The sequence below is a fragment of the Triticum aestivum genome, chromosome 4A, assembly GCF_018294505.1.
Source record: "Triticum aestivum cultivar Chinese Spring chromosome 4A, IWGSC CS RefSeq v2.1, whole genome shotgun sequence".
NCBI classification, from domain to species: domain Eukaryota; kingdom Viridiplantae; phylum Streptophyta; class Magnoliopsida; order Poales; family Poaceae; genus Triticum; species Triticum aestivum.
In genome coordinates, this window is record NC_057803.1 from 205,192,245 (window position 1) to 205,264,333 (window position 72,089).

Below are 72,089 nucleotides of genomic sequence, written 5' to 3' on the forward strand. Positions count from 1 at the left end.
CAAGTTTTGGAAACAAGATGATGCAATTCACATGATGACATGACAAGATGCAACACGCAAGGGAATGACAAGGCAACAATGGCGAACAACTGGGAGACACCTGGCGCATCGGTCTCGGGGCGTTACACGCATGCGTCAAGTACCTTTACGGAAGACCTGAACGCCTACGGACATGTACGACTATCATTGACCTAAGAACCGTGGTTCACAAGCGTTGTGAATGACTACCATTGAAAGTGGATTCGTCAAGTTCCTCGATCACCATGTACCACTACCGCTTCGCGAACAAAAACGACTACTTCCTCACTAAGATGTGTACCACTACTTCCACTACCGTCACGAGAACGTCTACTTCCACTACTTCCTCTACACCGACTTGATCCGTTCCAAAAATGCACGCTTCAAAGGTATAACCACCGAGACGACGCCTGTGAACGAATGTTGTGTGTTGTATGAAATGCTCGTGTTCGCACCGTGCTCGACGTGTTTCTTGCATGTTCCCTGTTGCCATACCGTCGTCTCTTGGGACACCCGGTTACCGGGATCACCCCACCATCTTTTGACACGCTTCCGTCACTTTTCCTTTTGCATCGGTATCTCCATGAGCTACTGGAACCAATATGTTGCTGCGGCATCATTTTTGGATTCGTCGCCGTGGAACCCTTTCTTTCCACCACGGTGACAAATGCTTCATAATGCTCTGATCAACATTTTCATTAAAATTGCATAATCTTGCAAATGTTATCCGCATCATGATAACAACTTCAAGAATGTTTAAATTGTTGCTTGCTTCAATTGCTAAATGCATATGAGGATTTACCGGAATTGTTGTTTGATGTTTCCAGCCTCATTTAAAATGCCTAGCCGTGTGTTTTACTCATGTTTCACCTCTTGCCATGTTAACCAACATTTAATTTTGTTGAGTACCTAATCGGGACTGAAACTAAATAATGGAATGTGGTGTATTGTCAATATGCATCCCGCTGCATATTGAGCTCCACGTAACTTGTAGTGTTGTTTGTGCAGTTTTCGATGCCATGCCTCATTAAACCGGACATGCATCATACTTGTTTGCGCATCGTGCCATGCTTATGTGATGATTGTTTACTATGTTACTTGCTTCTTTTCGGGTTGCTCTCTCATTAGCTTCGGTTCCGTTCCGGAGTTGTGAGGATCCGTTCGGCTACGTCCGTTTGTCTTCATGGACACGTTCTCCTTCCTTGCGGGATTTCAGGCGAGATGACCTGTAATGCCCTCGATGCGGCTATATCTCCCACGTGTCGAAGCACGGCTTAGAGGCATAACCGCATTGAAAGCAATGTCGCAAGTGAGGTAATCTTCACACAACCCATGTAATACATAAGGGAAAGACATACATAGTTGGCTTACAATCGCCACTTCACACAATACATGAATAAAGCATTACATCATCCAGATACAAACAAGGTCCGACTACAGAACCAAAATAAAAGAAGACTACCCCAAAAGCTACACAGATCCCCAATCGACCCCAACTGGGCTCCTCTACTGATCAACTAGAACGAAAAAACACAAAGGACAAGATCTTCATCAAGCTCCTCCTGAGCTTGGTTGCGTCACCTGCTCGGTAACATCGGCACCTGCAAACTGGTTTTGGAAGTATCTCTGAGTCACGGGGACTCAACAATCTCACACCCTCACGATCAAGACTATTTAAGCTTATAGGTAAGGTAAAAGGTATGAGGTGGAGCTGCAGCAAGCGACTAGCATATATGGTGGCTAACATACGCAAATGAGAGCAAGAAGAGAAGGCAAAAGCACGGTCGAACAACTATGATCAAGAAGTGATCCTAGAACAACCTACGTCAAGCATTACTCCAACACCGTGTTCACTTCCCGGACCCCGCCGAGAAGAGACCATCACTGTAACACACGCGGTTGATGTATTTTAATTAATGTCAACTTCAGGTTTTCTACAACTGGACATTAACAAATTCCCATCTGCCCATAACCGCGTGCACGGCTTTCGAAAGTTCAAATCCCTGCAGGGGTGTCCCAACTTAGCCCATCACAAGCTCTCATGGTCAACGAAGGATATTCCTTCTCCCAAGACAATCCGATCAGACTCGGCATCCCGGTTACAAGACATCCTCGACAATGGTAAAACAAGTCCAGCAACACCGCCCGAATGTGCCGACAAATCCCGATAGGAGCTGCACATATCTCGTTCTCAGGGCACACTTACATGAGACATCCTACGAGTAAAACCAACCGTCAAGTTGCCCCAAGGTGGCCCCGTAGTCTACTCGGTCGGACCAACACTCAGAGGAGCACTGGCCCAGGGAGGGTTAAAATAAAGATCACCCTTGGGCAGGCCTACCCAAGGGAAATAAAAGGCTAGGTGGCGAATCGTAAAACCAATGTTGGGCATTGCTGGAGGAGTTTTATTCAACGTGAACTATCAAGGGGTTCCCATTATAACCCAACCGCGTAAGGAACACAAAATCCGGGAACATAACACCGATATGACGGAAACTAGGGCGGCAAGAGTGGAACAAAACACCAGGCATAAGGCCGAGCCTTCCACCCTTTACCAAGTATATAGATGCATTAATTAAATAAGAGATATTGTGATATCCCAACAAAATATCCATGAAGAAGTCAAACAGACGTAGTCGAACGGATCCTCACAACACGACATTACCGGATTACCGAGAAGAAGTACACCGGAAAGAAAGCAAACAACATAGTAAACAACCACCACATAAGCATGGCACGATGCGCAAACAAGTATGATGCATGTCCGGTTTAATGAGGCATGGCATGGCAAAGTGCAGAAAAATCCTACAAATTAAGTGGAGCTCAATATGCAACAGAGTTGCATATCGAAGAAAACACCACATGACTTATTTAGTTCTCTCTCGTTTAGGTACTCAACAATATTAAATGTTGGTTAGCATCGCAAGGGGTGAAGCAAAGTTAAACTAACTATCTAGTCAAGTTTAAATGAGGCCGGAAACAACGAACAACAATTCCAGTAAATCCCCATATGCATATATTAGGTTTGGTATTGTTCTGTCCTAAACACAATTTTAGAGTTATTAAACATGCAAAGTAAAGCCACCAGGTTAAACTAGGCATTTTCCACCCCATTTACATATAAAGTGTATTAAATTTGGAGCTACGGTTATTAAGTTATGAATTAAAACATTTTACATGGCAATATGGCAAAGTATAAGCAAACATCATTTTAAACATTTTAAACATAGATAAAAGTGACATATTATGAAACTAGATGAAAAACTAAGCATATTTCATATATAAATTGTTTTAATCCGATGCACGGTTAATTAGTTATGAGATGCATGAAGTCTAGGGGGTTTTCTGCAAAAGCTGTTGTCTCTGGAAAAATACTAAAAATGCAGAGGCACGAAAAAAAGGATATGGGCCGAATCTGAGATCTGACCCAACTGCGGGAAAGAAAGAACAGGAAAAAAAGGAGGGCGCACGGGGGTGGCCTCACCATGGGCCAAGGCCCATTCGGTGGAAGAGAAGCTGGGCCGCAGCGCTGCTGCATCAGGTAGCGGCTGGGCTTCCTGGACGGGGTCAACGGGCGCTGATGGAGCTGGGCTTTGCGCGAGATAGGTAGTCGACGCAGCAGTTCCTGACGTTCAACACAGGGAAAGCAGGGGACCTGGAGGCGGGCGGCGACCTGGAGGCGGGGATGAGGCTAGGACCACGGGGCCTTGACGCGGGATGCGGTCAAAGGGCACACAGAGGAGCGGTTGTGGGGCTTGGCGAACTGCTGCCGTTGCTGCAGTGACGAGGCAGCGAGTCGGGGAACTTGGCGGTCCGGCGAGGGAACGGCAACGCAGCAGGGACACGGCTGGAACGACGTGGGAATGGATGCAGGGCACGGATCCGAGGCGCGGGGCAGAGGAGGTGCGGTCGAGGTCCCCATCGAGGTCCGCCGGCACGGGACGGGTCATGAACTGGTGGTCCTGCAGGGGAAGACGGGGAAGAGAGGGAGATTAAGGCAGAGAGAAGAAGAATGGGAGGAAGGAGAGGGCAACGAGCAGTTCCTACTGGGGTTCCGGCGAGGCTGTGCTCGAGGTCGTTGGAGCTGCACGAAGATGGGGCAGCTCAGGTTCCTCCCGATCTGGACCTCAAGCGAGGCTGCGGGCGCTAAGGCCTGAAGAGGCTAGCGCGAGCAAAACAGGGGGGAATAGGGGCCCGGTGGCATGCTTCGGTGGGTGATGGCGCGAGACTTTGGGGTGGATTCGCCGAGGACTGGCCGGAATGGAGCAGGTCAGAGGGGGTAGTCACGGATCTGGCGAGGAGCGGCAGCGCTTTGAGCTCCTAATGGCTGGGAGGCAGTGCACGGGCGCCAGGAAGAGCTTGGTGGTGCGGGAAGATTTGGATCAGGGCAAGGTGGAAGCTGCCGATTGGGGTGGTGCTGAAAACAAGGGAGAGTGGCGGCGGCCGAATGCGAATGATGGGACAAGCCTCCTCGAATTTAGGGTTGGTCAATTATATATATCTCAGGAAGATTATGTTAGGGCTATCTCGTCCCTCCAATCAAAATCGGACGGTCGGGAATAATAAACTAGGGAGTGCAAATGAGAAAATGGTGACGTTTTGTAGATGTTTGGGGATGATCTGACACAACGGCGACGACTGCTCGGGTCGGAACCATTACAATTTCGGACGCGCGTGCGAGGAGGGCCGCGGGCGGACGAGAGAGGTTAGGTAGGGCCTGACGGTGAGAGGTAGTGGGCTGTGCAGAAGGCCTCAGGTTGAGAGAAGAGACAAGAGAGAGACCCGTCGACTATTTCCGGAGACCGTAAATGTCCGACGATTGCCCGGCCGTAATGCCGCTATAGTTTGACAGTTGGGCTATCAAACGAACTCTGATTGCGATGAAACTTGACAGGCGGTCTATCTACACTATAATAAGACCACACGCCAACTTTCATCCCATTATGAGAACATTTCCCGGCCACTTATAAAATAATATTTCGGGCATGTCGCGGGCGCGTGCAAGTGTGTCTAGGCTCTGAATGGGCAACAGAAAGAACGAGGAGACCGGGACGGATGCAAGGTTTGAAAACATGATGATGCAATACACATGATGACATGGCAAGACGCAACACGCAAACGAATGACAAGGCAACAACAATGAATAACAGGAAGACACCTGGCACATCGGTCTCGGGGCGTTACAACACTCCACCACTACAAGAGGATCTCGTCCCGAGATCTAGAATGGCACCGGAGGGACAACAGAAGTGAAAAAGGAGGGTAAAACTAAGTTGCTTCTTTGACAAACGAGTGAAACCAAAGAACCTTGAGAAGGTTAAGCCCCTGAAAAAAGAATACAACGAAGATGAATGAATTTGAAAACACTCCAATAGAAAAGAGGAACAAGGATCAATACTAGAACCTTGTAGGTTTAAAAGCATAAGAAAGGGGTTGCAATGGACAAGAAGTACATGCAAGCACTCCAGTAGAAATGAGATGTACAAGGAACGATAAGGATCGATTACGACAACACTCCGGTTAAAACAACATAGAGAAGGAATAAGAACGATGTAATTTGGGCAGCACTCCGACTATAAATGGAAGGAATTGGACATGATCTTGACAAACAAGATGATGGGTCTAAGAGAGCAGCATCGTAATGCCTCCGGAACAAATGAAAGAATGCAATGAAAAGAACGGAAAGGAAAACAACATGTTCTACCTCAAATGAATTTGAGAGAGCATCCTTAAAAAGAAGGATTTAACGGAGTTGTTGGGAAATCAACAACAAAAAGAACAGGCTTGTTGAGGGCTTATGGAAAACATCTCAAGAACTTGAGGTGAAAACCTGCCATAAATGGAAACAAAATTGGATTGATATGAACAAGGAGACAAGAAACTTATTTCGTCGAGAGGAAAGATGAAGAACTTGGGTCATTTATGAGCACCATGAATAGCAACAATCCTTAGGGAAGGCTTTAGATGAAATATAACCCCAGATGAGTCCAATGACGAGATTGATGGATTTAAAATATCTCATTCCTGACAACTTGCGAATCATGAAACACGAAAGAAATTGTCAAAATGACATAACACCACCTGAAAAGATAAGGTAGAAGGAATCACACTCCGGATTGCACGAAGAAGAATACTTGAGCTTCTCGGAAAAGAATCTTGATGAACGCTTCGAGAAGGAAATAAATCCTTGATGAACCATCAAGTAGAACCTTCATGAAGAACTCCGGTAAGCAAAAGAATAACGAAAATAAAGAGAAGTTGGAAAAACAAGGTGAAACCTTGTAATGATTTAGATGGATCTCCGTGATAATTAGAGCTTCGAAGTCCGGGAAAGAAAGACGACCACTTGAAACCAAGAATTTAATCATCGTGAACAAACTCTGAAAGAAAATATTAACATATGGATGAAACAAGAATAAGAATTACATTATGCTTAACCTTCACCAATTTAATTGATGACAAGCAACGGATTTGGTATACTACTTATTCTCATAGAAAGGATTAAGATAGATATAGTGCAAACTTGAGAAGGTCTTCAACGAACCACCGGAAGGATTGAAAACAATGAATAAATTGATATGATAACGAATGACGAGAACTCTTGAACGAACCACCATAAGAATTAAAAATGAACGAAGATAAGATAAAGAAACACCGGGAAGAATTAGCAAATGAAAGAAGATGCTTGAGAGAATTTATATATGAGAGAACGAAGAGATCATGCACTAATTAGAGGATATTTGATCGATGCACCGGTAAAATTAATAGGATGAGAGCTGAAAGCTAGAATGAATAATCCCGAAATGATGGCCTTCGGAGAATCAAACTGAAAATACTCTGAATTACTCCAGATGGGTGAAAAGAAATTCTCACAACCGAAACAATTATGGGAGGATGGCAGAGAATGGGGCAAGATTTAAAAGAAACTCTTCTTCGGTCTTCAAAATCTGAGAATGACGACGAGAAGCACCACCATGAATTGTTGAGACACTCCGGAAGAATCAAAAGCGAAGAGGTAGAGTCAACGATTAAAAGAATTTGAAAGATCTTGGAGAAATACATATGACTGATGATAATTCATTCTTACGTCAAACTTTAGAAGATTTGAGAATAACTCCGGGAGATTAAGAAGAGTCAGGTAAGATCCTGGAAAAGACCTGTGGGTTAGGGCCCACTCAACAGAAAACATCATTGAAATGATTTCTTGAAAAGAGAGATTCCACCGGTTGAATTAAACGGCTTGAATGAGATAACAACCTCGAGATATCTTGGATGAATTGATAAAGGAGACACAAATCTTCTGAGATTTTTTGAGCACTCCGGAACAATTGAATAGCAAGCGGGGAATATTAAGAGGTGCACTGGCATAAGTAAGCATATGAAACGAGGAAAATGATATGATCAACAAAGCTTGACTTGAAACCACCGGAGATGAAAAGAATGAAGAATGATAAACTTGAGGCTCCGATAGAATCTTCATGAGAATCACCGGATAAGAACATGAAGGAAAAGAATGGAGAGACTTCACATGACTAAAAGGATACTTGATTAAGAAATCCGAGTTCTTGAAGAAACAAGGGTGGGAGGGTGGGAAAATAAAAGAAACTTGGAACGGATGAAACAACATCGTTGAAAAGACTTGAGTTGATCTTGCGGATGTTGAAAAAAAATTGGATCCATTAGAAGCAAAGCACACTGGTTGAAAACGATTGGCAAGACAATCTCGATTATGATGAAGGATTGGTATTCACATGGGAGTATGAGAACACCATTTGGGGAAGGTATGGAATCAACATTTGACTTCGAAGCAACTCGAATACCACAACTCAAAAAAAACAAAGGATTGGCTTGCAGAATAAGCCAGAACAAACATATGATAGAGATTTCGTCCGAAGTTTTCGTGGTGGGGCCTACATGGGCTCGATCGTACAGCACCATCATGTACAAGGTAGTGCACATGACATACGAAGTGTCCCCGAGTCGGCATAGCCAAGGACTCTTTAAGACACAACGAGACCACTGTAAAACCAAGCGTGAATAGGCGGACCACTATACGTCGAACCCCAATTTCATATCATACATCTGTCGGAAAGATATCCTAAGATCTACTTGAATTCCCACTTATAAACTCCCGAAATTCTCCGGTTATGCAATCAGGTGTTGGGGATACAGGGGAAGCATAATATCTCACCCAAAACTAACAAATCCTACATCCAGCTATATCCATCCTTCAACACATAACCAAGAAACCTTCGGAAATCGTTTACCTCAACCTTCGAAATGCATCCGTTATACGAGTTATGGCAATACTCCCGAACTCCCGCCCCAGTACAGGGTGGCGTCGAGGTTATCTCACCAACAACTACATAAAAGAGATTTTCGATGTCGGCGAAACTAAACTCAGGTATTCCAGAACTGCAACGATAAAATTGTGACGACAACACCTCGGAGCTCAACTCCCCGGGAAAATGCCACAACCCTAAATGTCAGGAGGCACCAAGAACAATGTTCTCGTCACAAAACCATCAGAACGATTCCAAGATACCTGCGTGATCCTAAATTTTTTTAGTGAAATTTTAGAAGAGAAGAGTCAAAACTCTACGTCAGGATGCCTCACAAGAGCGACGAAGGGACTGAGGAGTAAAAAGAATTCCTAACTCTGCAATATATATAATCCTAAATGACTCAAAACATTTCTAGACTCAATAACGCCAGTGATTCGATCAAGCAGGGGGCTCCTAAGGTCGGGGAAGGCTCTGATTACCAACTTGTAACGCCCTCGATGCGGCTATATCTCCCACATGTCGAAGCACGACTTAGAGGCATAACTGCATTGAAAGCAATGTCGCAAGTGAGGTAATCTTCACACAACCCATGTAATAAATAAGGGAAAGAAATACATAGTTGGCTTACAATCGCCACTTCACACAATACATGAATAAAGCATTACATCATCCAGATACAACCAAGGTCCGACTACGGAACCAAAATAAAAGAAGACTACCCCAAAAGCTACACAGATCCCCGATCGACCCCAACTGGGCTCCACTACTGATCAACTAGAACGAAACAACACAAAGGACAAGATCTTCATCGAGCTCCTCCTGAGCATGGTTGCGTCACCTGCTCGGTAACATCGGCACCTGCAAACTAATTTTGGAAGTATCTATGAGTCACGGGGACTCAGCAATCTCACACCCTCGCGATCAAGACTATTTAAGCTTATAGGTAAGGTAAAAGGTATGAGGTGGAGCTGCAGCAAGGGACTAGCATATATGGTGGCTAACATACGCAAATGAGAGCGAGAAGAGAAGGCAAAAGCATGGTCGAACAACTATGATCAAGAAGTGATCCTAGAACAACCTACGTCAAGCATTACTCCAACACCGTGTTCACTTCCCAGACTCCGCCGAGAAGAGACCATCACGGTAACACACGCGGTTGATGTATTTTAATTAAGGTCAACTTCAGGTTTTCTACAACCGGACATTAACAAATTCCCATCTGCACATAACCGCGACCACGGCTTTCAAAAGTTCAAATCCCTGCAGGGCTGTCCCAACTTAGCCCTTCACAAGCTCTCACGGTCAACAAAGGATTCCTTCTCCCAAGACAATCCGATCAGACTCGGCATCCCGGTTACAAGACATCCTCGACAATGGTAAAACAAGTCCAGCAATACCGCTCGAATGTGCCGACAAATCCCAATAGGAGCTGCACATATCTCGTTCTAAGGGCACACTCAGATGAGACATCCTACGAGTAAAACCAACCCTCAAGTTGCCCCGAGGTGGCCCCGCAGTCTACTCGGTCGGACCAACACTCAGAGGAGCACTGGCCCAGGGGAGGGGTTAAAATAAAGATGACCCTTGGGCAGGCCTACCCAAGGGAAAGAAAAGGCTAGGTGGCGAATGGTAAAACAAATGTTGGGCATTGCTGGAGGAGTTTTATTCAAGGTGAACTGTCAAGGGATTCCCATTATAACCCAACCGCATAAGGAACGCAAAATCTGGGAACATAACACCGATATGACGGAAACTAGGGCGGCAAGAGTGGAACAAAACACCAGGCATATGGCCGAGCCTTCCACCCTTTACCAAGTATATAGATGCATTAATTAAATAAGAGATATTGTGATATCCCAACAAAATATCCATGTTCCAAGCATGGAACAAGCTCCAATCTTCACATGCAACTAACAACGCTATAAGAGTGGCTGAGCAAAGCGGTAACATAGCCAGACAACGGTTTGCTAGGACAAGGTGGGTTAGAGGCTTGGTTTAACAATATGGCAGGCATGATAAGCAAGTGGTAGGTATCGTAGCATAGGCATAGCAATAGAGCGAGCAACTAGCAAGCAAAGATAGAAGTGATTTCGAGGGTATGGTCATCTTGCCTGAATCCCGCAAGGAAGAAGAACGAGTCCATGAAGAAGTCAAGAAGACGTAGTCAAATGGATCCTCACAACACGACGTTACCGGATTACCGAGAAGAAGTACACAGGAAAGAAAGCAAACAACATAGTAAAAAACCACCACATAAGCATGGCACGTTGCGCAAACAAGTATGATGCATGTCCGGTTTAATGAGGCATGGCATGGCAAAGTGCACAAACAATCCTACAAATTAAGTGGAGCTCAATATGCAATGGAGTTGCGTATTAAAGAAAACACCACATGACTTATTTAGTTCTCTCTCGTTTATGTACTCAACAATATTAAATGTTGGTTAGCATGGCAAGGGGTGAAGCACATTTAAACTAACTATCTAGTCAAGTTTAAATGAGGCCGGAAACAACGGTTATTAAGTTTGGAGCTACGGTTAGCATGGCAAGGGGTGAAGCAAATTTTTCCACCCCATTTACATATAAAGTTTATTAAATTTGGAGCTACGGTTATTAAGTTATGAATTAAAACATTTTACATGGCAATATGCCAAAGTATAAGCAAACATCATTTTAAACATTTTAAACATAGATGAAAGTGACATATTATGAAACTAGATGAAACTAAGCATATTTCATATATAAATTGTTTTAATCCGATGCACGGTTAATTAGTTATTAGATGCATGAAGTCTAGGGGGTTTTCTACAAAAGCTGTTGTCTCTGGAAAAATACTAAAACCGCAGAGGCAGGAAAAAAAGGATATGGGCCGAATCTGAGATCTGACCCAACTATGGGAAAGAAAGAACAGGAAAAAAAGGAGGGCGCACGGGGGTGGCCTCAGCACGGGCCAAGGCCCATTCCATGGAAGAGAAGCTAGGCCGCAGCGCTGCTACATCTGGTAGCGGCTGGGCTTCATAGATGGGGTCAACGGGCGCTGATGGAGCTGGGCTTCGCACGAGACAGGCAGTCGACGCAGCAGTTCCTGACGTTCAACACAGGGAAAGCAGGGGAGCGGCCGCAGGAACCCGGTGAGGCGGGCGGCGACCTGGAGGCGGGGATGAGGCTGGGACCACGGGGCCTTGACGCGGGATGCGGTCAACGGGCATACAGAGGAGCGGTTGTGGGGCTTGGCGAACTGCTGTCGTTACTGCGTCGACGAGGCAGCGAGTCGAGGAACTTGGCGGTCCGGCGAGGGAATGGCAACGCAGCAGGGACACGGCGGGAACGACGCGGGAATGGAGGCAGGGCACGGATCCGAGGCGCGGGGCAGAGGAGGTGCGGGTGAGGTCCCCATCGAGGTCCGCCGGCACGGGACGGGTCATGGACTGGTGCTCCTGCAGGGGAACACGGGGAAGAGATGGAGATTAAGATAGATAGAAGAAGAATGGGAGGAAGGAGAGAGCGACGAGCAGTTCCTGCTGGGGCTCCGGCGAGGCTGTGCTCGAGGTCGTCGGCGCTGCACGAAGATGAGGGAGCTCAGGTTCCTCCCGATCTGGACCTCAAGCGAGGCTGCGGGCGCTAAGGCCTGACGAGGCAAGTGCGAGCGAAACAGGAGGGACCAGGGGCCCGACAGCATGCTCCGGTGGGTGATGGCGCGAGACTTTGGGGTGGATTCGCCGGGGACTGGCTGGAATGGAGCAGGTCACAGGGGGGTAGTCGCGGATCTGGCGAGGAGCGGCAGCGCTTTGAGGTCCTAATGGCTGGGAGGCAGTGCACGGGCGCGAGGAAGAGCTTGGTGGTGCGCGGAAGATTTGAATCAGGGCAAGGTGGAAGCTGCCGATTGGGGTGGTGCTGAAAACAAGGGAGAGTGGCGGTGGCCGAAAGGGAATAATGGGACAAGCCTCCTCGAATTTAGGGTTGGTCAATTATATATATCTCAGGAAGATTAGGTTAGGGGCTATCTTGTCCCTCCAATCAAAATCGGACGGTCGGGAAAAATAAACTAGAGAGTCCAAATGAGAAAACGGTGACGTTTTGTAGAATTTGGGGATGATCCGGACACAACAGTGACGACTGCTCGGGTCGGGTCCGGGACAATTTCGGACGTGCGCGCGAGGAGGGCCGCGGGCTGACGAGAGAGGTTAGGTAGGGCCTGATGGTGAGAGGTGGTGGGCTGTGCAGAAGGCTTCAGGTTGAGAGAAGAGAAAAGAGAGAGACCCGGCGACTGTTTCCAGAGACCGAAAACGTCCGACGATTGCCCGGGTGTAATGCCGCTATAGTTTGATGGTTGGGCTATCAAACGAACTTCGATTGCGATGAAACTTGACAGGCGGCCTATCTACACTATAATAAGACCACACGCCAACTTTCATCCCATTACGAGAACATTTCCCGACCACTTATAAAATAATATTTCGGGCATGTCGCGGGCGCATGCAAGTGTGTCTGGGCTCAGAATGGGCAACGGAAAGAATGAGGAGACAGGGATGGATGCAAGTTTTGAAAACATGATGATGCAATGCACATGATGACATGGCAAGATGCAACACGCAAACGAATGACAAGGCAACAACAATGAATAACAGGAAGACACCTGGCACATCGGTCTCGGGGCGTTACATGACCATACCCTCGAAATCACTGCTATCTTTGCTTGCTTAGTTGCTCGCTCTATTGCTATGTCGCGATACCTACCACTTGATTTATCATGCCTCCCATATTGCCATGTCAAGCCGCTAACCCACCTTTCCTAGCAAACCGTTGTTTGGCTATGTTACCGCTTTGCTCAGCCCCTCTTATAGCGTTGCTAGTTGCAGGTGAAGATGAAGTTTGTTCCATGTTGGAACATGGATATTGCTGGGATATCACTATATATACATTGTTTAATTAATGCATCTATATACTTGGTAAAGGGTGCATGGGTCGGCCTTATGCCTGGTGTTTTGTTACAATCTTGCCGCCCTAGTTTCTGTCATACCGGTGTTATGTTCCTTGACTTTGCGTTCCTTACATGGTTAGGTGTTATGGGAACCCCTTGACAGTTCACTTTGAATAAAACTCCTCCAGTAAGGCCCAACCTTGGTTTTACATTTGCCTCACCTAGCCTTATTTTCCCTTGGGTTTCCGGAGCCGGAGGTTCATCTTTATTTTAACCCCCCTGGGCCAGTGCTTCTCTAAGTGTTGGTCCAACCTGAGCGATGTCCGGCGCCCCTTGGGCAACCAGAGTGTATGCCAACCCGACGTCTTGCTCATCCGGTGTGCCCCGAGAACGAGATATGTGCAGCTCTGTCAGGACCCCGACTCAATGCCACATCGATCTAGCATGTAACACCTCATATCACTTTGCGGCCTCACGCACGGTATTCCCACGGGTGTCGCCTTACCTTTGCCCGGGACCGTTTGCGCCTTTTGGCACACGTATATGACAGTGTCGCTAGCATCCATATGATAAGGAGCCCGGGCTGACATGGCTAGTCGTAAACCCAAAGCGGCATAGACTTACAGGGACAGGCATCCATGACCCAGCATCGAACGTGTCGGTCATCAGCGAGTGAATCCAGGCTGTAGCACTGGGCTAACAGGACTCCGGTGAACCGGGCTGTAGCGGGCTAACAGGACTCCGGTATTCACCGCGTGACATTTCCCCGAAGGGACAGACACAGGAACGAAGAAGGACACATGCCGGCCAGCCTAAGTGTTCCGGAGCAGTAGCAAGCTACCATGGCTCAGTGGAAACACTAGGAGACATTTCCCGGTAAGAGAGGCTACCAAAGATAAACAACTAGATGGTCAGATCCCACACATATCAAGCATTTCAATAACATACACACAATATGCTCGATATGTGCAATACAACATGGCATCACAAAATGACTCTACGACTCAAGTAGTTTACTCAATAGGCTCCGAGGAGCGAGATATTACAAACATGGGTCTCATGACCCAACACTCAGAGCATACAAGTCAAAGCACAAGCGGAAGCTATCATGTATGAGTACAGACAACTATAAATGAAAAAGGCTGAGAAGCCTGACTATCTATCAGATCCTGCCGAGGGCACAAGATCGTAGCTGAGGTATCAAGCTAAACGTCGAAGACCACGCGGAAAATACTAGTGAGACTGAAGTCTCTCTGCAAAACATAAAATAGGCAAACGTGAGTACAAATGTACCCAGCAAGACTTACATCAGATCTATCTACATATGCATCATTATCAACAAAGGGGTGGTGGGGTTTAACTGCAGCAAGCCAGCTTTGACTCGGTGGCTATCCTGAACTACGACTGCGAGTAACTTTTGAGGTGGCGCACACGAGTCCACATATTCACCATATCAATACACCACTATGGATCCGCTCCCGTCTCCCTACGAGAACGCCATCCATAGCACTCACGCTTATCTTGCGTATTTTAGAGTATCCACTTTCACTTGTCTATGAACTGATATAAGCAACCCAGAAGTCCTTTTCCGTGGACACGGCTATTCGAATAGATTAGGTTAACCCTGCAGGGGTGTACTTCTTCATACATGTTTCCACCACTTAGCGTCTGCACACGACATGTGCTCGGCAGACTTCAAGCGAAAGCCGACGTGGGTGTAGACCACGACCTACCTAAACACTCAAGTCTCTAGTCCAGGTTTATCGCCTATTCGGGTTCCATCCATGAGGAGATCCGGCCGGAGTTTCGCTCACAGCCCCAAACGATGTGAACAGGGTTCCGTGACACCAAACGGGCGCCCGGTTTACCCGGCCACGTGCCTACCGCATCACAGCCCACCCCTACGGTCAGTGCTGTCCACGGCCTCCAGCATACTACAAACACCAGAAACTACTTGCAACTCCTGGACAGAGGACGAGGGTGAATGAGAAGTCGAGCGGGGTCATATTTCAGGGCCCAATGTATGGTAGTAACTGAATCATGGATCACAAACACAGAACTCAGTTCCTGAGCACGGCTACAATGAGACAACCCACCATGTACTCCTACATGGCCTCTCACCGCTACCTTTACCAAATCGTGTTCACACACTTAGCTCACACACAGTAGGACATGTTCACACGCCTCTGATTCATCCCCGATGAATCAGACCTGACTCAACTCTAAGCAGTAGCAGGCATGACAAACAAACATGAATGAGTAGGCACGTCAGGGCTCAAACAACTCCTACTCATGCTAGTGGGTTTCATCTATTTACTGTGGCAATGACAGGTCATGCAAAGGATAAAGGGGTTCAGCTACCGCAGCAAGTAACAGATGAATCGGTGTTGTCCTAATGCAGTAAAAGAGAGCAGGAGCGAGAGAGTAGGATTGTATCGGAATGAACAAGGGGGGTTTTGCTTGCCTGGCACTTCTGAAGATAACATTGAGTCTTCATCAGTGTCAACGATCACATCATCGGTATCACGTCTATCGAGAGGGGACAAATACCGGCAACACAGAAGAAACACGATCAATGCAATGCACAGTATGATGCATGCTATGACATGGCAATATGAATGTGTTTTGAGCTAATGCAACTAGCAACAGATTAAATGAAGTTGGTTTGAATATAAAATTCAAATTCAAACTCCATATGTGATTATTTAAATGCCCTTCATATGATTTGTGCTAAACAGCACCTATAAGTTGTTCTAACATGCATGAAAATGGTACAGATGGATTCCTTGAATTTTTCTGATAATTTTTCATATATAATTTATTTTATTTGGAGTTACGGTTAATTTTCTATGATTTATTGAAGTTTTAGCTATTTTCTGGAATTTCCTGAATATAATTAAATCCAGAAAATACTTTATGACATCAGCAGTGCGTCATGCTTGCATCAGCAAGTCAACAGGGCTGCCCCGGGTCAAACCTGACCAGTGGGGTCCACTGGTCAGTGACCCAGTGCAGCCTAGGGTCAATGACAGGTGGGTCCGGTCAACAGACACGTCAGCATGGTCAATGCTGACGCGTGGGTCCACTGGAATTAGACTAATCCTAACTAATTTCTTTAGCCGGTTAATTAAACAGGTGGGGCCCGATTGTCTGTGGGTCAGGGGTGGTTAACCAGGTGGTTAGGCAGCTAATGACGGGTTAGCCGGCGATTAATCGCCGACGCTAAGCAGTGCACGGCGGCTATCGCCGGCCGGCTGTTTCCGGCCACGGCTGCTTGCGCGGCTGGGCGCGTTGGGGAGCTGCTGCTACGGGGCTTCGGATGGTGGAAGTGGCATGTGCTGGGGCGGCCGGAGACGACCGCGGCGTCGACCACGACGGCGGCCGGAGCTCGGTCGGGTGCGGGCGCGGGGCTGCAGGGCGGTAGGGAAGAAGCTGGTGGCCTAGATGGCACCCACGGGCCACCAAAAGCGCTCTGGTGCCACGGGTTCGGGCGGAGGGGCTCGGGGCAAGGGAGCTGGGCGGCCATGGCAGACGGCGGTGCTCGGGCACGCGGGCGGGGGGGTGCTGTGGCACGGGAACAAGCAAAGAAAAGGAGGGGAAACGGGAAGGAGCTCACAGTGAACTCGATGGCGTAGTCGATGAGGTCGGGGACGCACTGGAGCCCGCGAATCCACGGCGAGGTTGCCGGCGGCCGGAGGTTGAAGATGAGGACGGGGACGATGCTGCAGGGCTTTTCCGCTCGCGTGGCTTGGCGGAGACAGCGTAGAGGACGACGACGGAACTTCTTGGTGCGTCGGGGAGGCGTGCGGAGGCCAGTGGCTGAGCGACTGGTGGACGGCGGCGACGGCAGCTGTCGGGCGCGAGAGAGAGAGATCCAGGGGAGAGGGTGAGGACGGGGGAGAGAGTGGCGGGGCGGTCAGAGCGATCCAGACGGCTCTCGCGGGTCTGTCCGCGGCGCCACGCAAGCTAGCAGGCAGGAGGTGGCACGGGCGCGTGTGTGCACACGGCGAGCACACGCTCGGTGCCTTCTGGCGCGGTGGAGACGACGACTGGCAGCGCCAGTCAGCTGGGCCAGTGCAGATGGGCCGCCAGGTAAGTGGCCCAGGTGACCCTCTCTCTCTCTGTTTACTAATTTGTTTTCTGTTTTCTAATTTTCCTGCAACTGTTGGGCTTTATTAAAAATACCAAAACGTTTTCAAAAATCCTGAAAATAATTGTGGGCTCTTTTGGGATTGTTCCTAACAACCCAAAACTAGTTTCAGAATTATTAGAGCATTTAAAAAATGTTTATAGGATTTAAATGCCCCAATTCAAATACAATATGAGTTAATTCAATAATCCAAATGTCATGGAAAAATGTGCAATATCTCTGGTTACTGTTTCCAGCATTTCCCAAAAATGGTGAACATTTTTGAAGGCCATTTGGATTCATTGAAAAATATTTTCTTAGTTGAACCTATTTGAATTGCTTTAGTGCTAGGGCTTGGTCATCCCCACTTCAAATTTCCTTTGAAATCAAACATGATGCATGGATGCAGATGCCACTATCTACAAACAACTCTGGGGCTGTGACAAGCTCCTATCGGGATTTGTCGGCACATTCGGGCGGCTTTGCTGGTCTTGTTTTACCATTGTCGAAATATCTTGTAACCGGGATTTCGAGTCTGATCGGGTCTTCCTAGGAGAAGTAATATCCTTCATTGACCGTGAGAGCTTGTGATGGGCTAAGTTGGGACACCCCTGCAGGGTTTTGAACTTTCGAAAGTCGTGCCCGCGGTTATGGGCAGACGGAAATTTGTTAATGTCCGGTTGTTGAGACATTGACACTTAACTTAATTAAAATGAATCAACCGCGTGTGTAGCCGTGATGGTCTCTTTCCAGCGGAGTTCGGGAAATGAACACGGGTCTTGTGTTATGCTTGAACGTAAGTAGTTTCAGGATCACTTCCAGTTTATGACCATTGCTTTGCTTCTCTTCTCGCTCTTATTTGCGTGTTAGCCACCATATATGCTAGTGCTCTTATTTGCGTATGTTAGCCGATGATACCAGTATAGGGGATGCTACCGAACTCAAGTGGGAGTTCGACGAGGATTCAGGACGTTACTATGTTTCCTTTCCAAACGATCAGTAGAGGAGCCCAGTTGGGGCGATCGGGGATCTATGCATTTGGGGTGTCTTTATTTATGTTGGTTCCATAGTCGGACCTTGCTTGTATTCTGGATGATGTAATGCTATATTTATGTATTGTGTGAAGTGCCGATTGTAAGCCAGCTCTTTATCCTTTTCTTATTCAGTACATCTGATGTGTAAAGATTACCCCTCTTGCGACATGCCTACTATGCGGTTATGCCTCTAAGTCATGCTCTGACATGTGGGAGATATAGCCGCATCGTGGGTGTAACAATAAACATATGCCAGTAGCCCCTGAGACTCAAAGGAGTTGAAACAACTGATTTAAGGATCAATGATGACCAGGTGCTTACGGAGAAGAACACCCAGCTAGCTGAGGATCTGGAAAAGTGTCAGCGCCGGTTGCTTGCTGCCAATGCCGAACTGGAGAAATACAAGGCATCTCCCAGTAATGTTTCCTTCTATCGAAAATTCATAATGATACACCGATAGTGCAAATCTGGGTGCTAATCCTTGTGTTCGGCCATTAGACCTAGTGCAAGAGCCGCTGGACACTGCTCGAAGCGAAGAACCCGGAGCGTGTATTGAACTCCAAACTGCTCGAAGCGAAAAAAGCTACTAGCAGCGGGCGAGCATGTATTGACAAAAGTCGTTCAAGAGAAAAAGAAACTTCAGGACTCGAACTCCAAACTGGGCGAAGAATTGAAAGATGTGCGAGCTCAGCTAGTTGTCTCTGTGAAGGAGAAAAAGAAGATGCGAGGCGGCATATTCAGTATGTGGCCACTTTTGTTTTATAACAGTTTTGGTGGTAACGGTAGCTGACATAGCTGTAATTACAGGTGTTTTGACGAACCGCCCCGAAGAGGAGGTGTCCGGATCATCGAGTGATCTTGTGCAAGGGCTGTCGCAGTTGCACGAGCAAGCTCGGCAGGCAATGTAGAGTGTAGCCAAGGCTTTATGGCCATCCGAACCCCCTCCAGGAAGCATGGAGCAGCTGGTAGAGCTGTTCAAGGGAGCGCGACAGTGTATTTGGTTGTGGAAGATATTGGCATGCAGAGAGGGTGCGCGAGAGGCCTAGGCCATGGTGAAGACACGATATACCAAGCTGGATCCTAATCACATGGCTCGTGTCGGACCGGTAGGGTCGAATGGGGAAGAAATTCCCGTTAGTTTAGTATATGACCAAGTAGAGGTGGCCGCCAAATATTCCCAACAGGGTTGTAAGTTAGACTGCATGTTGGAAGGTGTAGGGGAGGTTTTTGAGTCCAAGTGACTGTGTACTTTCCTCATCTAGGCGAATTGTATATCATTTGTTATGGTAGACCTTTTCGCTTCAACCTCCGGTCCCGAAGGTGCGGAGTTTTTCCGAATACCATCGCAGCCGAATAGGCCGGGGTATGCCTGGAAAACTAGGCGTAGGGGTCATAGTTGCTTGAACAGACAAGTTGTATCTAGCTAGCTATGTTATATTACATTGATATCATAAGGAACATCTTCCAGAGAGAATAGTACTGTTAAGGGTTCCTTTCCCTGGGTGTGCATGCATTTAATGCGCATGTCCAAATTGTGATGTGAGCACCACGGTTTGTATAACTTCAGGGGGTGCATAATGGAGTGAGCTTTAAAAAACATCTTTAATTCGCCGACCAAATATTCCCTTAAGAAAGCTAGCTTTCGTCTTCACCCAGTTTGAGGTACACATCCGAATGACCCGGCGGTAACAATCACAGAGGTGCTCCCTTTATGCCCTAGCCGAACGAACGGGAACGTAGGTCATAAGCACAGGAGCCAGGCAACCCAGCTTGGCCAAAACATAAGTCATATCGATGCATATATTGGCAAAGAAAAGGTACATATGGAAAAACTCATATGTGAGGAGCTTGATGCTCAAGGAATGACAAGAACTTCTGTCCAAGAAGCCACCAGGTACAAGTGGTGTACATATTTAAAGATATGTGTGCCAATGGTGTGTGGTCTAGCCGCACCAAAGCTTTAAAGTAAGAAAGAAGAAAGTAATCGGAAAAGAGAGAGAAAAATAATGGAAACTATAGGGGAGGAGGAGACGAACAAGGGGTTTAGCACTAGGCGTAGAATCTCCGGAGTCTGGCCGCATTCCAGGGGTTCGGCTCGAGGCGATTTTCTGGTGCATCGCAAAGATGGTACGCTACTCCGGTGAGAACTTCGTGAATTATGAAGGGCCCTCCCATTTGGGCTTGAGTTTGTCCTTTTTCTTCTACGGGAGCCGTAGAACAAGTTCGCCAACGTTGTAAGTCTTGGCCCGTACTTCTCTGCTTTGATATCTTCGAGCCTGCTGTTGGTAAACTGCTAAACGGGCTTTTGCGACATCACGTTCCTCGTCCAGGGCATCTAGGCTGTCCTGCTGATCGAGCTCGGCTTCTCTTTCTTCGTACGTACGCACTCTAGGTGAGTCGTGAATAATATCGCAGGGCAATACGACCTCTGCACCATACACCATGAAGAAAGGTGTGTACCCGGTAGTACGATTGGGCGCGGTCCGCAGCCCCCAGAGTACGGAGTCAAGCTCCTCAACCCAGTGCTTGTCTGATTCTTTCAAAGACCGCACTAGTCTGGGCTTGATGCCGCTCATAATAAGACCGTTGGCGCGTTTGACTTGACTGTTGGTTTGTGGGTGGTAGACGGAGGAGTAATCTAGTTTAATACCCAGATTAGTACACCAGGTTTTTACCTCATCGGCTGTGAAATTGGAGCCGGTGTTAGTGATGATGTTGTGTGGGACACCATAATGGTGCACAACATCAGATACGAAGTCTATCACCGGGCTGGACTCAGCCGTTTTGACCGGTTTAGCCTCTATCCACGTAGTGAATTTGTCCACCATAACCAGCAGCTATTTTTTCTTATGGATTCCTCCTTTAAGGGGTCCAACCATGTCGAGTCCCTAGACCACGAAAGGCCAAGTGATGGGGATTGTTTGTAGGGAAGTGGGGGGCATATGGCTTTGATTGGCAAAGAGTTGACATCTGACGCAACGTTGGACAAGGTCCTATGCATCTGCTCGGGCCGTCGGCCAATAAAACTCTTTATGGAAGGCCTTGGTAACAAGGGCCCGAGATGCGGCATGGTGACCGCCGAGTCAAGCATGAATTTCAGCCAAGAGCTACTGCCCCTCTTCCTCGGATATACATCGTTGAAGGACTCTGGTGGCGCTTTTCTTGTAGAGCTCTCCATCATGAACCTTGTAGGCCTTTGAGCGCCAAAAAATGTAGCGGGCCTCATTATGGTCCTCAGGAAGCTCCTTCCTATTAAGGTTCGCCAGGAAGGGTTCGGTCCATGGTGCAATGACTGCCATGATGAGATGCGCCGACGGTGTTATGTCGGTGTTTCCGGGATCTGGGGTTATGTTTCGGTCCGGACTAGTATTGCCGTTTTCCCCCTGCCACACCACGGATGGCTTAAAAAGCCTTTCTTGGAAGATATTAGGTGGTACGGGGTCGCGCTTAGCGCCAATACGAGCAAGAACATCCGCCGCTTGATTACTTTCTCAAGCCACATGATGGAACTTGAGCCCCTCGAACTTGGCCATCATTTTTATGACTGCGTTATGATACACTACCATCTTCGGATCTTTAGCATCGAAATCTCCGTTTATTTGAGATATTGCAAGGTTTGAGTCCCCGCACACTTCTAGGCGTTGTATGCCCATGGAGACAGCCATCTGACGACCATGCAATAAGGCCTCGTATTCGGCTGCATTATTGGAGTCTGTGTATAGTATTTGGAGAACGTACTGGACGATGTCTCCGGTAGGGGACGTTAAAACGACACCCGCTCCTAACCCTGCCAACATTTTGGAGCCGCCGAAGTGCATGACCCAATTGGAGTATGTGCCGACTCTTTAGGGAGTTCGGCCTCTGTCCATTCGACGATGAAGTCGGCCAGTACTTGGGATATGATAGCTCGACGTGGTTTATATGTAATGTCAAATGGCAGGAGCTCAATGGCCCATTTGGCAATCTGGCACGTAGCATGGTGGTTGTTTATAATGTCGTTGAGTGGTACTTCGGAGGCCACCGTGATCGAACACTCCTGGAAGTAGTGACGGAGCTTTCGAGATGCCATGAAGACCACGTAGGCTATTTTTTGATAATGAGGGTACCGGGATTTGCATGGTGTAAGGACAGTAGATACATAGTATACTTGCTTCTGAAGCGGGAATTTATGTCCGTCCTATTCTCATTCAACGACGAGTACGACACTTACCACCTGATGTGTTGCCAATATGTATAATAACATCGGTTCGCCGGCATTTGGTGTGGCCAGGATTGGATTGCTCGCAAGAAGGGTTTTTATTTCTTCCAGTCCGGCTGTTGCCGCGTCCGTCCACTCGAAGTGGTTGGTTCGCCGTAGAAAGCGATAGAGTGGCAGCGCCTTTCCTCCTAATCTGGAGATAATGCGGATTAGAGCTGCCACGCAACCTGCAAGTTTTTGAACTTGTTAAGGTCTGTTGGCTTAGCCAATTGTGAAAAAGCTCGGATTTTGGCTGGGTTTTCTTTGATTCCCCTATTGGAGACAATGAAGCCCAATAGTTTTCCAGCGGGGATGCTGAAGACACACTTTTCCGAGTTGAGCTTGATGTCATACGCCCTGAGGTTGTCGAATGTCATCAACGTAAGCTTCTACTATTTTGTCAATCAGTTTCTCCAGGCATGTTTAAATCATGCGTTGATATGTGGCGTCGGCGTTCTTGAGCCCAAAGGGCATGGTATTGAAGCAGAATGGCCCGTATGGGGTAATAAATGCTGTTGCAGCTTGATCGGATTACTTCATTTTGATTTGATGTTATCCGGAGTATGCATCGAGGAAACATAGTGAGTCGTGTCCTGCGATGGCGTCAATGATTTGTTCAATGCAGGGAAGGGGAAAGGGGTCCTTAGGGCAAGCCCTGTTGAGATCCTTGAAATCGACACATAGGCGCCAGGATTTATCTTTCTTTGGTACCATTACCAGGTTTGCCAACTAGCCCGGATGCTTGATTTCTCTGATGAATCCAGCCTCGATGAGCTTGGCCAGCTCCTCCCCCATGGCTTGTAGCTTAGGTTCGGAAAAGCGCCGAAGTGTTTGCTTGACTAGTTTAAATCCCTTTAATATGTTGAGGCTATGTTCGGCCAACTTGCGTGGGATCCCTGGCATAACCGAAGGGTGCCAGGCAAATATGTCCCAGTTTTTGCGTAGGAATTCTCGTAGTGAGGCATCGACTGTTGGGTTCAGTTGAGCTCCGATGGATGATGTCTTCTTGGGGTCCATTGGGTGGACCTGGAATTTGATTATTTCTTCTGTCGGTTTGAACGAGGTGGATTTGGGGAGTTTGTCGAGGATCACATCGTCCCTGTCCACTTTGGAGTGTAGTGCGGTTAATTCTTCCGCCGCGAGGGCTTCAGATAGTGCCTCCAGGGCCAGGGATGCGGTTTTGCTTTCAGCGCGGAGTGCTATGTCCGGATCACTAACGAGAGTAATTATACCGTTTGGTCCCGGCATTTTGAGCTTCATATATTTGTAGTGAGGTATAGCTTGGAAGCGTCTAAAAGCATCCCGTCCCAACGGGGCGTGATATCCCCTGCTGAAAGGGGCCACTTGGAAGGTTATTTCTTCGGACCGATAGTTCTCCGGCGATCCAAATACCACGTCAAGTGTGATTTTGCCCGTGCACCGCGCCTCCCGACTAGGAATAATTCCCCAGAAGGTTGTGTTACTTTGTTTGATGCAGCCAAGGTTGTCAAAATCGCAATTTTGTTATACGATTCTACGACTTTACGATCCAAACTAACCCCTTTGATTCTATGATTTTAGTTCTTAGAATCTACGTTTCTACCATCCTGATAGTGGAGATTCTACGATTTGTGATCCTACCATCAAAGCTCCGATCCGATTCAAAATCGCGATTCTGACAACCTTGGATGCAGCTCCTGTCTATTTCCATTCTATGGAGTGTGTCCTCATAAATGAGATTTAGTCCGCTGCCGCCGTCCATGACTTGGTGAGTCGAAATACATCCACGATGAGGCTGAGGACTAACGCGGCTGGTGCTCATACTATTATGTACTTTGGTTCGTCACCGGTGTTGAATGTTATAGCCGTGTCGTTCCATGGGTTTATTACAGCGATTTGGCAGACTTCATTGAGCTCGCGAAGTGCCCTTTTGCGCTTGTTATTTTAAGTGAATGTCTCGAAGGCTGTCAATACTCTTTGGTCGTCGTCTTCTGGGTGGTGTTGTTCTGGGGCGTCCTTGATAAGGATGTCCTCGCTGCTCTTGGCTACCTGTCGTAGTATCCAACATGCTCTAAGGCTGTGGGTTGCCACGATATCTATTGTTGTATGTATTTTGAATGGGCCATCGAGCCACCCTTCCATAATGGTGAAGTGCTGTATAGTTGCTTTGTGTTTTTTAACTGTTGGACTGGGTGTGCCCCGAGGGTACGCCCTTTTCGCTTGTAGGGTAAGTTGGGTTGGGGCTGGTGGTTCCCAGCGAGCTGCCCAAGTTTCCCAGGCGCTTTCCATCGCGCAGTATTTTTGTATGATGGTTGCTAGGTCAGCAAATTTTAGTATGCAGCGTCGATTGATGGTGTTGATGATTCCTTCGTCCGCATAGTTTTTGCAGAATGCTGATATTGCGTCCTCGTCACGACAATCTTTTACCTTGTCCTTGACAAGGAGGAATCTCGCTCAAAAGTGGTGGACCTTCTCCTGAGATTGTTGTTTTATGCTCATGAGAGCCTCTATGTCCGGGTGGGTGGGTGGAATTAAATCGAAACCCCGACCTAACAGGTTGTCTGGAGTCCGACGACCTTCCGGACTAGACAGTCCAATTTCCGGAATATCTTCTGATTGTTTGGAACCGCCGTCCGATGCTATGTTCGGAGGGCTGGTTGTGTCCTTTCGCGGGTGAGTATCCGACTCTTCATGAACGGCGACCTGAACATAATCGGTCTTCAATATAGAAGAAGACTCGCTGTCCTGCTCCAGGACTGTCGCGATCTGGTGGGTGACCGGTGGAGTTTGGGTTTATCCCTGATCGGTTTTAGGCCCGATCTGATCATAATCTGTGACGATTCCCAAAGTGGCGATGCGATCTAGGAGGTCGTTTAAGGATGAAAAATCAACTGGATCCATCTGCTTGGAGTGCTCGGAGTTGATGCGAAGGGGATTTTCGATGGCCCGAGATGTCATCGTCGGCTCCGCGGCCGAACGGGCGATCATAGTAAAGTCGTCCAGCCGGAGGGTTTGGCCTGAGGCCAAAACTACCCCTGCGGCAATGTTGTCCTTAATGACAAGGCGAGCCATCGAGCCTTTCAATGACGGCACAGTGGAACTCTCAATGAAAGCAACAAAGTCGGTGTCAAAACCGGCAGATCTCGGGTAGGGGGTCCCGAACTGTGCGTCTAGGATCGATTGTAACACGAGACGGGGGACACGATGTTTACCCAGGTTCGGGCCCTCTCTATGGAGGTAATACCCTACTTCCTTCTTGATTGATCTTGATGAATATGAGTATTACAAGAGTTGATCAACCACGAGATTGTAATGGCTAAACCCTAGAAGTCTAGCCTATGAATATGGTAATGAGTATATGTGGTATCCTTTCCAGACTATCCCCTTCGGTTTATATAGACACTGAGGGGATCTAGGGTTTACATGTAGTCGGTTACATAAGAAGGAATCTTCGGTCGCCAAGCTTGCCTTCCACGCCAAGTAGAGTCCAATCCGGACACTGTGCAGTCTTCCGCCTTCATGTCTTCACAGCCCACCAGTCTGGCCTATGGATAACAGGCCGGACGCCAGAGGACCCCTTAGTCCAGGACTCCCTCACTCGGTGTGGGAACAAATGAGTTGCTAGTAAAAGTCCGAACAGCTCTATAGCATACTTCGGCGTCGGAAGTTTGGCCTTATATGCATCAGCTCCGAATCATTGTCTTGGGTCAATAGTTGGGTTGCCCGGCTCCTGTGCTTGCTACCCTATGTTCTGCACTATCGGCTAGGGTAGTAAAGGGAGAACTACTGCGATTGTGCCCTGGTCTAAACCGGACGAGCACCTCAGTAAAGAAAGCCGAAAACTGACAGTCATGATGCGGCGTGAGCTGGTCAACCACTTGACGACTTATTAGAATCTTTAGCGATTCTCCGTGTCACACGAGGGATCTTTTTCAGATCAAATATGTAAGGCACCATACGCCACATACATACCAGGGGCTATGTCGTAGCCCCACCATAAAACCCCTATGGCTAAGTGAAAGTGTTAACGCCTTATAGTCCGATTGCCTGGTTCGCCGCCTTATCACCTCCTTCATGGACCAAGACGTTGGATAAAGAGTGATTAAATGCTTATCTGAACACCCCCGTACTTCCTACGAGGGGGCTGAAGCCGACGACTGGAAAACTTTCAGATTATATCAAAATAGCAGAAGAGGAATTCAAGCTTTCAAGCAAAACATAAATAGATTAACTATAAAATTGTCTTTTACAATTTTCATACACCTCACTCGAACATTATGTCTTTTGAGCACTGACCCCCTATAAAAAGGGGGCCTCTAGGACATCTTCAAAATAATGCTCTGGTTCCGGACGGTCCTTGCCTTTGGGTGGACCCTTCGTCGTAACATCGATGGCCTTCATCTTCCCGGAACGTCTTGAACCGGGCAAAAGCCATCCGTGCACCCTCAATGCACGTTGACCGCTTCACAGCATCGATACGCGGCACCGTGTCAATAAGCCTTTTCACCAAACCGAAATAGCTATTCGGAACAGGCTCGGTTGGCCACAACCGGATTACGACATCCTTCATGGCAGCGCCGGATATCCTATGAAGTTCGGCCCATTGGGACATCTGTTCATTGAGCAACAGAGGGCGCTTTGATGCACCAACTGCGACCAAAAAAGCTTCTCCGTTGCATATCCATCTCGCACTTGGTAATACTACGCCGCATCGGCAGAACTCTTCGGTTAAGCTGGGCATAGTTCGGGTCACCGAACTTAGTTTACAGCAGAAAGGGCTTTCCAGCCGCAATCTCCCACGCCTGTCGAACCTCCTCACGGGCTGCTCTACATTCCGACCGTGGTTCTCTCGCTTCTTGTAAGGCCTTGTCCAGATCAGCCGTTAAGGCTTTACTCTCCTTCTCTAGAAATTCACAACGGCCGGTAGCATTCTCCAGTTCGAGCGTCGTCGTGGATATCTTCTCCTCATCTTGGCGCCGTGCAACTTGTTCGGCTTTTAATTCAGCCGATGCCTTTTCGGTAGTAGCATTGCTACGCCGAGCCTTCTCCTTGGCCTGGGCTAGCTTCGCTCGAAAAACTTCAACGGCGGCAGCACCATCTGCAGCCAAATCTCAGAATCATGCTTATGCCACAAAAATGTATTGATTAAAGCAAGATCATCCCCTGCCACATCAAGCTTCCGCTGCAAATCAGCAATATCCATAGTCCGGGAAGTGGCCAAGGGGGAAGCAGCATGTGTTCAAAGTTCATCAGGTTAGTCCTGAAACGATCCTTTTCGATCCTCCGTTTGCTTCCCAGTGGAAGCCAATCCGAGTATAAGGGGCTACTACCTATACACAGGCGCATCTTTGTAAATGAAACATAGCTAAAAACATTATGTCACAAACCTTGAAGCCCTTCAGTAGGCTCATCAAGGCTTCATTTAATCCGCTCCTCACGGACGAAATCTTCTAAATCACTGTACCCATCAAGGTACACTGTTCTCTCGAGACAGATGCTTTCCGCAACATGTCCCGCAATATATCCGGAGTCTCCGGGTCCCGAAGCTGCTCCAGGACCACAATCATCCTTTGAAGGAATCTGTTCACCCGTCTCCAAAATCACTTTCTGCTACGAACCAGTCAGTCCAGGACTTTTGTTCTCATCAGCCAAGGAATTCCGGATGGTCGGTGCTCCACCTTCGGGTACTTCCTCTTCTATCCCCTGCGTAACTTGTTGGTCAAAAGGGACCCTCCGAGCTGACACTTCAGATTCATCCGCCTTGTTGGTCGAGGGCTGTGATGGCCTGGCTTATTAGGGATGATAGACTACTCATATCAATAAGGAATTCCTTCTTTTCCGGGAGCCCATTCGGACAGAACTTCAAAGTTAAGCGTGCTCAGCTTGGAGTAGTGTCAGGATGGGTGACCAATCGGGAAGTTGCTCCCGGGTGCGCACGAGTGAGGACAAAGTGTGCAGAAAAGACTAGTATTGATCTGTGGGGCCAGTCTAGACCCTGCCAGGAGTAATGACCACCGGCGGGTGTTTCCGGGGCGTTACAAGCTGGTAATCAGAGCCTTCCCCGACCTTAGGAGCCCCTTTCTTGATTGAATCGCTGGCGTTGTTGAGTCTAGAAAAATGTTTTGAGTCATTTAGGATTATATATATCGGAGAGTAGGATTCTTTTTACTCCTCAGTCCCTTCGTTGCTCTGGTGAGGCATCCTGACGTAGAGTTTTGACTCTTCTCTTCTCAAATTTCACTAAAAAAATTTAGGATCATGCAGGTATCTTGGAATCGTTCCGATGGTTTTGTGACGAGAACATTGTTCTTGGTGCCTCCTGACATTTAGGGGTTGTGGTAGTGTCCCGGGGAGTTGAGCTCCGAGGTGTTGTCGTCACAAACTTATAGTTGCAATTCTGGAATACCTGAGTTTCGTCGACATCGAAAATCTCTTTTATGTAGTTGTTGGTGAGATAACCTCGACGCCACCCAGTACTGGGGCGGTAGTTCGGGAGTATTGCCATAACTCGTATAACGGATGCTTTTCGAAGGTTGAGGTAAATGATTTCCGAAGGTTTCTTGGTTATGTGTTGAAGGATGGATACAGCTGGATGTAGGATTTGCCAGCTTTGGGTGAGATATTATGCTTCACCTGTATCCCCGACACCTGATTGCATAACCGGGAAAATTTCAGGAGTTTCATAGGTAGGAATTCATGTAGCTCTAGTATTTCTTCCGCAGATATTTGGTTTGCGATTGGGTAATCCTCACCAAGTATTTGTTCTTGTCCGTACCTTGTTGTTTTATTGTTCTACCTCTATCTAAGTGGCTTCTCAATTTATGGAAGTGTGATCATTTCAATTGGAATGCATTCGTTCATTTTGTTCGGATGTTAAGACTATTTTTTGCAATTTCAATCCATTTGATTCAGCTTGAATATATGTCTGTCAAGATGCTAACGGATGTCACCCGCTTCAAGATGGCTCCTCCTACGCGTTCGAATCCTGATCCACCACCACCACCTCCTGCTCCGGAGGAGTGGCGAGCTGTGATGGCCACTACCAATGCAAACACGCAGTTGATCATGCAAATTTTGCAAGAGCACAACCGAGGGAATCATGGCCACGGCAACAATCAGAATCAATTTGCTACACTCAACCAGTTCCTCGCAAACCAGCCAATGACCTTTAGTAACTGTGTCAAAGGAGCAGATGCTGATTATTGGCTCGTGGATATCTGCAAGCATTTCGAGTGCAGCAATGTCAGGCCTGAGGACTTTGTCAAGTTTGCCTCGTTCCAACTCAAAGACCAAGCTGCAGAATGGTATCAGCAATACAAAGATTCCAGAGGATGTCGTGTGATTACCTGGGATGAATTCCGTCAAGACTTCAAAGCTCACCACATTCCTCAGAGTATTTTTGAGAGCAAGCGCGAGGATTTCCGCAATCTAAAGCAAGGTAGCTTGTCTATTTAACAGTATAACATCATGTTCCAGAAGCTCGCTCGTTTCGCTAAGCAGGACGTCCCCGACGAGAAGATCATGATTTATCAGTTAAGAGGTGGCCTCAGAGAAGATCTTCAACTTGCTCTCGTGCTTTTCGAGCCTCGGAAGTATGATGAGTTTTACATCATGGCACTGAAATGAGAGACTGCTCAAATCAAGTGCGATGCTTCTAAGAAGCGAGTCAGAGATGCAACTCCTTCCTCAACTCAAGTGGTGACTAAACAGCAAAAGTATTGGTTTCCTCCTCCTCCCTTTCGTCAGCCTTATCAGCAAAAGAGCAAAGGTGGAAATGGATCTTCCCACCCACCCAAACCAGTCTTTCAGAACAAGACTTCGTCTCATGCTCCAAGATCAAGTGCTCCGTATCACCGTCCGCTCTCGGAGGTCACATGTAACAAGTGTCAGAAGAAGGTCACTATGCCAACAAATGCTTCAATCAGAGGCGTCTTCCTCCTCCTCCTCCTGTGAGATCTTCTAGCACCACAGTGGTCAAGCATAATCCCAAGCACGCCGAGGTCAATTTGTTGAACGCAGCTCAGGCAGAGGAATTGTCAGATATGATTATGGTAACCTTCCTGTTAAGGATATTTCTGCAAAAGTTCTTTTTGACACTGGTGCATCGCATTGTTTCATGTCAAAGCCAATTTTTGCCAAGAATGAATTCACTTCTTCTCATTTGGGCAAAGCAATGGATATCGTTTCTCTAGGTAAACGCTCGAGTGCCAGTTTGGTGGTTCCAGATGTTACTACCACGTTGGGAGACTATAAGTTTCTTTCTTCTCCAATGGTCCTTGGTAACTCGGATATCGATCTTATTCTCGGAATGGATTGGCTTTCTAAGCACAAGGCTCAGCTTGATTGTGCTGCCAGGCAGATTCAATTGACACATTCGTCTGAGGATGTAATCGTCTTTGCCGCTCGTGATGATACCATCCGACTGTTTTCTCTCAATGAGAAGGGCGAGCTGGATGCCATCTCTCAGATTCCAGTCATTTGCGAATATCAAGACGTCTTTCTAGAAGAGCTTCCAGGAATGCCTCCGCACCAGCCAGTTGAATTCGTTATCGATCTTGAGCCTGGCACGGAGCCTGTTTGCAAACATCCTTACAAGCTTGAACCTGAAGAGTTGAAGGAGCTGAAGAAACAACTCGATATTCAAGATCGTATGTGTCTCATACGTCCAAGTTCTTCTCCATGGGGTTGTGATGTTCTTTTTGTTAAGCAGAAGGATGGAACGGACCGACTTTGTGTCGACTACCGTCCATTGAACAAGAAGACCATAAAGAACAAGTACCCACTTCCCAACATCAATGAGCTTTTCGAACAACTCAAAGGTGCTCAAGTGTTCTCCAAGCTTGATCTTCGTATGGGCTATCATCGGATTTGCATTCGTGAAGAAGATATCCCCAAGACAACATTCAGAACAAGCTATGGTTCATATGAATACACTGTCATGTCCTTCGGCCTCATCAACGCTCCTCCAACATTCTCCCGCATGATGAACTTCATCTTCAACGCCTACACAAATGACTTCGTCTTGGTCTACCTCGATGACATTTTGGTCTTTTCGAAGAACAAGGAGGATCATGCCAAGCATTTGAGATTGGTGCTGGATAAACTCAGAGAACATCAGTTCTATGTGAAGTTTTCTAAGTGTGAGTTTTGGCTTGATGAGGTTCTCTACCTTGGGCGTATTATCTCCGCCAAGGGCATAGCTGTTAATCCTGAGAAGGTGTCTGCAATTGTGAATTGGGAACCACCTCAGAATGTGAAGCAACTCCGCAGCTTCCTTGGGCTTGCAAGTTATTGTCGAAGGTTCGTTGAGAACTTCTCAAAGATCGCGAAGACTCTTTCCAACCTTCTCCAGAAGCATGTGAAGTATGTCTGGTCTCCTGAATGTGACATCGCTTTCAACACCCTGAAAAGAGAAGTTAGTCACTGCTCCAGTTCTGACTCCTCCAGATCAATCCAAACCGTTCGAAGTCTTCTGTGATGCTTCCCTTCAAGGTCTTGGTGTAGTGTTGATGCAAGAGAAGAAATTTGTGGCCTATACCTCTCTCCAGTTGAAGCCCAACGAAAAGAACTACCCCACTCATGACCTTGAGTTGGCGGCAGTTGTCCATGCTCTTTTAACATGAAGACATCTCTTGTTGGGAAGCAAAGTGGACATCTTCACTGACCACAAGAGTCTCAAGTACATCTTCACTCAACCAAACCTCAACCTCTGGCAGACTCATTGGGTCGAAATGATTCAATAGTATAATCCGAGTATCGAATATACTCCAGGAAAGGCCAATGTAATTGCTGACGCATTGAGCAGGAAGGCTTACTGCAACAGTCTAATTATCAAGCCTTACCAACCGGAGCTTTGTGAAGCTTTCTGCAAACTCAATCTTCAAGTTGTTCCTCAAGGATTTCTTGCCAACCTCCAAGTATCTCATACCTTGGGCTCAACTTCTCGATGCTATGGTGAAGAAGGTGAAGATTGGGAGTGCCAAGAGTCAACCCAAGTACAAGTGCTATCGTCTTGATGACAAGGATACTCTATTCTTCGAGGATCGAATTGTTGTTCCTAAAGGTGACCTTCATAAAGTCATTATGAACGAGGCTCACAATTCACTCCTCTCTATTCACCCTGGAAGTACAAAGATGTACCAGGACCTCAAGCAATCGTATTGGTGGACTCGAATGAAGCGCGAGATTGCTCAGTTCGTGAATGAATGTGATGTCTGCAGAAGAGTGAAAGCAGAACACCAACGACCAGCTGGTCTCCTCCAACCTCTTGCCATTCCAGAATGGAAGTTTGACCACATTGAGATGGAATTCGTGACTGGATTTCCAAAGTCCAAGCGTGGCAATGATGCTATCTTCGTTGTCATCGACAAGCTCACTAAAGTGGCTCATTTTCTTCCTATCAAAGAATCTATCACAGCAGCTTAGTTGGCATAGCTATATACTGCGAGGATTGTCCGCCTGCACGACATTCCGCAGTTGAGATCTTCAGGTCGTGGCAGCATCTTCACCTCCAAGTTCTAGGATTCTTTTCAGAAGGCCATGGGCACCAACATTCGCTTCAGCACAGCTTCTCATCCTCAAACCAGTGGCCAAGTTGAACGAGTAAATCAGATTCTTGAAGATATGCTCAGGGCTTGCGTCATTTCTTTCGGTATGAAGTGGGAAGATTGTCTCCCATATGCCGAGTTCTCCTACAACAACAACTTCCAAGCGAGTTCGGGCAAGGCCCCATTCGAGATTCTCTATGGCAGGAAGTGGCGTACTCCTCTTAACTGGTCAGAGACTAGTGAACGTCAACTTCTTGGAATGACTTGATCATAGAGGCTGAAGAAATGTGCAAAGTCATTCGTGATAATCTCAAAGCCGCGCAATCGCGCCAGAAGAGTTACTATGATAGCAAGCATCGTGACTTGGCTTTCGAGATCGGAGACCATGTCTACCTCCGCGTCTCTCCAATGAATGGGACTCGTCGCTTCGGTATCAAAGGGAAGCTTGCCCCGAGATATGTTGGTCCTTTCAAGATCATTGGCAAAAGAGGCTATCTCGCCTATCAACTTGAGCTTCCCTCCAACTTTGCAAACGTGCACGACGTGTTTCACGTGTCTCAATTCCGCAAGTGTTTCAAGACTCCTGACCGCACCATCAACTTCGAAGAGATTGATCTCCAGGAAGACTTGTCTTATCATGAGCACCCCGTTGCTATTCTTGAAGCGCAAGACTCGCAACAAGTCTATCAAAGTCCTGAAAGTCAAGTGGTCACATCATTCCGACCGTGAAGCCACCTGGGAATGCGAGGATCACCTCCGTTCTGAGTACCCAGAGTATTTCCAGTCCTAGATCTCGGGACGAGATCCTTTCGTAGTGGTGGAGTGTTGTAACACCCCGTATGTAACATGCCATATTTGTATTCCAACTCTTGCCATTTCCGGCACTAAGATATGATATTTCCTCGTTGTCGGGTTTTGTCTTCATGTTTTTTTGTCTTTGTCATGCATCTCTTATCATGTCATCATGTGCATCGCATTTGCATACGTGTTAATCTCATGCATCCGAGCATTTTCCCTGTTGTCCGTTTTGCATTCCGACGCTCCTATGTCCTTTGGTGTCCCTTTCCACCTCTTTTCGTGTGTGGGTGTTAAACATTTTCGGATTGGACCGAGACTTGTCATGCGGCCTTGTTTTACTACCGGTAGACCGCCTGTCAAGTTTCGTGCCATTTGGACTTCGTTTGATACTCCAACGGTTAACCAAGGAACCGAGAAGGCCTCATGTGTGTTGCAGCCCAACACCCCTCCAAAGTGGCCCAAAACCCACCTAAACCCCCTCCATCACCTAGGCCCTTCGATCACGATCGCGTGGCTGCAAACCATGCTCAATTTGGAGCCTCCTAGATCCTCCTACCTATATAAAGGTCCTCCCATTCCAAATCTCGGGCGAAACCCTAGCCCCCTCCCTCTCCTCGCCCGCCGGACAAAAATTCCCCCGACGGACGTGTCCAGTCCGCCCGCCAGCGTCACTTGTCGCCGCCCGATTCGTCCGAGCTCACGCCCACATCGTCGCCTCCTCCGCGGGCCCACAGGCCCAGCGCCGGCCCTCCCCGGCCCCAGGCCGCGCCGCCCGCCTCCTCGCACCCCCGCGCTCCGCCGCCGCGCCATCTCCATCGCCTCGCCCGGTGGCCGCCGACCTCGCCGCCTCGACCATCGTCGCCCCGCCGCGTCGACCATCGCCGCCCAGCGCCGCCACCGCACCGGCAAGCTCTCCTTCCACCAGCGACCCCGAGCTGGACCCCAACTCTAGCGAACAGTGTTTCCGGCCATCCTCGAAGTCCGCGCCGCTACAGTGCCTGGTCTGATCCAGATCTGGATCCAACCCTAATCGGTTGACTTTTCCCTCTCTCTAGATATTTTGTGCATTTTCATCGCGTCATAACTCTGCAATTGTGGCTCTGTTTTGGGCGTGTAGCATATCAAAATGTTCGTCTCGACGAGTACTTCATTTCATCTCACTGCATCATGTTCATTTGAGCTCATCTTGATGCCCAAAATGCTGTTGGAAGAGTGCTAGTTTCTGTTAGTTTCAGATTCATATCAGTAATTGGACATTTGTCATTTTTGCCATGATTGATGTGCGCCTCCTATGAACTTGAGCTCTACATGTGTTTTGAAGTATGTCATGCCATCTTTGTGGTGACTAGAACAAGCATGCAAAGTAGCCCTCTCAATGTTGCTGATTTCAGGGACTTTGAAATATTCTAAGTCTTGGCCCTGTCATTATTTTTATGCCATGTATTCATGTTGGTACCAAGTGATCCATGCCTCTTTTGAGCATGATCAGTAAGGGTGTTTTGTAGACATTGTTGTGCTCTATCCATCAATGTCTTTGTTTGCAATTATGGAGCACCCTAGTTTGAGTCAATTGAGCTCTACTTTTGCTATAAAATGTTCCTGGCAGAATGTTTACGTGTTAAGCATTTTTGCCGAGGTTGTTGTAGTTGATCCATGCATGCTATGTTGTTGTTCTTGCCATGTTTAGCTTCTATGCCATGCTACTTGCTGGATGTATGCTTAGTTTGTCATGAAATGCCTTGTGGTGAGTGCATCGAGCTCGTAAACATGCCTACTCAATGTCTGTTTTGCCATGTTCCAGTTTTATACCAAGTCTGAATCTGTTAACGATAATTGCTATGTTCGCATGGTTGCATTGTATTTTCTGATCCCTTTTGGCTTATGGTCAGAAAGGGACTTTTGTTGTGTTCTTTGAGTAGCTTCATGTCATGCCTTGCTTTGCCATGATATGTTCCTGTAGCATGTTGTTATCTTGCTCTAAAGATTGCTTCCTGATGTTAAATTCCTGACATGTTATTTTCACTAAGTCTGTAACCTGTTATCTTTTGCTCTTTTGCCATGCTTGTTTGAACCTGCTATTTGGTGAATTAGCCGTAGCTCAGTGTTCATCTTTTGTCAAGCATCTTGAGTGGATCCCTACCATGTATTTTTTGTCATGTTAGAGTGTTGTAGCATGTTGTTCTTGATGCATTTAGATGGCCTCATGCTGTTAATCGCAGATCGGTGCCATATTTGTTTTGCTTATCATTTCCAAACCGTGTATCCGATTCCGATGATCTTTATATCGATTTCGACCAAAATCAACTCCCCTTTCCAGTGGCACTCCTGGTTTTCCAAGTTGAGTCCAGGTTCAACCTTTCCTTTCCAAAACATGCATATGCATCGCATATCGCATCCCGTATGTCATGTCATGTTTTGCATCATGTTGCTTGTGCATTGCACGTGGTTGATTGTGTCTCCCTTTGCTTGTTGTTCTTGCTTGGGTAGAGCCAGGATACAAGTACGTGATCGAGGAGCCCGTTGAGTACGTTTACGAGGATCAAGCTAACGTCAACTCGGAGAACTTTGCAGGCAAGATGACCATACCCTCGAAATCACTTCTATCTTTGCTTGCTAGATGCTCGCTCTTTTTCTATGCCTATGATACGATACCTACCACTTGCTTATCATGCCTCCCATATTGCCATGTCAAACTTCTAACCCACTTTGTCCTAGCAAACCGTTGTTTGGCTATGTTACCGCTTTGCTCAGCCCCTCTTATAGCGTTGCTAGTTGTAGGTGAAGATTGAAGTTTGTTCCTTGTTGGAACATGTTTATTGTTGGGATGTCATTATATTATCTTGTTTACTTTAATGCATCTATACACTTAGTAAAGGGTGGAAGGCTCGGCCTTATGCCTAGTGTTCGGTTCCACTCTTGCCGCCCTAGTTTCCGTCATACCAGTGTTATGTTCCTTGATTTTGCATTCCTTACACGGTTAGGTTATAATGGGAACCCCTTGACAGTTCGCCTTGAATAAAACTCCTCCAGCAATACCCAACCTTGGTTTTACCATTTGCCACCTAGCCTCTTTTTCCATTGGGTTTCCGGAGCCCGAGGGTCATCTTTATTTAAACCCCCCCGGGCCAGTGCTCCCCTGAGTGTTGGTCCGAAATGGGCAGCCTGCGGGGCCACCTCGGGGTAACTCGAGGGTTGGTTTTACTCGTAGCTTGACCTATCCGAGTGTGCCCTGAGAACGAGATATGTGCAGCTCCTATCGGGATTTGTCGGCACATTCGGGCAGCCTTGCTGGTTTAGTTTTACCATTGTCGAGATGTCTTGTAACCGGGATTCCGAGTCTGATCGGATTGTCTTGGGAGAAGGAATATCCTTCGTTGACCGTGAGAGCTTGTGATGGGCTAAGTTGGGACACCCCTGCAGGGATTTGAACTTTCGAAAGCCATGCCCGCGGTTATGGGCAGATGGGAATTTGTTAATGTCTGGCTGTAGAAAACCTGAAACTTAACTTAATTAAAATGAATCAACAGAGTTATGGTTGAACGTAGGTTGTCTCTTTTTGGCGGAGTCCGGGAAGAGAACACGGTCTCGTGTTATGCTTGAACCTAGGTTGTTCTAGGATCACTTCTTGATCATAGTTATCGACCGTGCCTTTTCCTTCTCTTCTCGCTCTCTTTTGCGTATGTTAGCCACTATATATGCTAGTCGCTTGCTGCAGCTCCACCTCATACTTTTACCCTTCCTATAAGCTTAAATAGTCTTGAGCGCGACGGTGTGAGATTGCTGAGTCCCCGTGACTCACAGATTACTTCCAAAACCAGATGCAGGGACCGATGGTACCGTTCCAGGTGATTCGACTGAGCTCAAGTGGGAGTTCGATGAGGACTCGGGATGATACTACGTTTCCTTTCCAGACGATCAGTAGTGGTGCCCAGTTGGGGCGATCGGGGACTTTGTCGCATTTGGGGTTGTTCTTTATTTTGCTTCCGTAGTTGGACCTTGATTCTATCTGGATGAATGTAATGATATTTATGCTATTGTGTGACATGGCGAGTGTAAGCCAACTATGTACTCCTTTTCCTTATTCATTACATGGGTTGTTGTGAAGATTACCTCACTTGCGACATTGCTTACAATGCGGTTATGCCTCTAAGTCATGCTTTGACACGTGGGAGATATATCCGCATCGTGCGCGTTACAAGTTGGAGGAGGCGCCTCGCTCACCATCATCTCTGGGAGGAGACTCCACGAAGAAGAGGATCGCCCAAAAAAAACTCTGTGCCGACCTGTAAAAATGCATGAATGCATTACGTATATCTTCGGTAACAGGAATGGAGAGGGACGCTATCAAAGTACTCCAGATTCTCTTACAGTTTGGCCGAGGGCTTGTCCACTTGTTGAAGTTGTTTAACGATGTCACTTTCCAAACCTAGGGCGCTTGACGGTGGCATCTTGCCCATCTTGGAAGACTGCCCCTCCCAATATTCGGAAGCGGCCCTTTTTCTCCTTCTTGGAGAAGGGATGCTGGGTCCTTTTTCGCCTCCGTCTTTGGGCAAGGAAAGGTCGATTTCTCCGGACTCAGTGTCCATCTTGGGCCTTCTCGCCCTCCTGTAACACCCCGGATGTAACTTGTGATATTTTTAACTCCGACTCCTGCCATTTTCAGCTTTAAGTTATGAGATTTCCCTTCGTGGTTGGCTTTTGTCTTCATTTTGCATTTTGTTCATGTCATGCATTTCGTATCATGTCATCATGTGCATCGCATTTGCATTCGTGTTCGTCTCATGCATCCAAGCATTTTCTCCGTTGTCCATTTTGCAATCCGACACTCCTACATGCACTGGCGCACCCCTCTTGTCTCCTTTCATGAGCGGGTGTTAAACGTTCTTGGAATGGACCAAGATTTGCCAAGTGGCCTTGGTACACCACCGGTAGACCTCCTGTCAAATTTCGTTCCATTTAGAGTCCGTTTGATGCTCCAACGGTTACCCGGGTAACCGCAAAAGCCTCTTTTGTGTTGCAGCACAACACCCCTCCAAAACGTCCCAACAACCCATCTAAACCACTTCCATGTCCTTCATTGTCGGATCACAATCGTGTGGGAGAAAACTACACCTCATTTGTACAGTCCAAACTCCATCTACCTATAAATATGCATCTCCCCATCCATTCCCGGATCCAAACCCTAAAAAACGCAACCCTCGTTCGCACCCGCCGGACACGCCCGCGCCGTCGCGCCCAGCCACTCTCTGCCCGCCACGTGGTGCCGCCGTTCTACCACCCGCCGGGCCCAGGCGCGGCCCCCCGAGCCCACACGCCTCCCGCGCGGCCGCTACCCGAGCGCGCACCACCTCCTCGTCGGCCAGCTCCGCCCCGACGCCGCCCGGTCGCCGTCAACCTTCACCGCGTCGCCACCTCATCGCCCGCCACCACGCCGCGCCGGATCCGGCCGGATCTCGCCATCCCCTCTCCTCCGGTGACCTCCCCGCCCTCCGGCCACCATCTCCCTCTCCTCCAGTGAACCTCGATGAACGTGCCGCGGTCAAACCGTAGACCTAGGAGGGTATAATTTCCTCTAAGTCCTTTTTCTCCAACATTTTATGCCCCTATTCATTGCCTCATATATCCATGACCGTAGCTCCGTTTCATGCATATGATATATCAAAATGTTCATTGTGAGATGCTCTTTATTTCATTCCATTGTGGCTTTCTTGTTTCAGTTCATCTTGATGCCCTAATAATTGATGCAAGAGTGCTATAAAATGTTTACTGCTGTTACTTATCATATCATGGTGATTTGTCTTTTTTATCACATTTGATGCGTGCTTCATATGGGCATGAGCTTTACATGTGTTTTGAACTATGTCAGGCCATCTTTACAGTGGAGTTTGTCTTGCATTTTGATGATCAATGTGGTGACTAGAACAAGCATGCAAAGTAGCCTCGGCAAGATTGCTGTTTTCAGGGACTTAGGATTTCGCTAAGTCCTTTTCCTGTTGTTATTTTTATGCCATGTTAGCCTGATGATACAGTGAGATCCATGTTATTTTGAGATGCTGCAGTAAGGACGTTTTGAACATGTGGTTATGCTCTATCCATCCATGCCCCTATTTTCAATTATGGAGTGCTCTAGCATGTCCTGTTCTTGCTCTACTTTTGCTATAAAATGTTCCTGGCAGAATGTTAACATGTTAATCAATTTTGCCATGGTTGTTGTTAGTGATCCAAGCATGCTATGAACTTACTCTTGCCATTGTTAGCTTCATGAACATGTCATCTTGTTGTTGGTATGCTTGTCTTGTCATTAAATGCTTTGTGGTGAGTTATTTGAGCTCACAAAGTTGCCTTCATAATACTGTTTATGACATGCTCTGTTTTTATGCAAAGTCTAAAACTGTTAATGAAACTTGCTATGTTTACATGGGTGCCATCATATCTTTTGTGCCATTTTGGCTCATGATCAGTAAGGGACTTTTGTTCTATGCATTTAGTAGAATCGTGCCACGCCTTGTATTGCTATGATATGGTCATGTAGCAAGTCGTTTGCTTGCTCTAAATAGTGCTTCCTGATGTTGTTTTTGACATGTCAGTATTTTCACTATGTTTGTGAAGCTGATATATTTTGCACTTTTGTCATGCTTGTTTGAACCTGTTCTAGTGTGTTTTAGCCGTAGATCATTGTTCATGTTTTCTCAAACATCGCTTGTGGATCACTGTCATATACTTTTTTGTTATGTTGGAGTGCCGTAGCTTAGTTTCTTGTTGCATTCTAGATGGCATCGTGCTGTTAATCGCAGAATTGTGCCATTCTTGTTTTGCTTGCCATTTTCAAACCATGCATCCGGTTCCGGTGATCTTTGTATCGATTTCGACCGAAATCATCACATCTTTCCAGCGGCGTACTTGTTTTGCCAAGTTGATGCCTTTATCATTCTTTCCCTTCTGATGCACGCATATCCATTGCATATCATGTCTTGCATATCATGCCATGTTTTGCATCATGTTGCTTGTGCATTGCACCGTGATTGATTGTTGGTCCTTTTCTTGTGTTCTTGCTTTGGGTAGAGCCGGGAGACGAGTACGTGATCGAGGAACCTGTTGAGTACGCTAACGAGGATCAAGCTTTCGACAACTCTGAGAACTTTGCAGGCAAGATGACCATACCCTTGAAATCATTTCTATCTTTGCTTGCTAGTTGTTCACTCTATTGCTATGTCGCGCTACCTACAACTTGCTATATCATTCCTCCCATATTGCCATGTCAAGCCTCTAACCCACCTTTCCTAGGAAACCATTGTTTGGCTATGTTACCGCTTTTGCTCAGCCCCTCTTATAGTGTTGCTAGTTGTAGGTGAAGACGAAGCTTGTTCCATGTTGGAACATGGATATTGTTGCGATATTATTATTATATCTTATTTACTTTAATGCATCTTTATACTTGGTAAAGGGTGGAAGGCTCGGCGTCGGTGTCAAAACCAGCGGATCTTGGGTAGGGGATCCCGAACTGTGCGTCTAGGCAGATGGTAACAGGAGGCAGGGGACACGATGTTTTACCCAGGTTCGGGACCTCTTGATGGAGGTAAAACCCTACGTCCTGCTCGATTTGTTCTTGATGATATGGGTATTACAAGAGTTGATCTACCACGAGATCTAAGAGGCTAAACCCTAGAAGCTGGCCTATGGTATGATTGTATGTTGTCCTACGGACTAAAACCCTCCGGTTTATATAGACACCGGAGAGGGTTAGGGTTACACAAGGTCGGTTACAAAGGAGGAGATATCCATATCCGTATTGCCTAGCTTGCCTTCCACGCCAAGTAGAGTCCCATCCGGACACGAGACGAAGTCTTCAATCTTGTATCTTCATAGTCCAACAGTCCGACCAAAGGATATAATCTGGCTGTCCGGATACCCCCTAATCCAGGACTCCCTCAGTAGCCCCCAAACCAGGCTTCAACGACGATGAGTCCAGCATGCAGTATTGTCTTCGGCATATCAAGGCGGGTTCTTCTCCATCTTTCGAACATTTGTAAAGCAGTGTCCGGTCCCATAAATGTTTGGACCTCTTGGCTTCTGTGCCCAATAAGGGCTTTCTCCCACGCGTCGAATGAATACGAGGCGCCAGGGCATTTTTACATTCGCCCCCCTAGCCAGATAAATAAATTGTCTATTAAAGGGATGGGCATCCTTAGATCTGATCCATACCATCCTCCCTCAGCGAGAGTCCATCAGAGCGCGTTCCGGAAAGATCCATTCCAGCATGGCCGACCTCCGCAGCTCCTCCTCCCGCCTCCGAAGCACTAAGCCCGATGATTGGGAGAGGTGTTCAATCCCACACAGTCGTTTAGTCGAACTACAGACTAAGGGATTTCTCCCTCCGGCGTACATGGTGCCTGTTCGAGCCGTGCTTGCCACCTATAATGGCGGGGAGCAAGAAGAGAGCTTTCCCTATCCCTCTACGGGGGAACGGGTCTGCCTTGTTCCCTATCTATTAAGGGGACTTGGATTTCCAATTCATCCGTTCCTCCGCGGGCTCCTGGAGTTCTATGGCCTCCAATTACACAATTTCACCCACGCCTCCATCCTACATATCGCCGGCTATGTGGCTCTCTGCGAGTTGTTCCTGGGCTGCGAGGCTCACTTTGAGCTATGGAAAAGGCTATTTTGCCTCATCCCTCGCACACAGAGGGGGTCACTTTATCAAGTGGGCGGAGCCGAAATATGGCGCATCGCCGATACCGGATACATGTCCGGTACTCCGAAGAAGTCACCCAAATACTGGCCTTCAGATTGGTTTTATATGGAGGACGTTCCACTTCCGGACCCTGTTCGGCGGGGTCTTCCTGAGTTCAACAATGCTCCTCTGAAGAAACGCCGAAGATGGCACCCACGGAGCCCCCAGGTGGAAGACAATGGAGAAGTCCTCTATCTGATGAACCGAATTAAAGCACTGACTCGATCAGGATTGACAGTAATCGAAGTTATGTCGATTTGCATAATGCGGGATGTGCAACCACTTCAATACAGTGGGCACCCCTTGTGGTGTTATAACGGGGCGGATGACGCCACCCGCTGCGGGCATAAGGGTCCGGACAATGCTGCTGCTTTAGCGAAAATTATGTCTGAGTTGTTCAAGGGTGAGCAAGAGGAGTTCACTCACATCAAGCCACGGGATGGATTCTCCATGTACAATCCTCCAAGCTGGGTAAGTTATATCTCCCTGCTCCCATTTTTCCTGCATTCTTTGTCGTAAGCATTCACCTTGCCACTTTGCGGCAGGAACTGCGAAAAGCCATAAAGGAAGTCAGCAGCCCTTCTCCACAACCAGAGGACCCTGACCGGGCCCTCGACTCCGGACTTGAAGAAGATTCGATTATATTCATGGAGCTGATAGACCGGCAGTTCTATCAGTTAAGCTGCAACGATGCCATGGTGGCCATTATGACCGACTATCCCGGACTGCTCCCTGCATCGCACGTAAGAAAAACCAAAAATCACAATTCCAAAACTAGGATCCCCTTTTAGACACTTCACCCACCATATACACATGGCATTTTTACAGGGAAGGCATTCGGGACGCCCTGCCGAACCCGCAGCAACGCGCCAACAGGAGGCACCAAGGCCGGGTAGGCCAAAAAGGAAGGTGGTCAGGACGGAGACGCCGACGCAAAGGTATAACAAACCCCGCTCCATGGTTGTCGTCTTTCTCGAAATATAATGACGCCCATGTTTCTTTAACAGAAAAAACGCTCGCTGGAATATGTCTGGTGATGTTACTAATCACGCTTCCACTAGCCGGGCGCTAGGACCGGACATAGAGGCGGAAGCTGATATGGGGCGGGCGCCGGATAATCCCCCTATAGAGGATGCAGATAGATTATCCGCTACAAACTCAGAGGTGGAAAGCGCCATGAATCATGTGTGCCACCGGGCCGTACTCCGTGACGCTTGTTTCTCACTAGAGGCATTTGATGCCTTCAATTCTGGAGAGGCGTACCTCTGAGCTGCTCAAGATGGTCTAGCCAGAGCCACGGATCAGTATGTAAAGCATGTATGGGTAAGTAAATCTAACGATTTATATGTATCAGTAGCCCCTAAGACTTGAAACAGTTAGCAGAACTGATTTAAGGATCATATTTATTGTGCAGGTTCTTACAGAGAAGAATACTAGGCTGTCACAGGAGCTAGAGGAATGCAAGACCCAACTGCGGGCTGCTGTGGCCGCGTTGCAGGAACCGAAAATGTCACCTGCTGGTAACATTTACTTTAAAGAATGATGGTTACCATATAATGTGCGGCATGGCTGCAGATCTAACAACAGATGTTGTAGATGAATCCGGAGAAAATCCTGAGGACCAGTATGTTATGTGACAGCTAGAGGCTGGCAAACGCATGCTGACTGAGGTTAGGCGGGAGAAAAACAATCTCCAAGACGCCAATATTAAGCTGAGCGTGGAACTAAAAGACGTTCGGGGCCAACTTGCAGACTCCGAGAAGGAGAATAAGCGGCTTCGGCGCGGCATTTTCAGTAAGTGCTTGAACGAATCCTTTTAAAGGAGTTTGGTGAAGAAGCCGACTAATAGTGTTATGTCTATAGGTATGCTGACGGGTCGTCCCGCGGAGGAAATGCTTGGGTCTGCGGGTGATCTTCTATCTAAGCTGTCACATCTGCACGAACAAGTTCGGTAGGTGATGCAGGGTGTTTCCCAGGCCTTGTGGCCATCCGTCTCCCTGCCAGAGGGTGTTGCAGAGGTTGCGGAGAAGCTCAAGGGAGCACGGTTGCGCTTCCGATTATGGAAGATATCAGCCTGCCGACAAGGTGCCAGAGAAGCCTGGGCCATGGTGAAGATGCGGTATACCAAGGAAAACCCAAATCACATGGCCGAGGTCGGACCTGTGGGCCCTGACGGAAAAGAGATCCCCGTTAGCTTAGTTTATGGGCAAGTAGAATTAGTCGCAAAGTATTCCCAACAGGATTGTAAGCTAGACCGCCTTTTGGATGGTATAGAAGAGGAATTTAGTCAGTCTACATGACTATGTAATGAAAGTGACATGTATAATGCCTTCTATCTAGATTGTAGATCATTTGTCTTGGCGGACCTTTTCGCTTCAACCTCGGGACCCGATGGTCTGGAGTGTATTCGAATACCCGTGCGGTTATATAAGAACCGGGGCATGCGTGGAGACCAGGCGTAGGAGTCATAAGTGCTTGAACAGACAAGTTCCCAACTAGTTATGTTATATTACATGGGAAGGAAGAAACATCTTCCAGGGAGAATAGTTCCGTTAAGGGTTCCTTTCCCTGGGTAAGCATGCCCTAAAGTGAATGTCCGGACTGCGATAGGAAATGCAGGAAAAACATCTGGGGGCAGATATGGACAATGAATAAAAATCATCTTTTGTTCACCGACCGAATATTCCCTTAAGAACGCCAGCTTTCGGCTTCACCTAGTCTAAGGTACACGTCCGGCTGACCCGGCAGTAACAATCGCAGAGGTGCTCCCCTTATGCCCTAGCCGAATTAACGGGAACGTAGGGCATAAATACAAGAGTCAAGCAACCCATCTTGGCCAAAACTTAAGTCATATCGATTCATATAATGGCGAAAAAAGGTACATGCGGAAGCATGACACATGTTTAGGGCCTGAGGCCCAGATAAATAATTAAGCTTCTGTGAAAGAAGCCCCCGGGTATTATGAGCGCGGCTAGCGCATCTATAATGTGCAAGCGAGGCACAAGTTGGCCCTTAAAGGCCTAGAGAAATAATAAAATAAAGGAAGAAAGAAAAACAAGACAGATAATGTACATGCAAAAAATGGACAAAGGGAGGGGACGAACATAGGGTCCGGCGATAGGCGTAGAATCTTCGGAGCCTAGCCGCGTTCCATGGGTTCGGCTCGAGTCGACTAGTCGATGCATCCCGCAGTCGGTACGCTCCACCGGTCATAACTTGGTCAATAATGAAGGGACCTTCCCATTTGGGCTCGAGCTTGTTCTTTTTCTTATCCGACAGGCATAGAACTAGTTCGCCACCTTTAGAAGTTTTGGCCCGTACTTCTCTGCTTTGGTATCTGCGAGCCTGTTGCTGATAAAATGCGGAACGGGCTTTGGCTACGTCGCGCTCCTCCTCCAGGGTGTCCAGACTGTCCTACCGATCGAGCTCGGCTTCTCTTTCTTCATACATGCACACTTGAGGTGAGTCATGAATTATGTCACAGGGCAAGACTGCCTCTGCGCCGTACACCATAAAGAAGGGTGTGTATCCGGTACTACAATTCAGCATGGTCTGCTGCCCCCAGAGTACAGAGTGGAGCTCCTCTACCCAGTGCATGTTAGACTCTATTAAGGAATGCACTAATCTGGGTTTAATGCCGCTCATTATAAGACTGTTTGCTCGCTCGACTTGGCCGTTGGTTTGTGCGTGATAGACTGAAGCATAATTAAGCTTGATGCCCATTTTGCTGCACCAGAGTTTTACCTCATCGTCTGTGAAGTTTGTGCCGTTGTCAGTGATGATGCTGTGGGGGACGCCATAACAGTGTACGACCCCAGATATGAAGTCTGTCACTGGTCCGGATTCGGCTGTTTTAACTGGCTTGGCCTCTATCCATTTGGTGAATTTATCCACCATGACCAGTAAGTATTTTTTCTTGTGGGTTCCCCCTTTAAGGGGTCCAACCATGTCAAGCCCCCAGACTGCGAAGGGCCACGTAATGGGGATTGTTTGAAGGGCGGTGGGTGGCATGTGGCTTTGATTTGCAAAGAGCTGGCAACCAGCGCAACGTTGGACCAAGTCATGTGCATCTGCCCGGGCCGTTGGCCAATAGAATCTTGTACGGAAGGCCTTGCTTACAAGAGCCCGAGCTACGGCGTGGTGACCGCCGAGTCCGGTGTGGATTTCTGCTAAAAGGTTTTGCCCTTCCTCTTCGGAGATGCACCTTTGAAGGACTCCGGTATTGCTTTTTTTATACAATTCTCCCTCGTGGACCCTGTAAGCCTTAGATCGCCGCACTATGCAGCGTGCCTCATTTTGGTCCTCCGGGAGTTCCTGCCTAGTTAGGTAGGCCAGGAATGGTTCTGTCCACGGGGCGATAATGGCCATTATTACATGGGCTGAAGGTGTTATTTCGGTGGCGGAGCCTTCGATTGTGTCAGAGTATTCGGTATCGGGCATTTTGGCCGGGTCCGGACTATTGTTACCGGTGTCCCCTTCCCATACTATGGATGGCTTGAATAGCCTTTCCAGAAATATGTTGGGGGCACCGCATCACGTTTTGCGCCGATGCGGGCGAGGATATCCGCCGCTTGATTGTTTTCCCGAGCCACATGGTGAAATTTGAGTCCCTCGAACCGAGCTGACATTTTTAGGACGGCCTTTCGGTAGGCCGCCATTTTTGGATCCTTGGCGTCAAAGTCTCCATTTATTTGGGATATTGCATGGTTTGAATCCCCACGCACCTCCAGGCGTTGAATGCCCATGGAGACCGCCATCCGAAGACCATGCAACAGAGCTTCGTATTCGGTTGCGTTGTTGGAGTCTGTATACAATATTTGCAGTACGTACTGAACGGTATCTCCGGTTGGGGACGTCAGGACGACGCCAGCCCCTAGACCAGCCAGCATTTTAGAACCGTCGAAGTGCATGATCCAATTGGAGTATGCTCCATACTCTTTAGGGAGTTCGGCCTCCGTCCATTCGGCTACAAAGTCGGCCAATACTTGCGACTTAATGGCCCGTCGAGGTTTGTATGTTATGTCGAACGGGAGGAGCTCAATGGCCCATTTAGCAATCCGGCTTGTAGCGTCGTGGTTGTTTATAATATCATTAAGTGGCACTTCCGAGGCTACTATGATCGAACACTCTTGAAAGTATTGTTGCAGCTTCCGGGATGCCATGAATACCGCATAGACTATCTTTTGATAATGTGGGTACCATGATTTACACAGAGTGAGGACACTGGATACATAGTATACCGGCTTCTGAAGAGGGAATTTATGTCCGGCAGCTTCTCGTTCGATGACGAGCACTGCGCTTACAACTTGATGAGTTGTCGCAATGTACAACAACATTGGTTCGTCAATGTTTGGCACGGCCAGGATTGGGTTGGTTGCCAAAATGGCCTTTATTTCTTCCAATCCGGCTATGGCAGCGTCCGTCCACTCAAAGTGTTCATTGCGTCGAAGGAGGCGATAAAGGGGCAAAGCCTTTTCTCCTAAGCGGGAGATAAAGCGGCTTAGAGCCGCCACGCATCCAGTTAACTTCTGGATTTGTTTGAGGTCTGTTGGGGTAGCCAACTATGACAAAGCTTGGATTTTGGCCGGATTAGCTTCAATACCTCTACCGGAGACAATGAAACCCAGGAGCTTTCCGGCTGGTACGCCGAAAACGCAATTTTCCGGATAGAGCTTAATGTCGTATGTTCGGAGGTTGTCGAATGTGAGCCTCAAGTCGTCTATCAAAGAGTCGACGTGTTTGGTTTTAACGACCACATTGTCTACGTATGCCTATACTGTTTTGCCGATTTGTTTCTCCAGGCATGTCTCAATCATGCGCTGATATGTTGCGCTGGCGTTTTTGAGCCCAAAAGGCATTGTGTTGAAACAGAAGGGACCGTATGGTGTGATGAATGCCGTTGCGGCTTGGTCAGACTCCGCCATCTTGATTTGGTGGTAACCAGAGTATGCGTCGAGGAAACACAATGACTCGTGTCCTGCGGTAGCATCGATAATTTGGTCAAAGCGGGGGAGGGGGAAGGGATCCTTTGGGCAAGCTTTATTGAGGTCCTTGAAATCGACACAAAGGCGCTAGGATTTATCCTTCTTTGTTACCATCACTAGGGTTGCTAGCCAGTCCGGGTGTTTTATCTCGCTGATGAATCCGGCCTACAATAACTTGGCTAGTTCCTCTCCCATGGCGTGTCTCTTAGGTTTGGAGAAACGCCGAAGAGCTTGCTTGACCGGCTTGAATCCCTTTATGATATTGAGGCTATGCTCGGCCAGCCTGCGTGGGATTCCTGGCATTTCTGAGGGGTGCCAGGCGAATATGTCCCAATTCTCGCGCAGGAACTCTCGTAGTGCGGCGTCCATGGCGGGTTTTAACTGTGCCCCGATGGAGGCTGTTTTTGTAGGGTCCGTTGGATGGACTTGGAATTTGAATATTTCATCCGCTGGTTTAAAAGAGGTGGACTTGGATCTCTTATCGAGTATCACGTCGTCCCTGTCCATTGTGGAGCGTAGCGTGCTTAATTCCTCAGCCAAGAGGGCTTCGGATAATGCCTCGAGGGCCAGTGCGGCTGTTTTGTTTTCGGCGCGGAGTGCTGTGTCCGGATCACTGGCGAGAGTGATGATTCCGTTGGGCCCAGGCATTTTGAGCTTCATGTACCCATAATGGGGTACAGCTTGGAAGATTGTGAACGCCTCATGTCCTAAAAGGGCGTGGTATCCACTGCTGAACAGGGCCACTTGAAATGTAATTTCTTCAGGCCTATAATTCTCTGGCGTACCGAATACCACATCTAGTGTGATTTTCCCAGTGCATCGTGCCTCCCGACTGGGTATGATTCCTCTGAAGGTTGTGCTACTTTGCTCAATGCAGTTCTAGTCTATTTCCATTTTTTGAAGAGTTTCCTCGTAGATGAGGTTTAATCCACTTCCGCCGTGCATGAGTACTTTGGTGAGTCGAAAGTTGTCCACAATTGGACTGAGGACCAGTGCGGCTGGTGCTCGGACTGTTCGAAATTTAGGTTCATCACTGGCATTGAAGGTAATAGCCATGTCACTCCATGGATTTATTGCTGCTACGTGGCAGATTTCGGCCATGCTGTAGAGTGTTTGCTTGCGCCTATTATTTGACGCAAATGTCTCAAAGACTGTTAACACCGTATTGTTCTCCACGGGATGGTGATCTGTGGCATTTGGGATAAGAAGATCCTCACCACTTTTGGCCACCTGCCGGAGTATCCAACATGCTCTAAAGCTGTGTGTTGGTATTGTATCCGTTGTACTGTGAATTTTGCAGGGTCCGTTAAGCCATCCCTCCAGTACGGTTCCATGCCCTGCAGAGGGGTTTTGTTTCTTTGCAACTAGCTCGGGCGTCTTATGATAGTGCACCCTTTTACTTTCGACTGGGTGTATATTCGGAGCCGGATTATCCCAAAATTTCGTTTTAGTTTTCCAGGCGCTTTCCATCGCACAGTACTTTCGTACTATTGACGCCAAGTTAGCGAAGCGTCATATGTCATGGCGACTTAAGGCGTTAAGGATTCCCTTGTCCGTGCAATTACTGCAGAAAAGTGAGACTGCATCTTCCTCGCGACAGTCCTTAACCTTGTTCATCACAAGGAGGAATCTGGCCCAATAATGATGTAATGTTTCATGGGGCTCTTTCCTAATGTGGGAAAGATCGTTTATGTCTGGGTGGGTGGGTGGATTTGAGTCCGAATCCCTACCCAATCTGAGACCCAGGGTCGAGGCGTTTCCAATCTTGGAAGTTCGGGTTCTGGTGTGTTACCCGATAAATTTGGCCCGCTGCCTGATTCTAGGTTCAGGGCTTGGGTAATGTCCTCCCGTAAGCGGGTATCCGGCTCGGAGAGCTCAGGAATCCAGACATAGTTAGTCCTCAAAATAGAGGAAGAGTCGCCACATTGTGCCTCCACCACTGCAATATGGTGGGTGACCGGTGGAGAGTTAATCTCCCTTTGATCGGGTTTAAGCCCAATCCGATCATAGTCTGTAGCGACTCCCAAGGCGGCGATGCGATCCAAGAGCTCGTTTAAGGAAGCAAGCTCCATTGGATCCATCTGTTCGGCGAGTGCCGATTTGACGTGGAGGCTCTTTTCGATGACCCGAGAAGTCATCGTCGGCGCGGCGGCCGAACAGGTGGTCATGATGAAACCGCCTAGCCGTAGAGTTTGGCCGAAAGCCAAAGCTCCCCCAACAGTAGTACCGTCTTTAAAGACGAGACGAGACATCCTTCCTTCTGGCGACGGCATAGTGGAACTCTCAACGAAAGCACCCACGTCGGTGTCAAAACCGGCGGATCTTGGGTAGGGGGTCCCGAACTATGCGTCTAGGCGGATGGTAACAGGAGGCAGGGGACACGAGATCTGCTCGATTTATTCAGGTTCGGGCCCTCCTGATGGAGGTAAAACCCTACGTCCTGCTCGATTTATTATTGATGGTATGGGTATTACAAGAGTTGATCTACCACGAGATCCGAGAGGATAAACCCTAGAAGCTAGCCTATGGTATGATTGTATGTTGTCCTACGGACTAAAACCCTCCGGTTTATATAGACACCGGAGAGGGTTAGGGTTACACAAGGTCGGTTACAAAGGAGGAGATATCCATATCCGTATTGCCTAGCTTGCCTTCCACGCCAAGTAGAGTCCCATCCGGACACAAGACGAAGTCTTCAATCTTGTATCTTCATAGTCCAACAGTCCAGCCAAAGGATATAATCCGGCTGTCCGGATACCCCTAATCCAGGACTCCCTCACTCGGCCTTTTGCCTGTTGTTTTGTTCCACTCTTTCTGCCCTAGTTTCCGTCATACCGGTGTTATGTTCCTTGATTTTGGGTTCCTTACGTGGTTGGGTGTTATGGGAACCTCTTGACAGTTTGCTTTGAATAAAACTCCTCCACCAAGGCCCAATGTTGTCTTTATGATTTGCCTACCTACCACCATATACCTATCCCTAGGGTTCTACAGACTCAAGGGTCATCTTTATTTTAAACCCCCCCAGGCCAGTGGTCCTCTGAGTGTTGGTCCGAACCGAGCTGCCTGCGGGGCCACCTCGGGGAAACTTGAGGGTTGGTTTTACTCGTAGCTAGTCTCATCCGATGTTTCCCTGAGAATGAGATACATGTGATTCCTATCGGGATTTGTCGGCACATCGGGTGGCTTTGTTGGTCTTGTTTTACCGTTGTCGAAATTTCTTGTAACCGGGATTCTGAGACTGATCGGGTCTTCCCGGGATAAGGAATATCCTTCGTTGACCGTGAGAGCTTGTGATGGGCAAAGTTGGGACACCCCTGCAGGGTATAGACTTTCGAGAGACGTGCCCGCAGTTATGTGGAAGATGGGAATTTTTTAATATCCGGTTGTAGAGAACTTGTCACTTAACTTAATTAAAATGAAAGAACCGAGTGTGTAGCCGTGATGGTCTCTTTTTGGCGGAGTCCGGGAAGTGAACGCGGCCTTGTGTTATGCTTGAGTGTAAGTAGCTTCAGGATCACTTCTTGATCACTATTAGCTTCTCGACCGTTCGTTGCTTCTCTTCTCGCTCTCTTTTGCGTAAGTTAGCCACCATATATGCTTAGTGCTTTGCTGCAGCTCCACCTCACTACCTTTTCCTACCCTTAAGCTTAAATTGTAACGCCCCGGGTTTAACCTACCATATTTGTACTCCAACTCTTACCATTTTTTGCTCTAAGTTATGTTTTGCCTTCATGGTTGGGTTTGCCTTCGTTTTACATTTTGCTCTTGTCATGCATTTCATATCATGTCATCATGTGCATCTCATTTGCATACGTGTTCGTCTGATGCATTCGAGCATTTTCCCCGTTGTCCGTTTTGCAATCCGACACTCCTATGTACTTCGGGGCCCCCTTTTGCCTCTTTGCGTGTGCGGGTGTTAAACATTCTCAGATTGGACTGAGATTTGCCAAGCGTCCTTGGTACACCACCAGTAGACCGCCTGTCATGTCTCGTGCCATTTGGAGCCCGTTTGATACCCCAACAGTTAACCGGGGAACCGTAAAGGCCTGGTGTGTTGCAGCCCAACACCCCTCCAAAGTGGCCCAATAAACCATCCAAAACCCCTCCATCCTCTCGGCCGTTTGATCACGATCGCGTGGCCGAAAACCGCACTCCATTTGGACCCTCCTAGCTCCCCCCTACCTATATATATGTGCACCCCTCTCAAATTTCGGGGATCCAAAACCCTAATTTCATACCCCGCCGCCGCCGGACACGTCTGGGCGGAGCCGGACGCGTCCTCCACCGCCGCCCAGCCAACCAGGGGCTGCCACGTGTCCACCGTGCCACCACCGCGCCGCCGGCCCGCCCAAGCACGGGTCGGGCCCCCGAGGCCCGGTCGCCTCCACTGCCGCCCGCCAGCGCATCGCGCGCCCGCAGCGCCGCTGCACTCCCTCGCCGCTGCCGACCTTTGGCCGCGCCTCCCGCTGGCCACCAGAGCTAGCCGGAGCCGAGCTCCTCCACCCGGCGTCACCACGCCTCGCTGCTTCCTCCGCGCCCGGCGACTAGCGCCGCCCGGCGACCAGCTCCACTGCACCAGCGCCGCCTCCCCGCCCTTCTCCTCCGTTGTGGTCTCCGGCCACCGCGACCTCCTGTTCCGGCGATCCTTCCCTGACGAACCTCGATCCGCGCAAAACACTAGATCTAGATCCATAGGTTGACTTCGATTTCCCTAAGTCTTTTTCTGTGATGATTTATGCCTCTATTCATTGCATCATTACTCTGTGCCTGTAGCTCCGTTTTGGGCGTGCCATATAACAAAATGTTCATTAGGATGTGGTCTTCATTTTGTTCCATTGTGCCATGCTTGTTTGAGTCCATATTGATGCCCAAATCATTGACGCAAGAGTGCTACAAAATGTTAGTTCCTGTTTCTTAGCAGAGTATGAGCTTTTGTCATTTTTGCTACAATTGTTTCATGCTGCATATGGGCATGAGCTCTACATGTGTTTTGGGCTATGCCATACCATCTTTACAGGGGTGTATGCGATGTATTTTTGTGATCAATGTGGACTCGAATGAAGCGAGAAATTGCTCAGTTCGTGAATGAATGTGATGTCTACAGAAGAGTGAAAGCAGAACACCAATGACCAGCTGGTCTCCTCCAACCTCTTGCCATTCCAGAATGGAAGTTTGGCCATATTGAGATGGACTTCGTGACTGGATTTCCCAAGTCCAAACGTGGAAATGATGCTATCTTTGTTGTCATCGACAAGCTTGCTAAAGTGGCTCATTTTCTTCCTATCAAAGAATCTATCACGATAGCTCAGTTGGCAGAGCTATATACCTCCAGGATTGTCTCCTTGCACGGCATTCCGTAGTTGATATCTTCAGATTGTGGAAGCATCTTTACTTCTAAGTTTTGGGACTCCTTCTAGAAGGCCATGGGCACCAACATTCGCTTCAGCACAGCCTTCCATCCTCAAACTAGTGGACAAGTCGAGTGAGTAAATCAAATTCTTGAAGATATTCTCAGGGCTTGTGTCATTTCTGTTGGTATGTAGTGGGAAGATTGTCTTCCATATGCCGAGTTCTCCTACACCAATAGTTTCCAAGCGAGTTCAGGCAAGGCCCCATTCGAGATTCTCTATTGCAGAAAGTGTCGTACTCCTCTTAATTGGTCAAAGACTGGTGAATGCCAACTTCTTGGCAATGACTTAATCACAGAAGCTGAAGAAATGTGCAAAGTCATCCGTGAAAATCTCAAAGCCGCGCAATCTCGCCAGAAGAGTTACTATGATAGCAAGCATCGTGAATTGGCTTTCGAGATCGGAGACCATGTCTACCTCCGTGTCTCTCCAATGAAAGGTACTCGTCGCTTCGGTATCAATGGGAAGCTTGCCCCTACATACGTGGGTCCTTTCAAGATCATTGGCAAAAGAGGCGATCTCGCCTATCAACTTGAGCTTCCGTCCAACTTTGCAAATGTGCACGACGTGTTTCACGTGTCACAGCTTCGTAAGTGTTTCAAGACTCCTGACCGCACCATCAACTTCGAAGAGATTGATCTCCAAGAAGACCTGTCTTATCATGAGTATCCCGTTGCTATTCTTGAATAAACCGAGCGCAAGACTCACAAATAGTCTATCAAATTCCTGAAAGTGAAGTGGTCACTTCATTCCGACCGAGAGGCCACCTGGTAACGCGAGGACCACCTTCGTCCGAATATCCGGAGTTCTTTCAGTCCTAGATCTCGGGATGTAACCTACCATATTTGTACTCCAACTCTTGCCATTTTCGGCTATAAGTTATGTTTTGCCATCGTGGTTGGGTCTGCCTTCGTTTTGCATTATGCTCTTGTCATGCATTTCATATCATGTCATCATGTGCATCTCATTTGCATACGTGTTCATCTCATGCATCCGAGCATTTTCCCCGTTGTCCGTTTTGCAATCCGACACTCCTATGTCCTTTGGCGCTACCTTTTACCTCTTTTCGTGTGCGGGTGTTAAACGTTCTTGGATAGGACCGAGATTTGCCAAGCAGCCTTGGTACACCACCGGTACACCGCCTGTCAAGTTTCGTGCCATTTGGAGTCCGTTTGATAGCCCAACGGTTAACAGGGGAACCGTAAAGGCCTCGTGTGTGTTTCAGCCCAACACACCTCCAAAGTGGCCCAATAACCCATCCAAAACCCCTCCATCCTCTCGGCTGTTCGATCACGATCATGTGGCCGAAAACCGCACTCAATTAGGACTCTCCTATCTCCCCCTACCTATATATATGTGCACCCCTCTCAAATTCCGGGTCCCGAAACCCTAATTTCATCCCCTGCCGCCGCCGGACCCGTCCGGGCGGAGCCGGACGCGTCAGCCACCGCTGCCCGGCCAACCAGGGGCTGCCACGTGTCCACCACGTCGCCACCGTGCCGCCGGCCTGCCCGAGCCCGGGTCGGGCCCCCGAGGCCCGGTCGCCTCCACCGCCGCCCGTCCGCGCATCGCGTGCTCGCACCGCCGCCGCACTCCCTCGCCGCCGCTGACCTTTGACCGCGCCTCCCGCCGGCAACCGGAGCTCTCTGGAGCCGAGCTCCTCCGCCCGGCGTCGCTGCGCCTCCCTGCTTCCTCCACGCCCGGCGACCAGCTCCGCCGCACCTGTGCCGCCTCCCCGCCCTTCTCCTCCGCTGCAGTCTCCGGCCACCGCGACCTCCTATTCCGGTGAGCCTTCCCTGATGAACCTCGATCCTCGCGAAACCCTAGGTCTGGATCTAGAGGTTGACTTTGATTTTCCCTAAGCCTTTTTCTGTGATGATTTATGCGATTATTCATTGCATCATAACTCTTTGCTCGTAGCTCCATTTTGGGCGTGCCATATATCAAAATGTTCATTAGGATGTGCTCTTAAGTTTGTTCCATTGTGCCATGCTTGTTTCAGTCCATCTTGATGCCCAAATCGTTGATGCAAGAGTGCTATAAAATGTTAGTTCCTTTTTCTTAGCAGAGTATGAGCTTTTGTCATTTTTGCTACAATTGTTTCGTGCTGCATATGGGCATGAGCTCTACATGTGTTTTGGGCTATGCCATGCCATCTTTACAGGGGTGTGTGCCATGTATTTTTGTGATCAATGTGGTGACTAGGACATGCATGCAAAGTAGCTCTCGTCATATTGCTGATTTCAGGGACTTAGGATTTCACTAAGTCATTTCCCTGCTGTTATTTTTATGCCATGTATTCATGTTCCTACAGAGAGATCCATGCTTCTTCTGAGTATGTTGAGTAAGGATGATTTGGGCATTTGGTTGAGCTCTAACCATCCATGCCCCTGTTTGCATTTATGGAGTACCCTAGCATGACTTAATCTTGCTCTACTTTTGCTATAAAATGTTCCTGGCAGATTGTTTACGTGTTAATCAATTTTGCCAAGGTTGTTGTAGTTGATCCATGCATGCCATGAGATTGTTCTTGCTTTGTTTAGCTTCTTGAACATGTCTTAGTTTGCTTAGTTTGTCATGCAATTCCTTGTGATGAGTGAATCGAGCTCGCAAAGAGGCCTTCATAATTCTGTTTTTGCCATGTCCAGTTTTCTGCCAAGTCTGAATCTATTAACGAAACTTGCTATGTTTACATGAGTGCCATCATATCTTATTATCCTTTTTATCTTATGATCAGTAAGGGACTTTTCTTATATGCTTTGATTAGATACATGCCATGCCTTGTTTTTCCATGATATGTTCCTGTAGCATGTTGTTATCCTGCTCTAAACATTGCTTCCTGATGTTAATTCCTGGCATGTTAGGATTGTCACTAAGTCTGAGAAGCTGATATCTTTTGCACTTTTGCCATGCTTATTTGAACCTGCTCTTGTGTCATCTAGTCGTAGCTCAATGTCCATCTTTTGTCAAGCATCTTGAGTAGGTCACTGCCATGTGCTTTGTTGCTATGTTAGAGTGCAGTAGCTTAGTTTCATGTTACATTTTAGATGGCATCGTGCTGTTAATCGCAGAATTGTGGCATTCTTGTTTTGCTTGCCATTTGCAAACCGTGCGCCCGATTCCGGTGATCTTTATATCGATTTTGACCGAAATCAACTCATCTTTCCAGCGGCGCACTTGGTTTGCCAAGTTGATGTCTGGTTTAATCTTTCCCTTCCGAAGCACGCATATGCATTGCATATTACATCCCGCATATCATGCCATGTTTTGCATCATGTTGCTTGCGCATTGCACCGTGGTTGATTGTGGTTTCCTTTGCTTGTGTTCTTGCCTTGGGGAGAGCCGGGAGACAAGTTTGTGATCGAGGAACCCGTTGAACTTTGCAAGCAAGATGACCATACCCTCGAAATCACTTCTATCTTTGCTTGCTAGTTGCTCGCTCTTTTGCTATGCCGTGATACCTACCACTTGCTATATCATGCCTCCCATATTGCCATGTCAAACCTCTAACCCACCTTGTCCTAACAAACCGTTGTATGGCTATGTTACCGCTTTGCTCAGCCCCCTCTTATAGCGTTGCTAGTTGCAGGTGATGATGGAGTTCGTTCCTTGTTGGAACATGTTTATTGTTGGGATATCATTAGTATATCTTGTTTAATTTAATGCACCTATATACTTGGTAAAGGGTGGAAGGCCCGGCCTTATGCCTGGTGTTTTGTTCCACTCTTGCCGCCCTAGTTTCCGTCATACCGGTGTTATGTTCCTTGATTTTGCGTTCCTTACGCGGTTGGGTTATAATGGGAACTCCTTGACGGTTCACCTTGAATAAAACTCATCCATCAAGGCCCAACCTTGTTTTTACCATCTACCACCTAAGCCTTTTTCCCTTGGGTTCCGCGGACTCAAGGGTCATCTTTATTTTAAACCCCCGGGCCAGTGCTCCTCTAAGTGTTGGTCCAAACTAGAGCACCGTGCGGGGCCGTCCCTTGGCAACTTGGGTTATGTTGGCTCCCGTACGCTTATCTTATCCGGTGTGCCCTGAGAACGAGATATGTGCATCTCCAATCGAGATTTGTCGGCACAGTAGGTGGTCTTGCTGGTCTTGTTTTACCATTGTCGAGATGTCTTGTAACCGGGATTCCAAGCCTCATCGGGTCTTCCTGGGAGAAGGAATATCCTTCGTTGACCGTGAGAGCTTGTGATGGGCTAAGTTGGGACACCCCTGCAGGGTTTTGAACTTTTAAAAGCCGTGCCCGCGGTTATGGGAAGATGGGAATTTGTTAATGTTCGGTTGTAGAGAACTTGAAACTTAACTTAATTAAAATGAATCAACCGCGTGTGTAGCCGTGATGGTCTCTTTTCGGCGGAGTCCGGGAAGAGAACGCGGTCTCGTGTTATGCTTGAATGTAAGAAGTTTCGGGATCACTTCTTGGTCTTTATAGCTTCTCGACCATGCTTTGCTTCTCTTCTCGCTCTCATTTGCGTAAGTTAGCCACCATATATGCTAGTGCTTGCTGCAGCTCCACCACACTACCTTTTCCAACCCATAAGCTTAAATAGTCTTGATCGTGAGGGTGTGAGATTGCTGAGTCCCCGTGACTCACAGATTACTTCCAAAACCAGATGCAGGTGCCGACGATACCAATGCAGGGGACGCTACCAAACTCAAGTGGGAGTTCGACGAGGATTCAGGATGTTACTATGTTTCCTTTCTGGACGATCAGTAGAGGAGCCCAGTTGGGGCGATCGGGGATCTATGCATTTGGGGTGTCTTTATTTATGTTGGTTCCGTAGTCAGACCTTGATTGTATTCTGGATTATGTAATGCTATATTTATGTATTGTCTGAAGTGGCGATTGTAAGCCAACTCTTTATCCCTTTCTTATTCAGTACATGGGATGTGTAAAGATTACCCCTCTTGCGACATGCCTACTATGCGGTTATGCCTCTAAGTCGTGCTCCGACACATGGGAGATATAGCCGCATCGTGGGTGTTACATAAATTGTCTTGATCTCGTGGGTGTGAGATTCCTGAGTCCTTGTGGCTCACGGTTACTGCCAAACAAATGCAGGTCCCAATGATGCCACTGTAGGGGACGCTACCGAACTCAAGTGGGAGTTCGACGAGGATTCGTGTCGTTACTATGTTTCTTTTCCGGATGATCAGTAGAGGAGCCCAGTTGGGACGATCGAGGATCTAGCATTTGGGGTTGTCTTTCTTTATTTTGGTTCTGTAGTCAGACCTTTGATTGTACCATGGATGATGTATGAATTATTTATGTATTACGTGAAGTGGCGATTGTTAGCCGCCTCTTTATCCCTTTCTTATTCAGTCCATGGGATGTGTAAAGATTACCCCTCTTGCGACAGACCTACCATGAGGCTATGCCTCTAAGTCATGCCCCGACACGTGGGAGATATAGCCGCATTGTGGGTGTTACAAGTTGGTAATCAGAGCCTTCCCCGACTTAGGATCCCCTTGCTTGATCGAATCGCTGACGTTCTTGAGTCTAGAACAAATGTTTTGAGTCTTAGGATTATATATATCGGAGAGTAGGATTCTTTTTACTCCTCAGTCCCTTCGTCGCTCTGGTGAGACCTCCTGGCGTAGAGTTTTGACTCTTCTCTCCTCAAATTTCATGAATTTTTTCAGGATCACACTGGTATCTTGGAACCGTTCTGATAGTCTTGTGACAAGAACATTGCTCTTGGTGCCTCCTTACATTTAGGGGTTGTGGCAATGTCCCGGGGAGTTGAGCTCTGAGGTGTTGCCATCACAATTTTATCGTTGCAGTTCTAGAATACCTGAGTTCGCCGACATCGAAAATCTCTTTTATGCAGTTGTCGGTGAGATAACCTCAACGCCACCCAGTATTGGGAGGGAGTTCGGGAGTATTGCCATAACTCGTATAACGGATGCTTTTCAAAGGTTGAGGTACATGATTTCTGAAGGTTTCTTGGTTATGTGTTGAAGGATGGATACAACTGGATGTAGGAATTGCTAGTTTGGGTGAGATATTATGCTTCCCCTGTATCCCCAACACCTGATTGCATAACCAGAAATTTTTGGGAGTTTTATAGGTGGGAATTCATGTAGCTCTAGTATTTCTGCCCGTAGATATTTGGTTTGTGATTGGGTAATCCTTACCAGTTATTTGTTCATATCCGTACCTTGTTGCTTTATTCATCTAGCTTTATCTAAGTGGCTTCTCAACCTTAATGGAAATGTGATGATTTACTTTAGAATTCATTCATTCATCCTTGTTTGAATGTTAAGACTTTATGTTGCAATTTCGATCCATTGATTCAGCTTGAATATCTGTTTTTCAAGATGCTAACGGATGTCAACCTATTCAGGATGGCTCCTCCAACATGTCAGAATCCGAACTGCAATGATGGGGATCAGTCGAACCCTTCGCCACCACCTCCACCTCCAAATGCATGGCAAGCTTTCATGGCAGCGACCAACGCCAACACTGAGATGCTTTTGCAACTCTTGCAAGAGCACAACGAAGGGCAAGGCAACCAAGGAAATCAAGGCCAAGGCAACAATCAGCCTCAGTTTGCTACCCTCAACTAGTTCCTCTCAAACCAGCCGAAGTCCTTCAGCAACTGTGTCGAGGCCACAGACGCCGACGACTGGCTCGTGGATATCTGCAAACATTTAGAATGTAGCAATGTCAGGCCTGAGGACATTGTCAAGTTTGCTTCGTTTCAACTCAAGGACCAAGCTGTTGAGTGGTTTCAACAATACAGAGATTCCAGAGGAGGTCGTGTGATTACCTGGAATGATTTTCGTCGAGACTTCAAAGCTCATCACATCCCACCAAGTGTTGCAGAGATCAAGCGTGAGGAGTTCCGCAATCTCAAGCAAGGCAGCATGTCCGTGTATAAATACAATATCCAATTTCAGAAACTTGCTCGCTTCGCTACACAATACGTTCCTAATGAAAAGAGTATGATTTACCAATTCAGAGGTGGCTTCAGAGAAGATCTGCAATTAGCTCTCGTGCTTCTTGAGCCGACTAAGTTTGACGAATTCTACAACATGACACTAAAGCAAGAAGCTGCTCAGCTCAAGTGTGAGGCATCCAAGAAGAGAGTCAGGGATGTAGTTCAATCTTCTTCTTCATCACAAGTGGCAGCTAAGCAACAGAAGTTTTGGTTGCCTCCTCCTCCTCCGTTTCATCGGCCTTATCAGCAGAAGAGTAAAGGTGGCAATGGATCTTCCCACCCACCCAACCCAGGCTATGAGAACAAAGCTCATTCTCAAGATCCAAGGTCAAGTGGTCCTTATCATCGTCCGCTCTTAGAGTTTACTTGGAACAAGTGTCAGTAGAAAGGGCACTATGCAAACAAATGCTTCAACCAAAGGTGCCTTCCGCCTCCTCCTCCTGTGAGATCTGCCAGCAATGCAGTGGTCAAGCATAATCCCAAGCATGCTAAGGTCAACATGATGAACGCAGCTCAGGCGGAGGATTCTTCAGAAGTGATCATGGGTAACCTTCCAATTAAATCCATTACTGCTAAAGTCCTACTTGATACTGGTGCATCACATTCTTTCATGTCATATCCATTTGCATCGAAGCACAATTTTGACACGAGGGTTCTACCTAGAGCTCTGCAAGTTGTTTCTCCGGCTAAGCGTTTGAGATCTAGCATGATGGTTCCGAATGTCGGTATCGAGATGGGAAACTATAAATTTTTGTCTTCTCCAATTGTTCTTGGTGAATCGGATATTGGTCTAATTCTCGAGATGGACTGGCTTTCTAAGCACAAGGCTCAGCTTGATTGTGCTACCAGGGAGATTCACTTGACACACTCATCTGAGGATGTGATCATCTATGCCGCTCGTGACGAAAACATTAAGCTGTTTTCTCTCAATGAGAAGGGCGAGTTGAATGCCATCTCTCAGATTCCAGTCATTTGTGAATATCAAGACGTCTTTCTAGAAGAGCTTCCGGGAAGGCCTCCTCACCGGCCAGTTGAATTCGTTATCGATCTTGAGCCTGGCACGGAACCTGTTTGCAATCGTCCTTATAAGCTTGGACCAGAGGAGTTGAAGGAGTTGAAGAAACAACTCGATGAACAAGAGCGCATGGGTCTGATGAGACCGAGTTCATCTCCATGGGGTTGTGGTGTTCTTTTTGTCAAGAAGAAGGATGGAACGGAACGACTCTGCGTCGACTACCGTCCATTGAACAAGAAAACAATAAAAACAAGTACCCACTTCCCAACATCAATGAGCTATTCGAGAAAATTAAAGGTGCTCAAGTATTCTCCAAGCTTGACCTCCATATGGGTTATCATCAGATTCGCATTCGTGAACAAGATATCCCCAAGACAGCATTCAGAACAAGCTATGGTTCTTATGAATATACTGTCATGTCTTTCGGCCTTGTCAATGCTCCTCCAACATTCTCTCGCATGATGAACTTCATCTTCAACCCTTACACAAATGATTTCGTCCTGGTGTATCTCGATGATATCTTGGTCTTTTCCAAGAATAAGGAGGACCATGCCAAGAATTTGAGATTGGTACTCGACAAACTCAGAGAGCATCAATTCTATGCGAAGTTTTCAAAGTGTGAGTTCTGGCTTGACGAAGTTATCTACCTGGGTCATATCATCTCCGCCAAGGGAATCGCTGTTAATCCTGAGAAGGTGTCTGCAATTGTGAGTTGGGAACCTCCTCAGAATGTCAAGCAGGTCCGTAGTTTTCTTGGGCTTGCAAGCTATTGTCGAAGATTCATTGAGAATTTCTCTAAGATTGCAAAGCCTCTTTCCAACCTCCTCCAGAAGCATGTCAAGTATGTCTGGACGCCTGAATGTGATGTTGCTTTCAACACCCTCAAAGATATGTTAGTCACAGCTCCTGTCTTAACTCCTCCTGATGAACCCAAGCCATTTGAAGTTTTCTGTGATATCTCCTTACAAGGTCTCGGTGCTGTGTTGATGCAAGATAAGAAAGTTGTGGTTTATAGCTCTCGCCAGTTGAAGACCAACGAAAGGAACTACCCCACTCACGACCTTGAGTTGGCGGCTGTTGTCCATGCATTATTAACGTGGAGACATCTCTTGTTGGGATGGAAAGTGGACATCTTCACAGATCATAAGAGCCTCAAATACATCTTCACTCAGCCCAACCTCAACCTCAGGCAGACTCGTTGGGTCGAAATGATTCAAGAATACAATCCGAGTATCGAATATACTCTAGGCAAGGCCAATTTCATTGCATATGCTTTGAGCAGGAAGGCTTACTGCAACATCTTAATTCTCAAGCCCTTCCAACCATACCTTTGTGAACCTTTCCGCAAACTAAATCTCCAAGTTGTTCCTCAAGGCTTTCTTGCCAACCTCCAAGTCTCTCCTACTTTGGAAGATCAAATTCGTGAGGCACAATTCTTGGAATCCATGGTGAAGAAGGTGAAAAATGGGATTGCCAAGAGCCAACCAAAGTACAAGTGCTATCGCATTGATGACAAAGACAATCTATTCTTCGAGGATCGAATTGTGGTTCCTAAAGGTGATCTAAGGAAAGTCATTATGAACGAGGCGCACAATTCCCTTCTATCCATTCATCCTGGAAGTACAAAGATGTACCATGACCTGAAGCAGTCGTACTGGTGGACTTGAATGAAGCGATAAATTACTCAATTCGTGTATGAATGTGATGTCTGCAGAAGAGTGAAAGCAGAACACCAATGGCCAGCTGGTCTCCTCCAACCTCTTGCTATTACAGAATGGAAGTTTGACCATATTGAGATGGACTTCGTGACTGGACTTACCAAGTCCAAGCGTGGAAATGATGCTATCTTCGTTGTCATCGACAAGCTTACTAAAGTGGCTCATTTCCTTCCAATCAAAGAATCTATCACATCAGCTCAGTTGGTAGAGCTATACACCTCCAGGATTGTCTCTTTGCATGGCATTCTGCAATTGATATCTTCAGATCGTGGAAGCATCTTCACTTCTAAGTTCTGGGACTCCTTCCAGAAGGCCATGGGCACCAACATTCGCTTCAGCATAGCTTTCCATCCTCAAACTAGTGGCCAAGTTGAGCGAGTCAATCAAATCCTTGAAGATATGCTCAGGGCTTGTGTCATTTCCTTCGGTATGAAGTGGGAAGATTGTCTCCATATGCCGAGTTCTCCTACAACAACAGCTTCCAAGCGAGTTCGGGAAAGGCCCCATTCGAAATTCTCTATGGCAGAAAGTGTCGTACTCCTCACAATTGGTCAGAGACTGGTGAACGCCAACTTCTTGGCAATGACTTAATCACAGAAGCTGAAGAAATGTGCAAAGTCATCCGTGAAAATCTCAAAGCCACCCAATCGCTCCAGAAGAGTTACTATGATAGCAAGCACCGTGACTTGGCTTTCGAGATCGGAGACCATGTCTACCTCCCATCTCTCCAATGAAAGGCACTCGTCGCTTCGGTATCAAAGGGAAGCTGGCCCCAAGATATGTGGGTCCTTTCAAGATCATTGGCAAAAGAGGTGACCTCGCCTATCTACTTGAGATTCCGTCCAACAAGTCTATCAAATTCCTGAAAGTGAAGTGGTCACACCATTCCGACCGAGAAGCCACCTGGGAACGCGAGGATCACCTCCGTTCCAAATATCCAGAGTTCTTTCAGTCCTAGATCTCGGGACGAGATCCCCTCGTAGTGGTGGAGTGTTGTAACACCCCGGATGTAGGTTGCCATATTTGTAACTCCGACTCTTGCCATTTTCGGCTTTAAGTTATGTGATTTCCCTTCGTGGTTGGGTTTTGTCTTCGTTTTGCATTTTGTTCGTGTCATGCATTTCATATCATGTCATCATGTGCATCGCATTTGCATTCGTATTTGTCTCATGCATCCGAGCATTTTCCCCTTTGTCCGTTTCGCAATCCGACACTCCTACATGCACCGGCGCACCCCTGTTTTCTCCATTCGTGAGATGGTGTTAAACATTCTCGGAATGGACCAAGATTTGCCAAGTGGCCTTGGTACACCACCAGTAGATCACCTTCCAAATTTCGTTCAATTTGGAGTCCGTTTGATGCTCCAACGGTTAACCAGGTAACCGCAAAAGCCTCTTGCGTGTTGCGGCACAACACCCCTCCAAAACGTCCCAACAACCCATCTAAACCACTTCCATGTCCTCCGTTGTCGGATCAGAATCGTGTGGGCGAAAACTACACCTCATTTGGACACTCAAAACTCCAAACCCCCTCTACCTATAAATATGCATCTCCCCGTCCATTCCCGGATCCAAACCCTGAAAAAACGCTCCTCTCGTCCACCGGACATGTCCGCACCTGCCGGACACGCCCGCGCCTAGCCACTCTTTGCCCGCCATGTGGCGCCGCCGTCCCGCCACCGGCCGCCAGCCCACCGGGCCTAGGCGCCCCCCTCCCCCCCGAGCCCATGCGCCTCCCGCGCGGCCGCCGACCGAGCGCGCGCCGCCTCCTCGTCGGCCCTCTCCGCCCCGCCGCCGCCACCACCTCTCCAGCCCGCTCTGCCCCGCTGCCGCGTGGCCACCGTCAACCTCTGCCGCGCCGCCACCTCGTCGCCCGCCGCCGCGCCGCGCTGGATCCGGCCAGATCTCGCCGTCCCCTCTCCTCCGGCGAACCTCTAAGAACGTTCCATGGTCAAATCCTAGATCTGGGAGGGTATAATTTCCTCCAAGTCCCTTTTCTACAACATTTTGTGCCCCTGTTCATTGCCTCATATCTCCATGACCATAGCTCCGTTTCATGCATATGATATATCAAAATGTTCATTTTGAGATGATCTTCATTTCATTCCATTGTGGCATGCTCGTTTGAGTTCATCTTGATGCCCTAATAATTGATGCAATAGTGCTATAATATGCTTACTGCTGTAATTATCATATCATGGTGATTTGTCTTTTTTGTCACACTTGATGTGTGCTTCATATGGGCATGAGCTCTATATGTGTTTTGGACTATGTCAGGCCATCTTTACAGTGGAGTTTGTCTTGCATTCTTGTGATCAATGTGGTGACTAGCACAAGCATGCAAAGTAGCCTCCGCAATACTGCTGTTTTCAGGGACTCGGGATTTTGCTAAGTCCTTTTCCTGCTGTTATTCTTACGCCATGTTAACCTGATGCTACAGTGAGATCCATGCTTATTTTGAGATGCTTCAGTAAGGATGTTTTGAACATGTCATTATGCTCTATCCATCCTTGCCCCTGTTTCCAATTATGGAGTGCCCTAGCATGTCTTGTTCTTGCTCTACTTTTGCTATAAAATGTTCCTGGCAGAATGTTAACATGTTAATCAATTTTGCCATAGTTGTTGTTAGTGATCCATGCATGCTATGAACTTTCCCTTGCCGTGGTTACCTTCATGAACATTTCATCTTGTGGTTAGCATGCTTCTCTTGTCATGCAATGCCTTGTGGTGAGTGATTTGAGCTCGTAAAGTTGCCTACATAACGCTGTTTATGACATGCTCTGTTTTTTGCTAAGTCTGAAACTGTTGATGAAACTTGCTATGTTTACATGGGTGCCATCATATCTTCGGTGCCTTTTTTGCTCATGATCACTAAGGTGATTTTGTTCTATGAATTTAGTAAAATCATCCCATGCCTTGTATTGCTACTATATGTTCATGTAGCATGTCATTTTCTTACTCTAAATAGTGCTTCCTGATGTTGTCTTTGACATGTTAGTATTTTCACCAAGTCTATGAAGCTGATATCCTTTGCACTTTTGTCATGCTTGTTTGAACCTGTTCTAGTGTGTTTTAGCCATAGCCCAGTGTTCATGTTTTGTCAAGCATCTCTTGTACATCACTGCCATATACTTTTTTGTTATGTTGGAATGCAGTAGCTTTGTTTCTTGTTGCATTCTAGATGGCATCGTGCTGTTAATCGCAGAATTGTGCAATTCTTCTTTTGCTTGCCATTTGCAAACCGTGCATCCGTTTCCGGTGATCTTTGTATTGATTTCGACTGAAATCATCTCATCTTTCCAGCAGCATACTTGTTTTGCCAAGTTGATTCCTTGATCACTCTTTCCCTTCTGAACCACACATATGCATTGCATATCATGTCTTCGATATCATGCCATGTTTTGCATCATGTTGCTTGTGCATTGCACCGTGATTGATTGTTGGTCCTTTTATTGTGTTCTTTCTTTGGGTAGAGCCGGGAGACGAGTGCGTGATCGAGGAACTTGTTGAGTACACTAACGAGGATCAAGCTTTTGACAACTCTGAGAACTTTGCAGGCAAGATGACCATACACCCGAAATCATTTCTATCATTGCTTGCTAGTTGTTCGTTCTAACTCTATGTCGCGCTACCTACCACTTGCTATATCATGCCTCCCATATTTCCATGTCAAGCCTCTAACCCACCTTTCCTAGCAAACCGTTGTTTGGCTATGTTACCGCTTTTGCTCAGCCCCTCTTATAGCGTTGTTAGTTGCAGGTGAAGATGAAGCTTGTTCCATGTTGGAACATGGATATTGTTGGGATATTATTATTATATCTTATTTACTTTAATGCATCTATATATTTGGTAAATGGTGGAAGGATCGGCCTTTTGCCTGGTGTTTTGTTCCACCCTTGCCGGCCTAGTTTCCATCATACCGGTGTTATGTTCCCTGGTTTTGCATTCCTTATGCGGTTGGGTGTTATGGGAACCCCTTGAACAGTTTGCTTTGAATAAAACTGCTCCAGCAATGCCCAATCTTGGTTTTACCATTTACCTACCTACCACCATATACCTTTCCCTTGTGTTCTGCAGACTCAAGGGTCATCTTTATTTTAAACCCCCCCCCCCCAGGCCAGTGGTCCTCTGAGTGTTGGTCTGAACCGAGCTGCCTGCGGGAATACCTCGGGAAAACTTGAGGGTTGGTTTTACTCATAGCTAGTCTCATCCGGTGTTTCCCTGAGAACGAGATACGTGCGACTCCTATCGGGATTTGTCGGCACATCGGGTGGCTTTGCTGGTCTTGCTTTACCATTGTCGAAATGTCTTGCTTTACCATTGGCTAAGCTTCAGGATCACTTCTTGATCACTATTAGCTTCTCGACCGTGCATTGCTTCTCTTCTCGCTCTCTTTTGCGTAAGTTATCCACCATATATTCTTAGTGCTTTGCTGCAGCTCCACCTCACTACATTTTCCTACCCTTAAGCTTAAATAGTCTTGATCTAGTGGGTGTGAGATTGCTGAGTCCTCGTGACTAACGGTTACTTCCAAAACAGATGCAGGTGCCGATGATGCCAGTGTAGGGGACGCTACCAAACTCAAGTGGGAGTTCGACGAGTATTCGGGCCGTTACTATGTTTCTTTTCCAGATGAGCAGTAGAGGAGCCCAGTTGGGACGATCGGGGATCTAGGATTTGGGGTTGTCTATCTTTATTTTGGTTCTATAGTTGGACCTTTGATTGTACCTTTGATGATGTATGGATTATTTATGTATTATGTGAAGTGGCGATTGTAAGCCAACTCTTTATCCCTTTCTTATTTTTTACATGTGATATGTAAAGATTACCCCTTTTGCAACAGACCGACCATGCGGCTATGCCTTTGAGTCGTGCCCCGACACGTGGGAGATATAGCCGCATTGTGGGTGTTACACCTCCCCTGCCGGTGCCTGGTATGGCGCCGAGGCCATCATCCTTGTTAACACAGGAGTAGTTGAGTCTTCAGGAAGGGCAGCCGGACACCTAATCAGTTCCACCTTCTTTATTCCGCCATGAAAAAGGAGGATACTGTTGGTATCATGCCACTGGGTATCTAACTATAAGCTATTCGGTAAACGGGTACTTACCGGAGTATCCGGATGGTTACAGTCTAGGCCGACATCTTCGGTGGTGTCCGGCCATTGCCTTCGTTTCCCGAAAAATAATCTCCACATTCCTTCATGTGTTGTGCCGAAGAAGTGCTAAAGAGTCCACGACCCTTCTGGATTGAACTCCCATAGGCGGAGAGGCCGTCGCTGGCACGACAGGGTCCGACGAACTAGCATTACTTGAACGACATTGGCTATGTCAATGTCCCTCTTAATGAGGCTTCGGATGCGACTCTACAGAGTTCGCACATCATTCGTTGATCCCCAATCTAGCACCTTGTTAATCAATGATGCAAGCTGAGTTGGGGGGATGGATCGAAATGCAGGCGCAGTTGCCCACTTGGAGTTGCGGGGCTCGGTAATATAGAACCACCCTTGTTGCCACAGATCAGAAGACTTAACGAAGGATCATTGCAGCCAAACGGTGCTAGCAAGCTTGCTCATTGTAGCGCCGCCACACTCGGCCTGCTCTCCCTCTACCACTTGCGACTTCACATCGAAGGTCTTGAGCCTCAAGCCGAAGTGTGGAGTGCTACCTCTTGAGCTTGCGTTGGATTTCTCCGAAGAGGAAAGGATGATGCAGCAAAGTAGCATAAGTATTTCCCTCAGTTTTTGAGAACCAAGGTATCAATCCAGTAGGAGGCCACGCTCAAGTCCCTCGTACCTGCACAAAACGATAGCTACTCGCAACCAACGCGATTAGGGGTTGTCAATCCCTTCACGGTCACTTACGAGAGTGAGATCTGATAGATATAATATTTTTGGTATTTTTGGTATAGAGATGCAAAGTGAAAAGTAAAAGGCAAAGTAAAAAAGCAAAGCAAGATTAAAGTGATGGAGATTGATATGATGAGAATAGACACAGGGCCATATGTTTCACTATTGGCTTCTCTCAAGAGCATAAGTATTCTACGTTGGTGAACAAATTACTGTTAAGCAATTGACAGAATTGAGCATAGTTGTGAGAATATCTAGGCATGCTCATGTATATAGGCATCACGTCCGTGACAAGTAGACGAAAACGATTCTCCATCTACTACTATTACTCCACTCATCGACCGCTATCCAACATGCATCTAGAATATTAAGTTAAAAACAGAGTAACACTTTAAGCAAGATGACATGATGTAGAGAGATAAATTCATGGAATATGAAATACCCATCTTGTTATCCTCGATGGCAACGATGCAATACGTGCCTTGCTGCCCCTTCTGTCACTGGGAAAGGACACCGCAAGATTGAACCCAAAGCTAAGCACTTCTCCCATGGCAAGAACTACCAATCTAGTTGGCCAAACCAAACAGATAATTCGAAGAGACTTGCAAAGATAACCAATAATATATAAAAGAATTCAGAGAAGATTCAAATATTATTCATAGATAGACTTGATCGTAAACCCACAATTCATCGGTCTCAACAAACGCACCACAATAAGAAGATTACATCGAATAGATCTCCACGAGAGAGGGGGAGAAGTTTGTATTGAGATCCAAAAAGAGAGAAGAAGCCATCTAGCTACTAACTATGGACCCGAAGGTCTAAGGTAAACTACTCACACTTCATCGGAGAGGCTATGATGATGTAGAAGCCCTCCGTGATGACGGTCCTCTCCAGCGGAGCTCCGGAACAGGCCCCAAGATGGGATTTCGTGGATACAGAAAGTTGCGGCGGTGGAATTAGGTTTTTGGCTCCTGTTCTGATTGTTTGGGGGTACGTCGATATATATAGGAGGAAGGAGTACGTCGGTGTGCCACTGAGGGGCCCATGAGGCAGGGGGGCGCGCCCTAGGGGGGTGGGCGCGCCCCCCACCCTCGTGACCGCCTCTTTGACTCCTTGGAGTAGGGTCCAAGTCTCCTGGATCACGTTCGGTGAGAAAATCACGTTCCTGAAGGTTTTATTGCGTTTGGACTCCGTTTGATATTCTATTTCTCCGAAATACTGAAATAGGCAAAAACACATCAATTCTGGGCTGGGCCTCCGGTTAATAGGTTAGTCCCAAAAATAATATAAAAGTGGAAAATAAATCCCAATATAGTCCAAAACACTAGATAATATAGCATGGAGCAATCAAAAATTATAGATACATTGGAGACGTATTAGGCATCCCCAAGCTTAATTCGTGCTCATCCTCGAGTTGGTAAATGATAAAAAGAGAATTTTTGATGCGGAGTGCTACTTGGCATAATTTCAATGCAAATCTTCTTAATTGTGGTATGAATATTCAAATTAGGAAGATTCAAGACAAAAGTTCATATTGACATAGAGAATAATAATACTTCAAGCAAACCTACAAAATCATATAGTTTAGTCATGCTCCATTTTTGTCACACAAGAACGCTCTCATCATGCACAACCCCGATGACAAGCCAAGCAATTGTTTCATACCTTAATTTCAAACTCATAAACTTTCACGCAATACATGAGCGTGAGCCATGGATATAGCACTATGGGTGGAATAGAATATAATGATGGGGGTTATGTGGAGAAGACAAAAAGGAGAAAGTCTTACATCAACGAGGCTAATCAATGGGCTATGGAGATGCCCATCGATTGATGTTAATGCAAGGAGTAGGGATTGCCATGCAACGGATGCACTAGAGCTATAAAAGTATGAAATCTCAACAAAAGAAACTAAGTGGGTTTGCATCCAACTTGCTTTCTCACGAAGACCTAGGGCACTTGAGGAGGCCCATTGTTGGTATATACAAGCCAAGTTCTATAATGAAAATTCCCACTAGTATATGAAAGTGATAACTCAAGAGACTCTCTATATGAAGAACATGGTGCTACTTTGAAGCACAAGTGTGGAAAAAGGAATAATTGCATTGCCCCTTTTTTTGGGCCTTCTTTTTTTTCTTTAGCCTTTCTGTTTTTTGGGGCGCGCCGGGAGAGGCTCTGTCGTCAGCGGTGGCTTGGAGAGGATTGGGCGCTAGGGCTCCACCCTGGCTCGAGGTGGGAGAGAGGAGAGGGAGACGAGGGGAGGAAGAGCGAGGGGATCGGGCTCCTGTGTCTACGAGCACGTGCGTGGGAGGTGGCGCTGTAGGAGGAACAAGCGGAGAAGGAGGGGTTCGAGGTAGATGGCTCCTGGCGGTGGTGAGGGATCGAGGGAAAGAGGGAGAGATCGACATGAGGGATTGGGCTCTAGGTTAGGTGGGCTTAGGGTTAACAAGGGAAAGACTGGGCCTTGGAGCCGACCTAGTGGGA